General features: G+C 44.2%; 1 protein-coding gene, 3 long non-coding RNA genes and 1 other non-coding gene across 5 annotated transcripts; all 5 read left to right on the top strand.

Moving 5' to 3' along the window:
* The first annotated feature begins 22,221 nt into the window (after nucleotides 1-22,221).
* LOC120668316 lies at nucleotides 22,222-22,328 on the top strand. Its single transcript, XR_005672408.1, has one exon. It is a non-coding gene; the product is annotated as a small nucleolar RNA R71 (small nucleolar RNA).
* Nucleotides 22,329-52,607: 30,279 nt separating this feature from the next.
* LOC120666042 lies at nucleotides 52,608-53,426 on the top strand. The gene is made up of 2 exons (XR_005671519.1): nucleotides 52,608-52,818; nucleotides 52,898-53,426. It is a non-coding gene; the product is annotated as an uncharacterized LOC120666042 (long non-coding RNA).
* A 1,314-nt stretch (nucleotides 53,427-54,740) lies between these two features.
* On the top strand, nucleotides 54,741-55,529 carry LOC120666043. The gene is made up of 2 exons (XR_005671520.1): nucleotides 54,741-55,115; nucleotides 55,264-55,529. It is a non-coding gene; the product is annotated as an uncharacterized LOC120666043 (long non-coding RNA).
* A 256-nt stretch (nucleotides 55,530-55,785) lies between these two features.
* Nucleotides 55,786-56,249, top strand: LOC120666044. The gene is made up of 2 exons (XR_005671521.1): nucleotides 55,786-55,982; nucleotides 56,060-56,249. It is a non-coding gene; the product is annotated as an uncharacterized LOC120666044 (long non-coding RNA).
* Nucleotides 56,250-59,077: 2,828 nt separating this feature from the next.
* On the top strand, nucleotides 59,078-66,731 carry LOC120666040 (quinolinate synthase, chloroplastic-like). The gene is made up of 7 exons (XM_039945826.1): nucleotides 59,078-59,855; nucleotides 61,539-61,823; nucleotides 62,442-62,660; nucleotides 62,774-62,953; nucleotides 63,795-64,298; nucleotides 64,809-64,970; nucleotides 66,090-66,731. Exons 1-7 carry the CDS (start codon nucleotides 59,130-59,132, stop codon nucleotides 66,156-66,158), a joined length of 2,145 nt encoding a protein of 714 aa, XP_039801760.1. The 5' UTR covers nucleotides 59,078-59,129; the 3' UTR covers nucleotides 66,159-66,731.
* The last annotated feature ends 5,358 nt before the right edge of the window (nucleotides 66,732-72,089 follow it).

The following is a 72,089-nucleotide window of genomic DNA, read 5'->3' as shown; positions in this document are numbered from 1 at the left end:
AATCCAAATCAAACATGTAGCATAATAACAAGCATACCAATTTCACAACTTAGCCGAGTTTTACACACGACTCGACTAACACAACGCGTCGCAGAACGTGCTATCGTATTATTATAAAGGGTCACCTAGCTGATACTCATGGTGGTCCGATGACTGATTCAGGCCAAAGTCTACGAAAACTATTCTTTAGAGAGAGAAATCAAGGCAAGACGGGTAAAAGTCATAGAATTCAAGGGGTATAATAGTAAAATAGTTTCAGCAGACAAGGATTGGAGAGAAGAAGTCCTACAACTCGACCAGTTCTATCTAGGCTTCGTCCTACAGTCGATATTGCTCTGATACCACTCTGTAACACCCGGTTTATAAAAGGACATAAACCGAGCAATCATATACGTGCCAAGATCAAGTCACACGTATATACAGCAGAATGAATAGTATATCATAGCACATATCACGTAAAAAGACATAATAAAGCGAATACGAATGTTATTTATTACATTAATGACAAAATGTCTGATACAGCGGAAGGAAAGTACAAATACGATAAAAACTCTCCGAAGCTGAGCAGGGCGCCACAGGGACGTCGACTGGGAGACGAACGCCTAGAAGTCCTCGTAGTCCTGGGAGCGCTGAGCGAACTCCCTCGCGTCGGCAGGAACTGAGCAGCAGTAGAGTATCCAAGAGGAAAAAGTAGAGAAGAGGCAAGAGTGAGTACACAACTTGTACTCAACAAGTATAACACAAACTATGAGGCTCTAGGTTGGCTGACTGACTGCATTAGCTTTTAAGTCTTGGCAAAATTTTATTTAAGCTATTTATTACAAGTTGATGAATTACCATAAACCCAGTTACATAATAATTAATCAAAATTAATCATGTTACTACTGAGAACCAAACCGAAACCACCAAGGAAACCCCAAGAGGCACCCCCCTCGTCGGAAGAAGATAACCCCACTAATCAAAAGGAGGATCTAGGCCGCTCATGACCGTGAGCACGGCTAGTATACCAGTTTTACACTCTGCAGAGGTTGCACATCTTTACCCACAAGTCGTGAGCTACGCTAGTTGTTCATCACACTTCCTTAGGTGAGATGACCAGCAAACTCACTACGAGGCCTTTACAAAGAATCTCGTTGGTAAGGAGTAACCGCGAGGGTGGATCGGCGACTATGGAGCAGGTCTAGTGGGCGTCAAGACATAGGTACGCAGAACAAGCACAGACGAGGCCACTCAGTACGAGGGCCATAGAAGCTTACCACCCCTGCCCCGCAGGTAAGTTACTCCAAACCAAAAAGACCTAATTATTACGCCAAGACCGTCCCATTCCAGTCTTGTGGTAGCGCTGTTGTCCCAGGTTGTCGCTCTATGAACCGGTCCTTATGGAGAGTGGCCAACCCAGCAGTAAGCACCGTGCTGGCCCCCTAAACCATGTTTCTACAAAAACCATATTTTAACGAGACGTGAGCCACCCAAGCACGAAGCACAGAGGGCCACTCTCAGAATTAAGTTCAAGTAAACCATTAATCAAATTAATTAAAAAGGATCAGAGTGTGTTATAGCGCGGCACCTAGCACAACTAATCAAAATGCAACCCAAAGGATATATATAAAGGATATAAAGTGGCTAGGAAATCCTTATAGGCATACAATATTAAAATGCAGTATGAAATTGTATTTAAAAATGATAGGTTGTTCATGTTATACTTGCCTTCCTCAAACTATTCCTACTGCTGCTCAAACTGATCTGAAAAAAATCAATGCTGCTCCGGGTACTGGTACTGGGGCTCCTCAGATGGATCAGCGTCTACTCACGAACACATGGCCAAAACAATGCACAAAAATAAGCATACAAGCAAACACTAACAAAAACTAAGAAACAATATATCAATACATAAAAACAGCACACTAAACTAGTCTAAAACTATTCTATGTGTTACAACGATCACGTGGATATAAAGAACGCTTAAAACGGAGTTAAAACGCATCTGCTAGGCTAAAAACAAGGTCTAGGGGCTTATCTGCGAGAAAAACTAAGTTCCAGGGGGTTTTGGGCAAAACCGAGGACTAAAACATAATTAAACCTTAGCTGCAGGGGTTAGCGCGCAAAACTGCCAAGGGTGGACTGCGGGTTCTAATTTAAAGGAACTCAGGGTGTTATGTGCTAAAAACAGGACCTAAATCTAATTTCTTTTGAACTGGCTAGGAGCTCGGGTTGAATATGAAGAAATGCAGGGCCTCTTTTGTAAAGTGGTGGGCGCTAACCGTTACTTCTCTATTTGACTCGGGCTGGCTCGACTCTGGATCGTCCAATCGAGATCGGACGGCACGGGGAAAAGGACCGAGCGGCGGCGGCGCTTCACCGAAGTTCGCCAGAATGGCTATCCAGGGCCCCATTTGACTAGATTTTGGTTCGTACGTGAAGTGCATGGCGTCACGAGCACTACCACGAGCTTGGCAAAGGGTTGTAGCACGGCAGAGCAGCCTGGCAACGGTGAGGCGGGGAGAGGCTACGCCGGCGAGCGATTCCCACCGGACAGCGAGGGCGCGCATGGAAAAAAAAGCGTGAACGGCTTCCTTACCTTGGTGTGCGGCTTCGCGAGCGCGTGGTCAACGCAGAGGGGCAGCAGGGCCCCGGGTCCATGGTGGCGTGGCGGAGATCCAGCTTCAGGGCCTGGGCGTTGCAGGACTCTAGGTCGAGGAAGGAGGTCCCGAGGAGGCTTCTGGCGCCAAGGCGAAGTGGCTGCGGAATCTGGCCGGAGCTGGGGTGCGGCGGAACGGATTGGCCGCGGCGGCACAGCAAACTCTGCTCCAGCGGAGCAAGGTGAGGCGGTGGTGCTGGGATGCTGTGGTGATGGTGGCGTGGCGAGATTAGATCACAGGAGAGGGCGCCGCGTGCTAAAAAGGAGGAGTGAACCTGGACGTGGTTGCCCGGGATGGAAGGCCGGCGAGAAACTCGGGATTGACTCCGTGCGCATGAAAAGCGGATCGTGGAATGGCTCGGCGTGATCTTGGCTTGGTGGGGAAGCTTCTAGAAGGGGAGACGCTCGGGTGAGGCTGGCCGGTAGGCCCTGCCGAGCTGGGCTGACCCACGGGGCAGCGGGATCGCGGAGCAGGCCACGCGAAGCAGAGGCCATCGGCAGTGGGCTCGCGAAGGAAGGTAGGGGACGAGTCTGTCCTGTGGGACCGGGCTGCCAGTGACAGAAAAAGGAGGGAAGGCGCGGGGTGAGCGGCGCCGACGTGTGGGCCTGGGCCAGCGGGCGACGCGCGAGCGGCGTCAGCACGCGGAGGGGGTGAGCTGGACTGCTGGGCCGAACGCGGGGCGTTTGGGCCGGTGCGGGGATGAGGCGAGCGCGCACTGCGGGAGTGGGCCGCCGGGGAAAGGAGAGAGCGGACCTGGCTGGAAAGCTGGGCCGCAGGGTTGGGTTGGGTTCTCTTTTCCCTTTCTTATTCTAAATCTATTTCCTATTTCTATTCTATTTCTAAAACAAACAAACCAAGTTTGAATTCAAATACAATTTGAATTCAAACCACACTCAAATAGTCAAAACTATGCACCAGCATGAATGCAACACCAAAAATTAAACCTATGATAAAATTTTAAATACTTGAGGAACAAAAATTAGATTAAATGCCATTCTAAACACAATAAACCTTAGAAAATTGAATAAAGCCAATTAAATTTATTATTAAATAGGAAAATTAAATTAGGGTGTTACACCGGCGCACCGTGCCGAGTGCTGCATGGCCAGCTATATCGCACAACCACCACCCACCACCACCTTTGACCTCCTGCAGTGTGTTGCCTCCGCCGGCGGCTGAACCACTACTACCACCGGGTCGTTGCCGATCTCTCCTCTTGGAGCCACAGGCCATTGGAGGCCCGACAACCTCAAACCCTAACCCCACCACCTTGGCCACCACCCCGGCCGTCGGCGACCTCGCCAGCGGCCCCTCCCCCCACCCCCACCCCTCGTTGCTGGCCGCTGCACCCCTCCCCTACCTTGCCGACGCACGCGTGCGAGACAGTAAGGTCGGTCGACGCGAGCGGGAGGAGAGGAGGAAGAAGGAGATCTAGCGCCCCCTTGGGCCGTGTTGATGGCCATTGATACATGCTTTGCTCGCCAACTTCTTAGGAATAAATCGGAGTTTTACACTAGGTTCCATATGTAATTTTCTTATTTCAAAGAAGTGCAACAAGTTTTGGGTGAGATGCGATTGCAGGAACACGTGATGAGCCAAAATGGGATAAATCCCAGCCCGACCTACCAACCCTAGGCCGGCCTGGCATCTCCACCAAATGCCTCGTCATTGATCCAGGGCACAAGAAACACACTCATGTTGATCCTGAGCTATTCAATCAACTTCGGTTTGATCAAATGGACCGAAAAGACACTTGCCATGGATTGAAGGGCCCACACTCGGATGCTACACGTGCAACTTTCACAAAACCTCCTCCAGGGTCGGTATTGAGCTGAGCGTCAGTTGTACACAGGTAAGACGGTTGTGCTTGTCTTTCACGCCAAGGGAGAGCTTCAGAGCCCATCAGGTGGGGCCGGCCGGCCTCCCCTAGACCGGCCGACCTGGGGATGCGGCCACCTGGCCACCGCCTTTGTGTGGACGCTCTGGATCTTCTCTTGGAGTCGGTGGAAGTTGCGTAGCCCCAATGGTGACAGTTAGAGGCCGGCCGGCCTCTCCTAGGCCAGCCGGCCTAGCTCTAGCTCGTCTCGGGCTCCTATTTCTCTGGCACGTTGCTCTTAAAGCCCATATTTCTTCTCAAGTTGAGTTGGGTTCTGATTCTTCATGTTGTTGTTGGATTTGGGCTTAACTCCACTTGGTTCGAGCCTCTCGGTCTTATCTTGTGAATTTCACCAAAACCACGCTGGTGTGACTTGATCTTGGGCTCAAGACACCCTCCACAATGTTTCATGATGAAGTGTTGCAGGGGAAGGCCGGGCGGCCTGGCCTAGGCCGGGTGGCCTGGGGTTCACCCCATTTTGGCTTATTTTTGTATATGTTACTCCTGGATTCAAATAATCACCCAAACTTGTGGAACTTGTTAATGTTAGTAAAAATTATAACAATATAGTTCTAAAAGCATGAAATCAGAAGGAATTGACTACCAACACACCCCACACCTACGCTTTGCTTGTCTCGAGCAGAAGGAGTCGACAAAGATCCTGAGGATCAAGCAAAGTCAGGGGTTCACAAACTCAGGTATGCATAAGAATTATTTCAGAGCTTTCCTTTCATACCTCGGATTCTGGGTGGCTAACACCTTCACGTTCACCTATTGATCTCCAGAATAAATCAATGAAGATAATGACTAGCTCTTGTTTCACAGTACTTGGAAGATTTTTGTTTTCAAATAAATTCAAGGTATACTCTTTTTTCTCAAATCACTCATTCACTCGTTTTTGTGCTCACAACCTCACTGGCTCTCCAGAAATTGTTCTATAAATGAGTATGTGGAGCTAAGTGAAGGATGTCGCATACCCTCAACATTTATATTACAAGATCAAACCTAGTGTCTCCTAGCAGTCTAGATGCTCATCTCATGGGTCAAGTGCAAGTGAGAAATGAAGATATATTTCCATGGTGGTTTGATGTTTAGCACCATACACCTCCCCCTTCTTTTTCTCTTCTCTTTCTTTTCAAGGGGGTGTAGCGCTGTTTTTGCAACCACAATTCTTGGACTCGGGTTGATGGACGTGTACGTGAATGATCCCAAGAAGATGAATCAATCTGAACTCCTTCTGGAGGCACTAAACTTGAGCAAGCTCACAATGCAAAGGATGGCTATGTGTTTGGAATTCGGAAGCATGGCTCTGGAATGGGTAATGGTAAAGTCGAGCATAAGAGTTTGTCTGGTTTTGGTGTTTTCAAAATGAAAACTTCCAAGACCTAGAGCTAAGAGCTAGCACAATCTTCATGTCATTATATCACAGAAAGTAATAAGCAAACGATCAGGTGATCCTAAGCATGAGTTCCGGAGGCAATTCAGTACTCGCATAAGAAAATAAAACTTAGCAAAACCATGTTTGTGGAAAGATTTCAACTCTTCCTAGTCATTTCATTCAGATGTTTTATTTAAATTTATTTGGCATGATTTTGAATGAATTTGCACGAATCCAGGAAGGAGTAGGGAGTAGAAAATGGCAAACTGCGAACACGCGAAGGGGGCCAGGGAGTGGCCGACAGGTGGGGCCGGCCGGCCTGGACCTATGGCCATCCTTGGTGGCCCTTTTGCACAGGTTCAGGCTCGGTCTGTTCTGCCCCAGTGAGGGTGTTTTGGTGATTTTCAAAAGATCTCAGGCCGGCCGGCTTGATTTAGGCCGCCCGGCTTGCTTTTCTTTCGGAATTCGTCCAAATTTTTCTAGCATCTTGTGTTCACCCTCCTCATTTGGTTTTGCTGTGCAGTAGTCAAACGTGAGAGCAGGGATGTGGTTGGCACACACATGTGCACCAACCACATAAACTCTAAGAGGAATGAACTTGATATTTTATTTTATTCAAAATAAAGTTGGGGATGCTACTGATTACAAATTAAATGAAAAAGGAAATGAAAAGAAATTAAAGCACCCAAACTAAACTAGAGTTATTCTAGACCTAACACCTACTTGGGATTCGGGGATCTATAGAGATCCTCGTTCCCGGTCGCCTTTGCAAGGCGTTTGATCTTAGAACAAACTGCCTTGTGAAGGGTATCCACCCTGTCCCCTAACTCCATCCTATCTATGTCCGTCTCGGCTACTCGCTCATCCATATTGTTGAGGTATAGTCGGACAGTAGCGAGCTGCTCGTGGAGTGAAGCGATGTCGCTGGGCTCCTCCTCCTCGTCGTCATCGTCATCGTCGTTGTCGGAGTCGGTGTAGGCGTGGACCTCTACCAGTCCACGGATCGGTGGTGGCCGGATATGGCGACGCACCGAACTCGGTGGAAGATCTGTGCCGGTCTGATCCAATGGAGGGGTGAGCACCTTCCCCCTGCCAACCTTTGCCCCAGACACGCGATGGCGTGGAGGACTAGGGCTGGCGGGAGAGTACTCCGGGGAGTACGTGGACAAGTCCTGCTGCACCATCTGTAGTGCAGCAACTTGCGCGACACGTGCCCCTCCCGACGACGTTCCCGCGCGCTTCGTCACAACTTTCCTAGGGGAAAGAACCCCTATGGTAGGTCATGTCGGACTGCGCGTGCGGCAGCGCACGAGGGCCCTTGCCGCCGGGACCTGGACCGAACTCTCCACCGAGCCGGGAGACAGGCGGCCTTGGGGTCAGGCCGGCCGGCCTTGGGCTGGCGCCCCTGGCCAGCCGGCGACGATGGCGAGAAGGCGGCGATCTCCATCGGTTCCAGGATCCTGACGCTGCTCGACGAAGCCCGGGTTTGGTTGGACTTGGAGGGTGCCTTAGGAGTGGGTGTGTCCATGGCTTCGGATTTGGGAGTCTTAGGGGAAGATTGTGAGGCCATGGTGTTGATCTCGGAGAAAGGAAAGAGACTTGGTATGAGATCTGGTGAGGGGCTGTGAATTGAGGAAGAGAAGGGAGCCTTTCAGTTTAAATCATCTCATCGAGCTCCGAACACCCAAGATCAGAATGTTTGAGCTGCGGCGAACGTTGCACGAAACGATGAGGCCGAACAGCCCCAGAGCCAGGCCGGCCGGCCTAGGGTAGGCCGGCGGACCCCACCTTGTCAGGTGTGGGTCCTGGGCTTCTGGAGGCTCCTCCTGATGCTTTCCTTTCTCGGGGGGTTTTGGTGTTTTGGTCCAGAAAAGGAAAGAAAGAATAGAGGGGAAAGATCTAACCTAAGATACGGCTCGTTTTAGGTACGGCGACGACCGTAGATAATTATTCTATCTCAAAAACCTTGTAGACATCTACTTCTTCGAGTTCGGGAATTTTGGGCTCGAGGAATATTTTCAACCTCTGGCCGTTGGCCTTGAAAACATTCCCGTCATCGTCCTGGAGGGTAATAGTGCCGTGGTCGGCGGCATTAAGCACTAAGAAGGGACCTTCCCACTTGCTTCTAAGTTTACCATGACCAAACAGACGGACACGGGAGCTGAAAAGAAGTACCTTATCTCCCGTTTTGAACTGTTTGATCTTGATATGCTTGTCATGCCATCTTTTTGTTCGCTCTTTGTATAGCTTAGAGCTGTGGTAGGCCTTCTCCCTCCATTCATCCAATTCAGCCAACTGGATTTGTCGCTTGATTCCGGCTGATTGGAGGTCCATATTCCACCTCTTAATAGCCCAATGGGACTTATATTCGAGTTCAACCGGCAAATGGCAAGTCTTGCCATAAACTAGTTGATACGGTGTCATACCAATCAACGTTTTGTAAGCCGTTCTATAAGCCCAAAGTGCCTCTGGCAGTTTGCTATTCCAACCCTTCCCCATGGCATTGACTGTCTTTTGCAAGATGTTCTTGATTTGCTTGTTGGATGTCTCTGCTGACCACTTGTTTGGGGATGGTATGGTGTTGCAACCCGGTGGTCTACTCCTAGCTCACTGAGGCACTTCCTGTAGGTTCTGTCGATGAAGTGTGAGCCTCGCTGATCACGACTCTTGGAACTCCAAAGCAAGGAAATATGATTTCCTGGAACATTTTCTTGGAGCTCCTCGAATCGGCCGCAACACAAGGAAGTGCTTCGACCCATTTGGACACGTAGTCCACTGCCACCAAGATGTATTCGCATTGTTCCGACATTGGGAAAGGACCCATGAAGTCGACTCCCCAAAAGTCGAAGATATCCACTTGAAGATTGCTCTTTAGTGGCATTGCGTCACAGGAATTGATATTCCCGTGTTTTTGACATCTTGGGCAACGCCGCACGAATTCTTTCGCGTCTCCGTACATATTTGGCCAAAAGAATCAACTTTGCCAAACTTTTGCATGGGTTCGGAAGGCTCCGTAATGTCCTCCATAGGGTGAGGAGTGACAATACTCTAGAATCTTGTGGGTCTCACATAACGGGATACAACGGCAGAGTAAACCATCAGCACAGACTTTGAACAGATATGGGTCATCCCATAAATGGAATCTGCTGAGGTATATCCGTTTCTTCTTGTCTTCTCCCAGAGGTATATATCCAGACACCTTGAAGTTTACTAGGTTTGCGTACCATGGACTGGATGAGGTGACCTTCAGGAGAGTGTCATCTCTCAAGTAATCATTGATCGGGAGATCCGATCCTTGTACTTGCATCCTTGAGAGATGGTCTGCCACACAATTATCTGCTCCTTTCTTATCTCTTATTTCCAGGTCAAATTCTTGTAGGAGCAGAATCCAATGGATGTGTCGTGGCTTGGCATCCTTCTTGGTTAGGAGGTACTTCAGTGCTGCGTGGTCCGTGTACACAATCACCATTGCACCAACCAAGTAGGACCTGAACTTATCCATGGCGAATACCACCGCCAGGAGTTCCTTTTCTATTGTGGCGTAGTTGAGTTGTGGTCCGGTCAATGTCTTACTTGCGTAGGATATAGCATAATGTTGCTTATCTCTACATTGACCAAGCACTGCGCCTACGGCGTAGTCACTTGCGTCGCACATGATCTCGAAAGGAAGTTTCCAATCGGGAGGCTGTATGATGGGGGCGGATACGAGTGCCATCTTGAGGGTACAGAAGGCCATGAGGCATTCCTCGTCAAAGTTGAACGGGGAGTCTTTTGCCAGCAGGTTTGTCAAGGGTCTGGCTATATGGGAGAAGTCCTTAATGAACCTCCTGTAGAAACCAGCAATACCCAAGAAACTCCTGACTCCCTTGACATTAGTCGGGGGTGGCAACTGTTCGATAACATCAATCTTTGCCCGATCCACTTCTTGTAGGAATATGGGGTAGCAAAAACAAAAATTTTCTACCGCATAAATCAGGATTACTGCAGTTATAGATCACGGAATTACCACTAGACGCACGGTTGCGGAACTTTTGTAGTGCGTCGGTGTAGTGCAGATGGAAGCTGGCAGTGCAGTTGCGTGAACCACCTCATGAACGGCTCGTCCTTGTGCAGCAAGCGCAGCACCTTCACGAAGTCCACACGTACAGGAAGAAGCGTCGTACTCTGGATTGCTAGATCCGCAAGAGAAACTAGAGCCTGATGCACGAGAGGAGGAGCAGGAAGGAGAGGGGGGGCGCAGACTGCAGAGGGGGGGGGCAGGGTTTCTCCTTATGGGGCGCCCCCCTCCTCCCCTCCGTATATAGCCCTGGTGGGCGCCCCTAGATGGGCTCTAGAGGGCCCCACCTTGGGCGCCCTAGGTGGGCTGCCCTTGCCCCCACCTTGGGCGCCCCCTTGGAGGGTGGCTATGGGCCCCACCATGGGTCCAGCCCTATGGGCCTCTCGAGGCCCATTAGTGCATCAAAGTCCAGTCTAATTTGGATCTCATCCTCATTAGGCTTCTGGCCCTTAAGTATGTGACCCTATAGGCTCACGCATGAATAGACATGGCCCAGTACTCCTACTCGCCAATAATTGATAGCGTTCTCTAGCAAGACGTGTCAACTCCTATGCACACGCGAATCATATCTGTCGAGCCGTCACAATCTTATACATGTTATTCCCTTTGCCTCATGATATTTGGTCTAGCTTGAAGCCAACCACTCTTTCTCGACCCTGTGATTCGGAATCTTTGGTTAACTCTTAACCCTAGCATGGCCGTGCATTTCCTGATCCGAATCACTCGAGGGGCCTAGAGATATCTCTCTCATGTAGTGGGGAAAATCCCATCTTGACCGACTATATCTCACAGCATGCTTCTTGACAGACCCGAAAGCCACCGTTATAACTACCCAGTTACGGTGTAGCGTTTGATGGCTCCTAAGTAAGTCGGTTCACATCTTGAGTACATACGACGATCTTAAGTCTTAGGACACAGCGTACGTATTGTGTAATGAGAAGTCATCATCTCGTGTTGGGTCAGTTCTGTCTCATGTCTCACATGAACCCACATTATTAGTTTGACATCCCCATATCCATGACTTGTGAAACGTAGTCAATCAACTAATACATGTGCTAGTCCAATATTCATGTGTGTCCTCACATGAACTCCGACTATGAATATTTTAGAATATCCATACAAGTAAAGAGTTTTACAAATACTTCACATAAGCATTTAATCAATACAAGTTGTCATCCATGAATATTCAAGGAATACTTTATTAATCATGAAGACAAGGAAATATGATTGCCTCTAGGGCATATTTCCAACAGTCTCTCTCTTGCACTAGAGTCAATCTAGAATGTATCTAATACCCATTGCTCTTGTGTGCCTCTCATGCTTGGGTTGTGGAAGGGGTTTTGTCAATGGATCTGAAATGTTCAGGTCCATGTGTATTTTACTTATCTTGATCTCACCATGATCGATGAACTCTCGAATGAGATGAAATCGCCGCATAACGTGTTTGCTCTTCTGGTGATTCCTTGGCTCCATGGCTTGCGCAATAGCTCAACTATTGTCATTGTAGAGATCCAGCGGGCTAGAGGTATTAGGGAACACACCAAGCTCAATAAGGAACTTCCTTATCCAAACACCTTCCTTCGAAGCTTCCGAAGCTGCGATGTACTCGGCTTCTGTTGTAGAATCGGCCACTGTCTCCTGCTTGGAACTCTTCCAGCTAACCGCACCACCATTTACTTTGAACACGAAACCAGACTGAGACTTTGAATCGTCTTTGTTGGTTTGGAAGCTAGCATCAGTGTAACCAGTTACAACGAGCTCCTCCTCACCTCCATAGACTAGGAACACATCCTTAGTTCTTCTCAAGTACTTGTGGATTTTTTTCACAGCTGTCCAGTGACTCTCACCTGGATCTGACTGGTACCTGCTCGTAACACTTAGAGCATAAGAAGCATCTGGGCGTGTACTTATCATTGCATACATGATAGATCCAATTGCTGAGGCATAGAACTTTGCTCATGCGCTCTCGCTCATTAGTCGTCATAGGACACTGAGTCTTGCTAAGATGTATGCCATGTGACATAGGCAAGAACCCTTTCTTTGCCTCTTCCATGTTGAACCGCTTCAACACTTTATCAATGTAAGTATCTTGGCTTAATCCTATAAGCCTCTTTGATCTATCTCTATAGATCTTGATGCCCAATATGTATGCTGCTTCTCCTAAATCCTTCATCGAAAAACTATTTTTCAGTGAAGTCTCTACGGACTCAAGCATAGGAATATTATTTTCAATCAGCAGTATGTCATCTACATACATGATTAGAAATGCAACAGAGCTCCCACTTTCCTTCTTGTAAACACAAGCTTCTTCTTCGTTCTTAATGAAGCCAAACCCTTTGACTACTTCATCAAAACGAATATTCCAACTCCGAGATGCTTGCTTTAATCCATAAATAGATTTTTGAAGCTTGCATATCTTTCCAGCATTGGTCGGATCGACAAAACCCTCGGGCTGCATCATATACACGTCCTCGGTCAGATTTCCATTAAGAAAAGCTGTTTTGACATCCATCTGCCATATTTCATAATCGAAATATGCAGCAATAGCTAGAATAATCCGAACAGATTTAAGCATCACTACGGGCGAGAAAGTCTCGTCGTAGTCAACTCCTTGAACTTGTCAAAAACCTTTTGCGACAAGTCGAGCTTTATAGATGTGAACATTTCCATCCATATCTGTCTTCTTCTTATAGATCCATTTGCACTCTACGATTCTCACACCATCAGGCGGGTCTATCAAGTTCCAAACTTGGTTTTCCTTCATGGTTTCTATTTCGGATTTCATGGCATCTTGCCATTTCTCGGAGTCAGGGTCTGCCATCGCCTCTGCATATGTCGCATGCTCATCATTGTCTAACAATAACAATTCCCGCACTGCGCGGAGCCTTGCTGACCTTCATGGTCGCGGAGGTGCTTCTGTTGCCATGGGCATCTCTATTTGTTCAGCTACATTAGCGTCACTTGTAGAGTCTTGTCCTTTTGACTCATCTCGAACTTCTTCGAGTTGCACCGTTCTTCCCCTTTTCTCTCCTTTGAGAAACTCTTTCTCTAGGAAAACTCCATTCCGAGCGACAAACACTTTGCCCTCCGATCGATTGTAGAAGTAATACCCTAAGGTCTCCTTTGGGTATCGCACGAATATGCACTTTTCCGATTTGGGTGCAAGTTTGTCAGACTGGAGTCGTTTGACAAATTCTTCACAACCCCAAATTTTTAGAAAAGATAAACTGGGAGTCTTGCCAGTCCATATCTCATATGGTGTCTTGTCTACGGATTTTGTCGGCACCCTGTTCAGTGTGAAAGCTGCTGTTTCTAGAGCGTAACCCCAAAATGACAATTGTAGGTCTGATGATCGAACCATGTCCAATAGAGTTCGATTACGTTACTCAGAAACCCCGTTCCTTTGAGGTGTTCCAGGCAGTGTAAGTTGTGGAACAATTCCGCAACTCTTCAAATGATCGCTAAATTTGTGACTCAGATATTCGCCCCCACGATCAGATCGTTAGGCTTTAATCTTTTTGCCACGCTGATTTTCAACTTCATTATGAAATTCCTTGAACTTTTCAAAGGTTTCAGACTTATGCCTCATCAAGTAGACATAGCCATATCTACTTAAGTCATCAGTAAAAGTAATGAAATATTGGAATCCTCCTCTAGCAGTCGAGCTCATTGGTCCACAAACATCCGTATGTATGAGTTCCAGCAAATCTGATGCTCTCTTTGGAAAACCTGTGAATGACGTCTTGGTCATCTTGCCCAGTAAATAAGCTTCGCATGTCTCGTATGATTCAAAATCAAACGAACTTAAAAGTCCATCCTTATGGAGCTTCTTCATGCGTTTCTCACTTATATGACCAAGACGACAATGCCACATGTAGGTAGGATTCAAATCATTTAGTCTAGGCCTTTTAGCACTTATATTACATATTAGAGAATCATCAAGATTTAAAATAAATAGTCCATTCTTAATGGACGCCAAAGCCACAAACATATTATTCTTAGAGATCACACAACCATTGTTTTCACTCACAAAAGAATAACCATCCTTCATCAAACAAGAAGGAGACACAATGTTTTGACTCAAACTAGGAATAAAATAACAATTATTAAGCTCCAAGACAAATCCTGATGGTAGGTGCAGTTGCATCGTCCCGACGGCCAAAGCAGCAACTCTTGCATTATTGCCGACGCGGAAGTCAACTTCTCCTCTTTCAATGCTTCTACTATTTGTCATTCCCTGCATCGAATTGCATATATGAGCAACCGATCTGGTATCAAATACCCAAGAATTAACATAAGAGTCAGCGAGAAATATTTCTATAATATGAACAACAAGCGTACCCGAGGTGGAAGAATGATTCTTCAGTGTGGCTAGGTACAGCTTGCAGTTCCTCTTCCAGTGTCCTGGCTTGTGACAATGAAAGCACTCCTTGTCTGCAGCTAGTCCAGGTTTGCCCTTGGGTGTAGGGTTTGGCTTGGGGTTCGCAACCTTAGCCTTGTCCTTCTTCTTCTTCCAAGAAGAACCTTTCTTCTTGAAAGCAGGCTTATTCTGGATAGCCATCACATGGCCGCCACCTATGCTTTTCTTGATGTCACTCTCTGCCATCTTGAGCATGCCGCACAACTCATTCAAGCCCTTCTCAGCCCCGTGCATGTGGTAGTTCGAAACAAAGTTTCCATAGCTCGGAGGTAAAGAGGCAAGAATGAAATCAGTGGCCAACTCTTGGCCAAGTGGGAAGCCCAGCTTCTCCAACCTCTGTGTGTAACCAACCATCTTGATTACATGCGGCCTTACTGATGCTCCTTCTGCTAGCTTAGTTTCAGCAAAGGCCTTGGACACATTGAACCTTTCAGTCCTGGCCTGAGTCTGGAACATGTCCCGTAGTGCCACGATCATATCGTGCACCGCATGGTTATTCTCAAACTGCATTTGCAGCTCGGGTTCCATGCAAGCTAGCATGAGACAGCTCACTTCACGGTCGTTATCAACCGCTCTCCTGTAAGCATTACCCTCAGCAGCAGGGGCACTTGCAATAGGCTCCTCTGGCAGTGGGTTATCTAGAACATCTTCCTTGTTAGCTGCCCTGAGAACAATTCTAAGGTTGCAGATCCAATCCGCGTAGTTTGTCTCATTTAATTTGTTGCTTGTTGGTATTTGTTAACGCAAACAGATAAATCCGCGAGCGCACAGATACCGCTGTAGCTTTCACCCGGAGTATTCCGAGGTATCGATTTCCACAGGGAACGAGAAGTGAACTAGAGAGGAGCCAAAGTCAACAAAAGAGAAGGTAGAAAGGATGTTTTTGTAGGAAGAGAGGGTCTCCTAAGGTATTCCTGGGATTACTAGATGCTAAAGGGTTAGGCTCACTGTTGGCATTTCTTACGCTCAATAGAATATGGTTCCGCAAGCGCACAGAATCACCGCTGTAGCAATTCACCTTCGAGCATTCCACGGTATCATATATTTCCTCAGGGAAGCACTTTGGTTAAAGAGTATCGAAGAATCGAATGACAAACTTTACTAGAGATATCAACCGACTAACTTAGTGGGGGTAAGCCTGATATGATAGGATAAGATAATGGCCAACGATGACCGTCTGACACAGGAGACTCTAATCCTTAGAGAGGTTAGCAGCTAGGAGGACAACGAGCGAGAAACACTCCTAAAACACTCCTAAGACTAGACCCAATGGAGAAGGCAATAAACATCTCTGAAGAAGATGTCTTTCAATTCACCTAGGAAACAGATCCGGGCGGCCACCTCAAGCTCAACGAAGAAGAAAAACCGCAACATCTTCTTCTTAAGCTGAAACCGCTACCTCCTACGCTGAAGAACGCCTTCTTCCGACAACAATAGTAGCATGCCAGTCTTCATCAGTGACAAGCTGACAGAGAGTGAGACTCGGCGGCTCGTTGGAGTCCTAGAGAAAGTATCGGTCCGTCATCGGGTATTCTCTCCAGGACTAGAAAGGGGATCTACCCCAACTTGTGCACCCATCGCATTTTTATAAAATCGGACCATAAGTCATCCTGAGAGCACAAGTGATGGCTGAATAATGCGATGAGGAAGGTATGAACTAAGAGGTATTGATACTATTGCACGCGGGCGTCATCAACCCCGTGTAAGACAGTGTTCTGGTCAGGCTAGTTCAAGCGGTCCCAAAGAAGGGAGCAATCACCTCTGGAGTAGAGCGCTCATATCCCATAGGGAAGTCATCAAGGACATGTATTGATAGTCAACAAGACTATCCGAAATGACCACTATCCTCTCTCCTTCTTTGATGAGATGCTTGAACGACTGACTAAGCACTCATTCTTTCAATACCTTGACGGATATTCTGGTCATCACCAAATTCGTATGACCAAGTAAGACTACCTTCACCTGTCCCTACGTCACATTCGCCTACCGGTGAATGTCGTTGGTCTTTGCAACACACCTGCTTTACTTCAAAGGTGTAAGATGGAGACTTTCTCTGACCAAATCGAGAGCATCATGAAGGGTTTCATGGATGATTCCTTAGTCCCTGGCAAGGATTACCTTGAGAATTCAGACAAAATTCTCAAGAATTGCCAAGAAACACACTTCGACCTTAATGGGGAGAAGTGTCTCTTTATGGTCAGAGAAAAGGTTGTCCTCGGACATTGAGTGCCATGAGGCACTGGTTTCTTCACCCATCATGTATCCTCCCGATTGTAAATTTCCTTTCGAGACCGCGTGTGATGTAAATGACTACGCCGTCGGAGCAGTGCCGGGTCAATGCATGGATAATCAGCATTATGCCAAATCTTATTCAAGTAAGACATTGACCGGAGCTCAGTTATGCAACAATGGAGAAGGAATTTCTGGCATTGGTATTTGCCTTAAGTTCAGCTCCTACTTGGTTGGTGCTAAGGTGATAGCATACACGGATCATGCTACACTAAAGCACCTGTGATCAAGAAGTAGGACAAGCCACGACTCATCCGTTGGATTCCGCTCCTACAAGAATTAGATCTGGAAATTAGAGATAAGGAAGGAGCAGAAAATTGTGTGGCTGCTCATCTCTCAAGAATTCAAGAAATCGATTGACTTCTCGAGAGATGATACTCTTTTGGAGATCACTATATCCAGTCCAAGGTACAGAACTAAGTGAATTTTATGGAGACAGGATATATATCTCTAGATGAAGACAAGAAGAAGTTATATACACCTCAGCAAATACCACTCTTGGGAGAACCCCTATCCATTCAAAGTCTGTGCTATTGGTTTACTCCAATCGCTGCATCCCGCCATGTGAGACCCGCAAGATTCTTTAGCGTGCTACTCCTTACAATAAGGATGACACTACGGAGTATTCTGTATCTATGCTTAGATTCGGCAGAATGCATAATTCTAGCCAACCAAGTTTTGAGACGCTAAAGAATCTGTGCGGTGCCCACTGAAGAGCAACCTTCAGTTGGAAGTAATCAACATACGGGAGTTCACTACGTGAGTCTTTCCCTATGTCAGAGCAAATGCATCTTGGAGGCCAAGGACTATTTGTCCAAATGGATGAAGCACTTCCTGTGTTGCAGCCGACTCGAAGAATTCAAAGAAGATGCTTAAGGAAATCATATTTCCATGCTTTGAATTTCCAAGAGTCATGTTTGGTGGTGAAGGATCACACTTCACAAGACAAGACCTATAGGAAGTGTCAGCGAGTTGAGAGTAAAACCATCCGGCTGCTACTCCATACCATCCCTATACCAATGGCTAGGCAGAAACATCTAACAAGAAGATCAGAAACCTTCTGCAGAAGATAGCGAATGCCATGGGGAAAGGATGGAATAGCACGATACCCGAGGAACTCTGGGCATTTTGAATAGCCTTCAGGACGCTGATAGGACAAACACCGCACCAGCTGATCCATGGCAAAACTTGCCATACACCAGTTGACCTTGAGTTCATATCCCATGGGGCAATTAAGAGGTGAAAAATGGATCTCCAATCAGCATGGTTAAAAGTCAAATCCAATGGGCTGAATTGGATGAATGGAGGAAGTAGGCTTACCACAGCTCCCAGCTCTACAAGGAACGGATGAAAAGATGACACGATGAGCGAATTAAGATCAAGCAATTCGAAATGGGAAAATAAGGTACTACTCTTTAATTCCCACCTTCATTTGATTGGTTGTGATAAGCTTAGAAGTAAGTGGAAAGGGCCTTGTCTAGTGAACCCTCCAGGACAATGACGGGAATATTGAACATGTTCCTCGAGCCCGAACTACCGGAACTCAAAGAAATAGACGTCTACGAGTTATCCGAGCTAGATCCCCCGTCTATGGTCATCGCCAGACCTTAAATGTGCCTTACCCTAGTCTAGGATAATGGGTGCCAGTTTATTTCTCAAGTTTTGTTTTAGTAGCGCACTGTTATGCTTGAAAAAAAATTAAAATAAAATGAATGCTTCATGTTTGTGCTTTAGTTGGTTGGTGCACATTTGTGTGCCAACCGACCCCCTATTCTAATATTTTCATCAAGTGCACAGATGAACATCATGAATGTTACTGAGACGGACTCCTTGGCAAAGTTGAGCAACTCATGATCAGGTAGCCAGCCCAAATCTGTGCTTAACCAAAACCATCGACATGACGACTCGTCACGGAGGTTTGTGACCCCATCTTTCTTTTCCCTCCTGATTTTCATTCAAATCAGTTCTAAATGAAATATATAAATTAAAATTTGTATGAAACTCATGGAAGAGATGAATTCACACATGATTTCCAAAGGTGCCTAAGTTTTATTCCTTATGCGAGTACTCGTTACCTTTGGAACTTATTACATGATAGGATCACTAGAACTTTTGTTTATTGACCCTCACGATATAATGAAATGAGAGACATGTTCTTTCTAATTTGAAGTCTTGGAGTGTTTCTTTAAAAAGTTAAAAAGAGGCAACTCTCATTCACTTTCAACCATACAAAGTCCTATCCAGAGCCATACATGAATAGAATTGAACCCACATAGCTATCTTTTGACATTTTGAGCTTGATCAAACATCGTTGCCTTTCGAGAAATGTCATGATCATCGAGTACTTTGGTCATCCACTGTGCACATTCATTAATAAAGTCCGTCAAAAGTGGTTCACCAAAAGCTCTCCATCCCCCTGGAAAAAAAGAGAGAGCAACAATCTTACTCGAGCAAAAAAAAAAAGAAAAAAAAAAGAGTACAAAGGGGAAAGATGGAGAAGCCAAAGTTAAAAACCACTCAAATGGACATTCATCCCTCACACACACGTGCACATGACCAAGTTCTAAATATGACATGATCTCTCAAAGACAAGATCTTTGATCTTGCAAAATAAATGAGGAAGATATGCAAGTTCATCCTTACCTTTAGCTACACAAAAGCCTTCTTAAACTTAGGAGAGGTTTTCTCTAAAAGACCTTAGTGAGGTTCAAACACAAAATGAGGGATTGAGAGTAAGTTGAAAGAGATGAGAGCATGCCTCCTATTTTTAAAATCTTGCAAAACCTCCAACTACAGAGAAAAGGAAGTGAATCATGTTCTCCATCGAGTTGTTTTGGGGATCAATATTCGAAGGTGAAGGTGTTAGCTACCTGGAATCCAAGGTATGAGGAAAGCTTAAAAATAAATCTTATGCATTCTTTGAGTTCATGAAACCAGGCTTCGCTCTTTTTCGACCTTTTTGCTCGGGGCGAGCAAAGTCTGGCTATGGAGGTGTGTTGGCGTCGATATCGTTGATTTTCGCCGCCAACGCTCTGTCTGATTTCATAAAACAAAGGTCATAATCATGCCAAATTCACTTATATTAACGAGTTCCATTAGTTTTGGTGAGTATCAACAGGTGTGAAATTTGGCCAAAATGGGACAAAACCCAGGCCGGCCGGCCTATCCACCTTGGCAATTCAGGCTCATCTTTGGTCAGAGTGCTCATGAGTGCAAATACAAGCCAATCCAATGTGGTTTCATACAAAATGAACAAACCAAGACCGAAAGGCTTGAGCCATGACAAGTTGGGTCCACCTGCATCGAACAAACTCAGAACCAAGTCCTAAACCAACTTGAGGAGGAAAATACAAGCGATGATTGACACGTCGGTGGAACGAAGAGCTGAGGGGGGACAACCCCAGGCCGGTCGGCCTAAGACGGGCCGCCCGGCCCCTAACTGCCTCGCTTCGGACCAAGCCAATGCAACCGACATCTACAAGTGATCCAGAACGTCCAACAAAAAGGCGGCACAAAACAGACGACACCCCAGGCCGGCAGGCCTAGGGGAGGCCAGCCGGCCTAGCACTTACACCCGTGAAGCAAAACCAACTGCCAACCGACTCCAGGAGAGGATCAGAGCCATTGTCCGAAAGGCGGTGGACACGTGGCAGCATCCCCAGGCCGGCCGGCGTAGGGCAGGCTGGCCGGCCCCACTTGGAAGCCTCTCAGGCTGGGGCTTGGCGTGGAAGCTAAGAACAACTGTATTACCTACTTTCAACCGACTCTACCTGTAGTAACTGCCAGAACCGACCTTAGGACGGCTATAAATAGAAGCATCATCCATCACTTCAAGACACACCATTTGGAGAAGAGAAGAGTCCAAGCAAGATGTAGTCCACTTAGTAGAATAGGGAGAGTGTGAGGTGAGAGTCTTGGCGAAAGCCAAGGCAAAGGAGCGGTGCCGAGTTCTCTCAGCCTTACTCCAGTTTGTAAGCCACCTCAGAAGAATGGAATATCTTTTTTAGTGAGGTTCCTCGTCTCTCGTCGATATCTCGCTAGTCTTTCTCTTTACTTCAGTTACTTGTTTACTTTCTGTCATTGATCTGCGGGATCCCTAGTCTGCGTAAGTAGCAAGTTCTACTTATTTGAGAGTGATTTCTGTCTTGCAAGGAGGCAGGAGTGCGTAACTCGGTAGTGTTAGGCGTGGTGCCTAGACTTGGTTAGTTACATAGGGTTGTGTTCCACCCCACGGAACCGTTGTGGTAGTCGACAGGTGGTGACAGCCCTGTCCGTCCTTTGTCGTCCACCACATTTGGGTGTTTTCACAGCAGTAGTTGCAGGTTGCTGTTGGACTCCCCTCTCACCCCTTTCTGAAGTCCTTCCTCTTCCAGCCGCCGAAGCAGATCAAGATAGTTTAGTTGCAAGTCTTCTGGGTAATGAGTTGGCTAACCGACATTAGACCATCTACCCACTTATCTCTGTTCCCCTGGTGGGTCCGGTTGAACTAGTTCTAGGTTTGGTCGAAGCTTTACCGTTCCTTGGATTCGATATCCCAGGTATACTCCCTGGTGGAAGCTACAATCGGTCTCTGTGCGCTTGCAGAGTAATTCGTATAGGCTTAGGAGTGCCAACAGCGGTTACGGTCTTCCACCGTGTAACTGCATCCTGCGAAAGAGGTGGCTTCTGTGCAGATTGTCTTGCCCGCACAGCTACCGCACTCTCACTTTCTTTCGGGATCACTTTCGGTTGCTCGGATAGCTTCCCCGTGTCATGGTTAAGGTAGGATGGTGTACCTGCATCCTACGGAAGATGTGGTTTCTGTGTGGATTGTCTTGCCCGCACAGCTACCGCACTCACAATTTCTTTCGGGGTCACTTCCGGTTGCCCGGAAGTTTCCCCGTGTCATGGTTAAGGCAGGATGAGGCCAGCCGAGTTACTTTAGTTTCTAGCAATTCATTGAAACTCAACTGATGTTTAATAGCAGAGTTAAACCCATCTTGTTGCATAGCCAAAGTCTCAAGAATTTTATCATTAGCAAGAAATTTCTCACTAATGTTGTCAATAATTTGTTTTTGGCCATTCATGAAGTCTTTAAGCGAGGGCTGAAAACTATTATTAAAATTGATACCTTGCTGTTGGCCGAAGGGGAGGTCGGGCTTAGAATTCCAACCTTGTCGAAGACGACATTCTGAGTCATTGGGAGTGTTGTTCCCAACGGAGTTCTCATCCTCTTGAGTGAATGGGCAAGATTTGCCCGAGTGTCCAGTATTGCCATATTTCTCACATGTCATCTGAGACTCAGTAGTCTGGTTGACCTCCTGGTGCAGAGATTCCTGCTTTTCCATGAGAAGATCCATCCTGGCTGCCATCATATCGACACTGTTGATTTCATGTATTCCTTTTGCATGAGCCGGCTGCCTATCTCCCTTCCAACTCTGGTTGGAAGCAACCTTGTCGATGAGCATTCTGGCTCCTGCAACATCGAGGGAGAGGAATGCTCCTCCCGCTGCTGCGTCCATGTGATCTTGCGATCGCTGGTTCATGCCATGGAAGAAGTTCTAAATGATAAGCCATTCCTCCATGCCATGGTGTGGGCATGCTGCAATGTATTCCTGAAGACGTTCCCAGGCTTCCGGGACTGTCTCATCCTGGAGTTGTTCAAAACTGGAAATCCTATTCCGAAGGGCATTGGTCTTGCCCACCGAAAAGCACTTGACAAGGAAAGCATTGGAGCACGCATCCCAAGTATCGAACATGTCCTTGTAGGTGTAGAACCACGTCTTTGCTTTCCCAAGCAAAGAGAATGTGAAGAGTCGAAGACGAACAGTATCCATCGTAGTGCCTTTTGGGTTGATTATGCTGCTCCCTTCCAGAAAATTCTGTAGATGAGCGTGGGCATCCTCTGATGCCTTTCTGCAGAAGGGACTTGCTTGAACTATGTTGACAAGCCCAGTCTGTATCTCAAAGCCATTAGTGCCTTGGTTATTGTTCAGTCCAGTAGGGATATGGCTAGTGGACGGGGCTGAGAATTGACAGAGTGTCTTCTGAGCCATGGGTATTGAAGCTGGTGTTGTCAAACCTTGATCCTAAGAAAATTTCTTCTGATTGGACGACTATGCGTCAAATAATCCACCCAATTATTTCTGGATCTGAGTTGAAGTGATATGGTTGATCAAAATTGGTCCTGCACTGCTCTGCAGAAATCACAAGGATACCGAGAGCAATGGTAATCCCGCTAAAATTAGTGGTGACAAACTAGTAAATTTTATCAAACTATTCAACGAAATCTTTAGCCAATTGCTTCCCCGGCAACGGTGCCAGAAATGCTTGTTGGCGTTTCTTACGCTCAATAGAATATGGATTCCGCAAGCGCATAGAATCACCACTGTAGCACTTCACCTTGGAGTATTCCAAGGTATCGTATATTTCCTCAGGGAAGCACTATGGTTAAAGAGTATCGAAGAATCGAATGACAAACTTTACTAGAGATATCAACCGACTAACTTAGTGGGGGTAAGCCTGATATGATAGGATAAGATAATGGCCAACGATGACCGTCTGACACAGGAGACTCTAATCCTTAGAGAGGTAAGCAGCTGGGAGGACAACGAGCGAGAAAGACTCCTAAAACACTTTTAAACTATCGAGCTAGCCTCTCTAGACTAAACCTTGCTTCTAACTAGTTATCGGGAACCAAGAGCTTACTTCGGCTGCTGGAAGAGGAAGGACTTCAGAAAGGGATGAGAGGGGAGTCCAATGGCAACATGCACTACTGCTATGAAAACACCCGAACGTGGTGGACTACAAAGGACGGATAGGGCTGTCACCACTTACCGACTACCACAACAGTTCCGTGGGGTGGAACACACTTTCTAGCTAATACTAAGGTTAGACACCACGTCTGCACTCGGTGTTAGGATTTCTCTTGTCACGAACAAGAGAAATCCCCCTCAACCTAGGGAACTAACTTGAGCCTCCCTAGTCCGGGCGAGAAAACCCGTAAGGTAAGATCCCGATAAACAAGATAGGTACAAAGCCTAAGCTAGAGAATTACTTCCGCACACAAGTAAGATAACTTGGAAAGGTAAATAAAGGCGGAAAGTAAAGCTGACTCAAAAAGATAAAGAAGATAACTTATATTGAAAAATGTCAAAGGAAAAGATACAAGAGCTTATACCCGACTTCCGATAACGACTCCGGAATCTCGAGACAAGCTCGACTCGACTCTAACTCCCAGACTACCTAACCTACTCTAGAAACAAAGAATGAGAGAAGAGAGCTCCTTTTTGTGTGTCTTGAAGTGATGGATGGTGCTTCATTTTATTGCCCTCCCAAGGTCGGTTCTGGCGATTACTGCAGGTAGCATCAGTTGAAAGCAGGTAATACAGTTGTGCTTGACTTCCATGCCAAACCCCAGCCTGAGAGGCTTCCAAGTGGGGCCGGCCGACCTGGGGATGCTGCCACATGTCCACCGCCTTTCGGATAATGGCTCTGATCCTCTCCTGGAGTCGGTTGTCAGTTGGTTTGGCTTGACAGTTGCAATTGCTAGGCCCGCTGGCCTAGGGGAGGCCGGCCGGCCTCCCTCTGGCCCATTTCAGCCTCCTATTTTGCCGATGTCTCGCTCCTCAGTTGTGCATTGTCCAGGGAAGTGGGTTGCTGAAATACTTCTGATCTCGGGCTGCTTTGTGGGTCTTTGGCTAGATGTTGAAGCCTTTCGGTGCATCCAGTTGAACCACAGCCCAACCCTTGACTCAGACCCTCATGAGTGTGTCTCATGGCCACTGGATCGAAGTCGGGGCATTGCTCTTGGAGGTGCTAGGCCAGCCGGCCTAGGAGAGGCCGGTCGGCCTGGGTTTCTGCCCAATTTTGGTACACCTGCTCCTGCAATCAAAACTCATCCAAAACTTGTGGAATTTGTTAGAAATAAGTAAAATATGTATGGAATATGGTGTGAAGATCATTTTATTCCCAAGAAGTTGACGGTCAAAATGGAAAATAATGGCCGTCAACACTCACTAAACTTCACTTACTTCGGAGCGGCGGTACCTTTCCGATCCTCGAAAAGACTGGGAAAAGGTGATCGGGGTCATGCCGCCAATAGCCCTACAAAAACACCAACCCGAACGTGGTGGAATACAAAGACCTGGTCCGAGCTGTCACCTCCGGGGCTACCACAACTATTCGTGGGGTTGGGCGCAAACTCAGGTAAACACAAGCCTAGACACCACGTCTATGCTAATGATTACTACTCTAACCCAGTACCTAGACTAGAGCACTCGGTCGAGCGGAATTCCCGTAAGTGATATAAAGCAAGAACTGAATTTAGACAAATAATAAGCTCAGAAATATCAAAAGATAACCTGGATGCAACTCGAGTTCAAGCAGATCCGTAGAGGTACAAAAGCTGAGGAGATTCCGACAAACCCGGCTCCTCCTCTCTTCTACTCTCACTCTCCTCTTTTCTAAATATACAATTAGGTGGAGAACACCTAGAGGGACACTACTACAAGAATATGATGGAGAAATGAAGCTCAAGTGTGTAGGTGTGTGTTGTGGGAGGAGAAAATGGCCTCTATTTATAGGGGAGAGGTGCTAGGAATATTCCTAATAGCTCCCTTGCATGCAACCGACCTCCTGCAGACAACCAACTTCCCTAGCGTCGGTATCCCCCTCCTCCACCGACCTATAGCGAAAACCGTACAAAAACCACGCTCCAGGGGCGAGAACCAGAGCTGAACCGAGAGAAACCCGCGCTGTAATGCATTTCTGGGAAGAAAACCGGACCTCTGGCGACTGGACCGGCCAAAACTGGGGGCTGACCCGTGCCTCGGGCTCCTGGACCGGAAACCGCCTCCAGCGCACCTGTCGCAAGCTGCCACGTGCCCCCTGCGGGTCAGTTCGGCGGGGCGGTCACACACGCCAGTGCGCCTCCTGCGCGTTCCCGGCCTAGGCTGCTGGGCCCGCCTTGCCAGCGGTAGCGCGTCGTGCGTGCCTGCGCGTGCGTTCCCGCGCGGGAAGCCCCCCCAGGGCCACGTGTCGGTGTAGCATCGGTTCATTTGAACCGCTGCGGGCGTGTGCGTTCAGCGCGGCGAGGGCTGCCTGGGCCTTGGCCCCCGCCCGTCAGCTGCTGGCGTTGACCGGGGGTGCTGACGTCAGCGGTGATGTCAGCACCCCTTTTTAATTTGCAAAATTCATATCTTTTTATTGGGAGCTCCAAAAATAGTAAATTATATGTCCATTTTGATCAGCGCAACGAGCTCTTCGCATTGGTGCACCTTATTTTCCCATTTGAGATAAGTTTTACCTATGAAAATTAGAGATTCCTGCAAAACACTTGGGAGCATCGAAACTCGTGGAATGTTGTCAAATTAGCATACTTCGGCGGTCAAATTTTATGTGATAACGACCGTCAACATTGCTCTCAAGTATGGAACGTAAAGCAAAAAGTTGGTTTTGAGCCATTGATCTACAACAAATTAAATACAAAATACTAAGACAAAAGTATTCATGATGGAGTAAACGACATTAAACAATTTAATAAAAATTACTCCCACTAAAATCAATATCCCTCTTTCGATTCTTAGTGATTCAAGACCCACAACTAACACATCTACTAGTGAGCTTTTGCATCACTGCTAGAAGATGAGGTAGATCGATAAGCAACTCTTGCTAATCATATCTCATATGACTCTTGTTGTTGGGTGACATCTCCATGTCTCACTCCCAACCTTTATGCCCCAAGGTCCTTAACCATTAAGATGACTTTGTCAAGCTCACCAACCCTTTATGCATGCATGTATCCGATACAGCCTATCTAGTCAAGGAAAACCAGTGGCACCCTAATTTTATAGACCCACCACCAATCGTACAAGACATGGGACAGTGCAAGGTTTAGTTGGTAGGGTGTTGGCGCTCCTTAAGTACCCATTTTATTATATAATTAGGAGTGGTTTTGGTAATTTCTTCGGGATGATTCATGTACTAACCCGCCACTTGGCACCCGAACTTGACTGTTTTCGATTTTGTCTTGGATTTTGGAGCATGTTGCATTTTGGCAGAAAATTGGACATTTTCGGAGATGTTTTGACACAGGGTCACAACTGGGCTAAGATGAAGAATAAGGAGAAGAGCTCGCACGCGAAAGATGGAGCCGAAAGAGGCCAGAAGGAGCCCAGGCCGGCCGGCCTGGAGCCCTTAAGCCGGCCAGCCTAGCCCATTCCAGGGCCCAATCGGCCTCAACTTTCTTCAGCGCGAAGTACTCATCAACCCTAGCCAGTGTTTTACCAAATCCATCGACAAGAGCCGCCTATATATGCCCCGAAGCCGCCGTCAAGAAGGGGAGATCATCCAGAGACAATCAGAGATCCATTCGAGTTAGACAAAAGAGAAAGGCAACACCGGAGGCCTCATCGTCCCTCGGCGCCGCTGCAAGTTGGAGGACAGCAAGGGATCCATCCCTTGCCGGAGATTACGTCACCATGATCGACTACGCTTCGCCTAGCTTCATGGGGTAAAGTCCTCGTTTGTTCATGGGGTTGTAAGGAGATCTTGAGTTGTAATTGCCGAATCCTTTATGAGATTGATCTATCCTGATTCTTGTTGATGATGCTTTAATGCTTAATAGATCGCGACTTGGATTTGGGTTTGCTTTACTCTTGCATGGTTTACTTAGATTACATCAACTATCGTGTTCTTGTTGTTCGTTACCGATTATCCTCATGTAGTGACAGTATGCGGGAGGGAAAGGTTTTGATCTTGGAACTCACCTTTGGTAGATTAGATCTGTTCTTTGTTGCTCGGCGATTACATCTCTAGTGATCCTAGACCCTATGGACAAATGTTCTTCATATCTTGTGCACACACCTATCATTGCTCACTAGTCTAGATTAGATTAGATTGGTTAGATTAGATCTATTTCACACTCAATCACTCAATATAGATCTTTTACCAATGTCATTAGTGCTTAGTTAAGCATAGTAGAATGTTTGTTCTGTGGATTGATAAACCTTGGGGGAATACTCTAAGGGAAAAGCTACACGATCCGTGCGCTTGCGGTACATAAATTGGGGCGCTAAGGAGCGTCAACAAGCTTTTATAGTGCTGTTGCCGGGGAACAAGCGATTTTGCTACGTTTAACTTTGTATTAATTTTGTTGGTTACTAACACCTAACCTTTTCCCTAAGAAAATTTTTGTTTTTGTTTTTGTTTTGATTGTCTAGATGACCCTTCTCATTCAACACATGGAGGAAGGAGAAAAATCACTAAGGGATTATGCAAGCCCGCGATCGGAGGACTTCGACATGCAAAAATCAAATTCGGTGTTGCGAGCCACCGAGTACGAGATCAAGCCTCAAATCTTCAAGATGGCAGCGGCAAACCCCTTTAGAGGAGATGAGACAGACAACCCATATAGACATATCGAGTGGTTCACAATGCTATGCAACACGGTACAACAAGACGGAGTTCTGCTAGCTTGGTTTAGATGGAATCTCTTCCCATACTCACTTGCGGAAGAAGCGAGAAGATGGTTTGCACTTGCATCCTTCGAGGTAAAAGGAAATTGGGATGACTTGATGAAGAAATTTTGCGAGCGGTTCTTTCCATTAAGAAAGGTTCAACATATTCGGAAGCAAGTGATCAACTTCGCGCAAGGAGAAAAAGAAGGGATAGATCAAGCATGGGATAGATTCAATGGATTGATTGAACAAGGACCAAAGCTCGGATTTTCCGGTGATGTACTCTTGCATACCTTTTATTTTTCCCTAGCCCCCGAGTGCATGCAATTTGTTCAAATGTGTGCAGGAGGAGATCTCATGGAGAAAACACTCACGGAAGCCACCCAACTCCTACAAAAAATAAGCAAGGGTGCAGCCATGCGAAGAGATTGGGAAAAATGATGTTCGGTAAGCTCCGAGGAAGAATCTCAAGTGCGGGTGCTTGCTGGAATTTTCAGAAAAGAGACATCGGAAGTGAGGGAAGAACAACCGAAGCATGGGAAAGTCATACAGACAAACCACGATGAAGAAGCATCGATCTGGAGTGCAACGAAAGACGACCCGGAAAAGAAAGGAAGAACCTTGGGCACCGGCAAATCGCTAAGGGAATTCGAGCAAATGGATTGGATACCAATTGGCTTCGGAAGATTGTTTGACAAAGCAAGACCGCATCGAAATCAACGAGGAATAGCGAAGGTGATAGCGGAGGACTTTCTGCCGGATAATCACACGGGATATACATTTGGCAAGGAATCGGCCGGCGATATTATTCGGAAACTTTTTGAAGAAAAAGAGGAAGAGATTGACTTGGACGAAGTGCTGGAGGTCAAAAGGATCATGGGAGTGAAATCGGAATCATCACCCTACGCGCACAAAGCCCAAGTATATGCGATTGGAAGCAATCAAGGCGAAGGTAATCCATCACCCACACCTCGTGTTGATTGCATGATAGACGGAGTAAAATGTTGCAATGTTCTATGTGACGTTGGCGCCCATGTTAGTGTGATGAGTTCCAAGGTTTATGTTGGGCTTTTTAACGAAACACCGAACCTAGATGCTACAATCATTAAATTGATCATGGGCGATGGTAGATTAATCAAACTACTAGGAGTGCTTAGAAATCTAAATGTTGCTATAGCGGGTAAAGATATTCCTACAGACTTTTTTGTGATTAATGCTAGTGATGATGAACATGAAAGCATAATCCTTGGAAAACCCTTTCTCAAATTAGTAAATGTGATTCTAGATGTTGGAAAAGGGATTGTCACTTTTGATCAAGATGGAGAGAAGCATAACAAGTGAAACATGATGATTATGAATACTGTTGTATGATTAATGTTTTCACTACTATCCATGTGTAGAGATGGATGCTCACCTAGAATGGATAATTAAACTAGAATATGGGAAAGCTAAAATCTGAAATTAAGGACCTACTCTTAGTGGTTTTTCAGCAAAACAAACCCCTCAAGCCAAAAAGCCTTGCATGTCTAGATAAGTGGACTAAGTATATCCAATAGTCGGGTAAGCCTTGCTGATTAGTATACTCAGCCTTGCTTGTGGCTTTATTTCAGGTAATGCTTTTGAAGATTTGTTTGCTAGTTTAACTACTTTACCTCTGGGTTGGTCTGTCATGTGGGACGGTCCCTCAGCTAGCACTGATACTGATCCTACCGTTTGATGTTTCGTACAGGCTTTATCGTGACATCATATTATCACTAGTTATCGTATTTTTATCCTTCCGCTGCAATAATGAACTCTGATGAACTGTTGTAGATAATACCTTTGTAGTACTTGTCTTATTTTCAGAACCATTTTGTAATAATTAAATTCTGCTGCAAACTCTGTAATGTATGAGACTATTAGAATACCCCCCTAGCTATGCTATATTTAGAGTTAGACATGCTTTATTTTGTATCTATAGCCATGTAGGCACGCTTTCATAAAGTGTGTTAGAAGCGTCTTCATATGCACTGTGTCAGGCTTCGTAGAGATGAATTCATTAAGTGTGTCAATATAAGGAAAGACGTTTCATAGATACGCTAGATGCATGTGTACACACAATGATACATTTTAATAGAGACATATGTAAATCGTGTCTATTGGTGTTGTTACACAGTATAGTAACACTTAACTACATGTTAAGAAATGTAGACACGATCATGTAGAAGGCTAGCAAGAAGAAGAAAAATCAAATAGAATGTAAAAATAAATAGTTGGGGCTGGGAATCGAACTAGTGACCCCCTAATTTCCAAATCAAACATCCAAACCACTGCGCTAATCAAGTAATTTCAGTTTTGAGTCATATACAATATCTTTTGTATCACCCCAAATAGCATATCTACAAGCCTATGAAATAATTTTTTGATATGCTTAAAATCGTGTGTACCATGTACACACAGTTGAAAGCATGTCTATCAATGTATCAATTTGATACATTTTAAGTATCATGTCATGAAGCGTCTTTAGGTCTATATAGACAATTATTTGTTGCACTTTACAATGTATCTAGATGATAGCAACGATTAAAAGCGTGTGTAACACCATGTTAAATTGAGATGATTTTCAAAGTGTGTCAAAAAAAAACATCTTTACATACCTTGTGACGTTGAAAGTGTAATAAATATCGTTTCATGTTGCCGCGTTTCTAAAATCGTATCAATATGCATGTGTACAACCCAGTGTAGAAACACATTTAAGTGCTGTTACAAACAAAACGTACCTAAAGGGGGTTTTTCTAGTAGTGAGGTGTTCTGTGTTGTACTCTCTGGGCTCGCCTTTGTGCGAGTTGTTGCTTGTTGGATCCTGGTTAGCATGGCTTTAATCGAGATTTTACTCGAGGAAGTGTCGTAGTAGTGCGAGTTGGATCAGACTTGCCGAGCAACGATGATTAGCGCACTCGGGTCAGTTTTCCTTTGGTTAGTTCCGCCACAAAACCAAAGACAAAAGCATCACACGATCGCGTATGCTAGCAAGACACTTACAGGAGTTCAGCTCAACTATGCCACTACGAAAAAAAAAAACTATGCAACTACGAAAAAGGAGCTCCTAGTAGTTGTCTTTGCTATTGACAAGTTTAGGTCCTATTTAGTTGGATCAAAGGTCGTAGTCTATACTGACCATCCTGCACTAAAGTATCTTCTCACAAAGAAGGACACTAAACCAAGGCTTATCAGATGGATTCTCTTACTCCAAGAATTCGACTTGGAAATCAAAGATAAGAAAGGAGTAGAGAATTCGGTGGCGGATCATTTATCGCGCACGAGCATAGCTGAGACAAAGGAACTGCCGATAAATGATTTCCTACAGGATGACATGCTCCTCAAAGTGGAAACTTCGCACCCCTGGTATGCAAACATCGTAAACTTTATGGTTTCCAGTTACGTACTCCCAGGGGAGAACAAATATAAGTTGACCTATGAGGGCAGACGCCATCTATGGGATGCACCATACCTATACTGAGTATGTGCAGATGGGTTGCTACAAAGATGTGTACCAACAGCGGAAGGACAAAAGATAATTGAGAAATGCCATGTTGCACCATATGGAGGACATTATGGTGTTTTTCGCACCCAAGCAAACATTTGGCAGAGTGGATTCTTTTGGGCATCAATGTATGAAGATACTAAGAACTTCATACGAAGATGCCCAAACTGCCAGAAGCATGGAGGCATTACTGCTCACAATGTGATGCCCTAACATACAATCTTCAAAACGAACTTTTTGATGTATGGGGTATCAACTATATGGGACCCTTTCCAAAATCCCATAATTGCGAGTATATCTTAGTCGCTGTGGATTACGTCTCCAAATGGGTAGAAGCTTTGCCATGGAGGGCTGCGGATGCTAAGCACGCGTGAAATTGCTCCATGAGATTATTCTTCCTAGGTTTGGCACACCAAGGATGGTAATCAGCGATGGAGGGTCGCATTTCATTGATACGGCCTTCCGGAACTTTCTCAAGGAACTCCGGACTGAGCATAACATCAAAACCCCCTACCATCCTCAGACCAGCAGTCAAGCAGAAACATCTAATAAGCAGATCAAGAATATTCTGCAAAAGACTATTGATGAGATGGGAAGGTCATGGAGGCACAAGTTGCCAGACGCTTTATGGGCTTACCGTACAGTGTATAAGACTCCCATTGGTATGTCACCCTACCAGATCGTCTATGAGAAAACATGTCACCTACCCGTAGAGCTGGAGCACTGTGCACAATTGGCTATCCGGAAATTGAACATGGATTTAAAACAGGCTGGAGAGCATAGAATGAGGCAAATCTCAGAATTAGAGGAGTGGAGAGACAAAGCTTACCATAATGCCGCAAAATATAAGGAAAGAACCAAACGGTGGAACGATAAGAGGCTTAAGCCGAAGGTCTTCAACCTAGGGGACAAGGTGTTGCTTTTCAAGTCCAGGCTGAAGTTGTTTGGTCATGGAAAGCTCTGAAGCAAATGGCTAGGGCCATACCGCGTCATTGGCGTCTCATTGCATTCAGCGATAACGATATAGGACGACAACGGAAATACCTTTAAGGTAAATGTCCACCGCCTTAAGAGCGATAACGATATAGGACGATGATGGAAATACCTTTAAGGTAAATGTCCACCGCCTTAAGACTTTCCTAACCACAACAAAGCTCTTGATGAAGACATAGACGTGATCGATATCATCGATCATGGCTATATGCTTGATTAAGGGCCTTAATGGCCAAAGTAACTCGGGGGCCCACTTGAACTTCATCTTTTTTGGCCCCACCTATCACCTGGACCACCCTGGAGATCGCAGAAGTCGAAGGCGCGCGATCGAAGTCCCTATAGAAGGCCTTCCAAGGACGATAGGGCACCTTGGACAATAGCGGCAAAGCTACTCCTTAAGGAGAGCGTCACTGCGGCCTCCACCACGCTTCCCCCTGACGGAAGGGTTTCAGTGAAGGATGTGTTCTCCAGGATATGATTTAAGAGAGCTTCTCCTTCGGCTGTGGTTTTATGTGTGAACGACCCTCCGGTGGAGATGTCAAGCTGTACCGCAGATTCCTTGCTAAGCCCTAACCATAAGTGTTGAAGCAACACATGGTCAGCGATAGACAAGTTTGGGCCAGCATGAGTTAGCTTGGAAAACCTGGCCCAGGTTGCACCTATGGATTCCTTCTAATCCTGACGAAAGTCGAGGATCTCTTTTCGTAGGGAAGCAATGCGAGCAATCAGGAAGAACGCAAGACAGAACCTATCTCTTAACTCTTCCCATTGTCCGTTTACCTTCCCTACATTATGGGCGTACCATTGTTTCGCTCTCTCAGCAAGGGAGAAAGGAAACAACTTCCACCGAAGTGTTTCTTATGTCATGCCTGCGATTGACAGACATGAGCACAGCTGCTCGAACTCTCGTAGGTGGTGGTAGGGGTTTTCATCATCAAAACCTGAGAAGGATTGTTCCCGAACCATGGCTGTGAAGCCAGGGCAGAGTTCAAAGCTGGAAGCTATGATTGGCTTTGATGATTGTGGTGGTGTAAGCATCTAGGCCCTCAAGGTATGTTTCGGTGATTAATGACAACCATTATTGTGACTAATGAGTTTGTGCAGCTTAATAGATCATTATCGCTCATTTGGTCATATGTCAAGAGAGGCCCCTCAATTTCGGTCATTCAAAAAGGCGATCTCGGCTTTTAACTTATATTTGTCAAGGCTAAGGATCTTTCTAGTCCTAAGTGTCACAAGGTTGAGAAGGACACTTAGGTTAGTATAGGTTTTATAGTTTTGTAGTGATCGCACTATTAAGAGGGGTTCATGAGTTAGTAGCTTGATCAAACTTGAGTTGGCCCTAGAAATATTACACACTCACTCAAAAACAGCAAAAGATGGTCAATAGAAGTCAACACAACTCTTGGAAGAAGAAACAATCAAAGTCACATTCGAATCCAAGTCAAAACAGCTGAAAACAAAGAAAATCAGTAGCACCGGTTGAACCGGTGCACAAGCATCGGAGCATCCGATGCATGGCGGAAGGACCGATGCCCTGTCGGTCCATCTTCTCTGGATGAAGGCAGACATCAAGTAAAGCACCGGTTGAACCGATGGTCAAGAAGATAAGCATCGGTGCAATGAAAGTCCTTTGTTCCAGAGAGCATGTTTTGGTGGACTTCAAGCACCGGTTGAACCGACGGTTCAGAATCAAAGCACCGGTGCAATGAAAGTCCTTTGTTCCAGAGAGCATGTTTGATGGACTCCAACTTCTCTTCAGCACCGGTTGAACCGATGGTTCAGAAACAAAGCACCGGTGCATTGGATGTACTTTGTTCCAGAACGCTTGTTTGAGTTGATCAGCGAACCTCTTCAGCACCGGTTGAACCGATGCCCCTACGGAGCATGCACCGGTGCAATGACGCAAGCGTGGATACTGTGTCAGAACTCCAACGGCTACTTCTTTGACACAGAGAGACCGGTTGAACCGACGCCCATATTTTCTATACCGTCGGTTCTTCCGGTGGTCACGGTTTTTGTGCAGAAAACCTCCAACGGCTATGTGACCTCCTCCACTCTATATAAGGGTACCCCCTGGTTCATTTCAGTTGCCTTTGACACCTTGAAAACCTGAGGCCACCCTTGAGAAGAAGAAAAAGAGCTTTGAGCAAAAGAGAGAAGATCTAGTGCTTAGTTTGTGCTTCAACCTTGAAGAACTCATCCATTGCAAGTGTAGCAAGTGTGCTTGAGCTAGGGCCAACTGAGTGTAGGTCAAGTGAAGGCTTAGGAACTTGTTACTCTTGGTGTTTGGCAGCACCTAGACGATCTTGGTGATCGAAGTGTTTCTCGCGGAGCTTGCCAAGGATTGTGGGAGCCCGGAGAAGAAGATTGTACGTGGCTTGAGCTCCACCACGCCGGGATGGTGAACGGAGACTCTTAGTGAGCGCCCAAGTCTCGGTGACATGGGAGGTGACAAGACTCTTAGTGAGTGTCACAACGTGGATTAGGGGTGTGTGCCAACACATCGACACCACGGGAAAAATCCGGTTGTCTCTTGCACTCTCTTTCATTTCAAGCACTTACTTTCATGCTTTCTTTCATGTGCTTGACCCTAGAGATCATAGCTTAGCTCTACCTTGCTTAGTTTCATATCTTTGTTAGCTTGTGTAGTTTGCTTTGTTTAGCCGGTTGGTGAATTGAGCCTTACTAGCCTTGCATAGGTTAAGGTTGTTTTATTGATTTAGAATTTTGAAAAAGGCCCAATTCACCCCCCCTCTTGGTCCATCGATCCTTACAGGTGGCTCTACGAACTCGCCCTTGGGAGCAGAAAGGTTGTAGATAGAAATGTGCTCCATGGTGATAGAGAAGGATAAAAGAAGAGAAGAAGGTAAAAGAAAGGATACACGGGCAAACTAGGTTTGAAGATAACTACAGCAACTGTTCCCTGGCAACAGCGCCAGAAATGCTTGTTGGTATTTCTTAACGATCACAGAAAAGATCTGCAAGCGCATGAAAGATACCGTTGTAGCACTTCACCTGGAAAGTATTCAGGGTATCGTATTTTCTCAGGAAACGGAGGTGTAATGATCCTCTAGCTAGTTTACCCTTGAAGAACAAGAGGTAGGAGAGCTTTGGGTAGTGTGGTTTATCTAAAGATAAGGATCAAGGTAAGGTAAACTTAGGCTTTCACTCGCTCACTTCGAGCACCGGTCTGACCCAGGTACTGTTACGGACCTCTGGCTTGTAGCTCTACGCCATACTCGGACAGGGGGGAGTGCAGTAACCACGAAGCAGCTTCGTAGCGGACCGACGGGACTGTCACCACCCACGGTCTACCCCGCAATACTGTGGAATATGAGACAAACAAAGGCAATCTAGGGCCTAGACACCATGTCTAATCCTTCGATTACTACTCCAGCGTTGTACAGGGTTACCCGTCTTTATCAGGGGCCCTCTACCAGAGTATCCATTATGAGAACGGACGATGAACCCGTAAATTAATGAATAACTTAAGAATACCTTAACCAAGAACTTACCAGAAGACGAACTCTGAATACTTTCTCAAGCAAATTGTATCCGTTGAGGTACAAGTCGAAGAGAGGCCGACAAGTCCGGCTCTTCTCCGATCCTCCTACTCGCACACTCCCTACTCTAAAGATACAAGTGGAATTCCTACCACTACTTCTCCAACAAGTGAATGTGAATGGAATGGTGAGAGGGGTGAGTAGAGGCCCTTTTATAGCTTGAAAGGTCGGTTCCCGCCATCCTTAAATATGGAAACATTGATAACCGCCTTTGAGAGGATAAAGGAGAATCACGGACCAAGACGCACCTGGACTGGTGCCAGTCCAGGTTCGGCCGAACCAGTGGTTCTGTGACACCCTAGGTGTCTGCACATTAGTGTTGCATACCTTTTGTACATCTTGTGCTTGTTTTGCTTGAAAAATGACATTTTTGTAATTATTAAAGGTTATATGTGTAATATTGATTTTATGCAAGGGTCTTTCTAGAGTTTAATTTGAATTGGGTGTGCAATTATAGCTTTTGTGGAGGGTGTTTTTGAAAAATGTGGTGTAATCATTACATGGCAGAAAACTTTTCAAATCAGCCCAAGTTTGAAGTGAAATTTCATTGAAAAGTCAAGTTTCCTTTAAATTCAAATTCCCTTCTATGTTTTCAAATTTAGCTCTCTATCCTTTGACAAAATAAATTTTTGCACAACATCAAAGCTGTAGATCTTGAAAAGTTGAACAACTTTCATGTTGGGCACTTTTTCATTTGAACTTTAGTTTAAAAGTTATTGCATGTTTACAGTTTGGTCCCTGAATTTTTCAGAAATTGCAAACCAGCCCTTTTTTCCTTCCTCCAGCCCTCTCCTCTGTTTTTCTCTGCCGCCGCCACAGAGCCTGTCACCGGCGCCGTGGAGCCGCCTCACCGCCGCTCCTCCGCCCGATCTGACCCCCTAGCAAGCACCGCTTCGCCCTCGCGCAACTCCGAGACCATCTCCCCTCGCCCGAACCCCACCGGAGCCACCCCGCCGCCGTGCTCCGAGCTCCACCGGCCGCCGCTCGCCGTGGACCGACCTCCTCCCGCCCCCATTTCGCGACCCAAGAGCATCCCGAGAACCGCCTCGACTTCCTCTCCGTTTTCCCCCAACCCACCCCTCGCCGCCGGTGAGCCCCTCGCCGGAATTTGGCCGGTCAACCGCCGCCCCCTCTCTCTGACCCGGCCCAGGGACCTCGGGGTGGAAGAAACAAAACTCCAGGGTGTTATTTGAATAGGCCTAGACTCAGATGAATAGTGCTATAGGGGCTTGTTTGTAATAGTTTGCTGTGATCTTTGAAATTCAATATCAATTCGTGGAAAATTCGTAAAATAGCAAATCCAGATGTTTTGGAATCCTCTTGAAGAGCTCTATGCAGTAGAACCATAATATGGTAGGCTTTAGTTGCAAGTTTTTGCTGTAGAATTTGATTTGTGTTACTAGTGCATAAATATTAGTTGATTTATCTTTTTCTTATCTACTGTTTTAAGCCCTGTATTGCAGTGAAACTTTTATGGTAGTTTGTTCTTATAACACTAGTTTTTCTATAAAAATTTCATGATCAGTTCTCTGTGGTAGCTATTTATTTGATTTAATCCTTGTTTAGTAGTCTTTGTTTATGGTAAATAGTTTCTGTTCGTAATAAATCATGAAAATATTTATGCATGTTCTTCTTGAGTAGGTTAGCTTGTCTAGGAAGTTTGAGCATGTGTGTTTTTAATGTTGTTCTTGTATTACATATAGATACGACTACTTTGTCGGACGGGACGTACTAGCTGATCCCGGAGTCTGACGGAGGTGATCTCGAAGCTCAAGCGAACACCGCCGTACTAACTGAAGCCCCAGACCAAAGTTCGGAAGAGCCTAGAGCTGAAATAGTTAGCGACTACCGAGAAGGCAAGCCCCGGACATAACCTATATTTTAAATTACTATCAATTACTGTTTTATTTACTTGTGCATTTACAGTTCTTAGGATTTGAATTGAAACCCTAGATGCATGATCCTAGGAACATATGTACTGAATACTAGACTTGAGTTCGACTACTTGCTAAGCTTATAGGACCGGTAAAAGTCGAGTGATTGCTTGTCACTCGCGAGTTTTATAGGAATTGATTGTTTACCTTTCTGTTATCAATATAAGGACGACAGACGGGGTTGTGTTCGACATCATGACTTTATGTGAGACCCCGTCTGTGTTGATGAACTTGCTAAGGTCGCGGTGTGTGGTAGCGGTGGTTAAGTTTTTGAAAGTACTAGCCACATGCCGTAAATATGGTATGCGGCAAGCCTAGTAGCCGATTGGACCGAGGAGTGGATATACCTGACACTCTCTCTTAGGGATAGGTTTTATTGTTATGTTGCGCAACACTACGACTTCAAGGGGCAAGGGTGGACCGGACATGGGTGGACCTTGGAGCCCTGTAGTCGGGGAGAGTGTTCCTATCCACAAGCTGGAAAGAAAGGTCAACGGTTGTTTGGGAACGACCCGACGGTGTTCCAGACGTGTGTGCTAGGTTTATCCTTGCAAGGTTGAATTTCGATTCAGAATCGTCCGCCTCTCACGATGATATGAGACTGCTTGATCCCTTTGCCACACAGAGTAATAAGAGCAACAATATTATTTATCAATCTTGTTGTTTGCTTAGTTTTCTACCATGTTTGGATAGTAGTTGCTTACATAGAATGGTTAATCAACTAGAATCTTGAAAGCTAAAACTTGAAAGTAAGGACCTACTCTTTATTGCTTTTCAGCAAAAAGGAAAATCAGAGCCTCACAAACCCTGCATAGTCTAGCTATAGTGGGCTACTTAGACCCGTTGGCGGTTAAGTCTTGCTGAGTATTAGAATACTCAGCCTTGCTGTTGAAAACCTTTTCAGGTATGAGTTTTGAGGAGCAGATCGCTAGCTTGACCTACCCTTGCTCGTTGCCTCCTGGCTGGTCCATAGAGTGGGACACGTCTTCGACCGGCAATGACTATGACGTGTGATACCATGCTTGGGCTAGCCTGGTATCCTTTTGCGACGTGTTGTAGCCGTCGTGTTTTATCTTCCGCTGTCTAAACTCTGAACTTAAGTTATGGTTTGTATAACTGTTTACTAAAGTTGGTCTTGTAATAATGCTTTAGAACTGGTTGGTAATAACTTTTATGCCTGTGATGTAAAACTTGTGGTTGTAATATCTCTGGACTCGCCTTCGTGCGGGGTATGCTTGATCGATCCGAGAACCGGTGGTTGTATCGGGACGTTACCCGATAGACCAAGAATTGTTCCGTTTGAAGTGCGTCTGAGCCAGTGTTGCATTTATGGTGATGGCCTGCGCACTTGAGCTGGGATAATTCAGGTGGTTCTGCCACAGGTTCGGCCGGCCCCACTTGGCCGCCTTTGGCCGCCTTTGGCCGGGTGACTAACAGGTGGGTCCTCTTCTGTGTACATCGGTGTTGGGGCTTTGTATGTCAGTTTGCTCTGTCAATTGGGCCCTCTTTGTAAGTGTGACGCAGGATTGGATATTCTGTGCATTTGTATTGCGTCTTTTGCTCATTTCATCCTTATTTCACGTATGGGTGCCTGTAAACCAAGAATCTCCAAAACTCGTGGAAATGGTTAGAAATAAATCCTATGACTACTTTTGGTGATTGAATGTTATGAAAAGATGAAGGAGTTGACAATTTTATTTATGACTTAAGGACTATCAACAACCGGTCAGACTGATTCTCCCAGCCGGTTAGACCCACCCAGCGATCGTCCTCGGACTTTCAAGCCAAAGCGTCCGGAAGTGGGTACTTGGAAGACTAACGAGATAAAGGTGCAGGAAAGAGCTACTAATCAGAAGCCCACCTTTAGCCAGTTGTTGAACAAGTACACAAAGGTCGTTCAGAAGGATCGGCCGTTTAAAAAGAGACCGTGATCACCACCACACCAAGGCAGGCTAGTATCTCCAAGGAGAGAATCCAGCAGGCATAGGGGTGAGGTTACCACACTGTTTCCTCCCTAGAAGGTGTATGCTACCATGCCGTGGGCGCCACCGGCGTCGAATGGTATGAATGCTACAAGGGAGCACGAAGGGATTTGGATGCAGTGTTTCCCCATGCCTTATTCTCCACATCATCAGGGGGAAAGTTCTAGGAGACCCGTGCATGACCGATTGGGAATGTACCAATTAGGTCCAGTGCAGCAGGCAGCACCAGTCAGACCGGTTACTACCGACTGGTCAGATCGGTCTCATCAGAAGCTGGGTAAGGCCCCTGTTCCGAGGATGGAGTACCACGTCAGGGAGAAGAAGGAGGAGCCAAAGCCCACTGTTGGTGCAGAGAAGCTTGAAGCCGATGCTGTTGTTCAGATCGACGGTGTCAAGGAGGCTACAAAAGGTGCGGGCAAAAGACCGATGATTACTGAAAAGTCAGTCGACATTCCTATGCAAAGGTCAGTCATGGCTAATGATCACAAGGACGATAGCAGGAAGAGCGCAGCAGATAAGTATCACCAACCTAGGTGGTGCTCTTCAGGCTTAACTCATACACAAAAGAGGAAGCAACAGCGACTTCGCAACAACGAGAAGAAGGAACAGGAGGCAGAAAAGATGAGGGATGAGCACTTCGACAAGTAGAAACCCATGATCCCTTAAGGCAAAGTTTGGCAGGTCAAGTCAGTAGATCAGCCAGCATGACTGGTCGGACCGCTACCATCGACTGGTCAGACCGGTCTGACCGCCCTGAGCAACCGGTCAGACCGGTCGAGCCCAGTGCAGAACCGATGACCGAATCAGCAGTGCCTGTTTTGATCCCTTCTATTGATGAAGCCCCAGCAGTTCCTCCAGTGCCAGAAGATGAGCAATTGGTGGATTATGAAACATCTCCGGAGCATACCAACATGGAAAACAATGTTGTACATTTGTCTTCAAATTACTTCGTAGTTCCGGTGGAGGACATGGCTCATCTTCAGTTTGGGCCCTGTAAGGCTGTGTTCCAAAAGCCCAGTGACAAAGATAACCATCTAAAGGATCTATACATGAGGGGACATATCAACGGGAAGCCAGTCACTCGCATGCTATTGGATGGTGGGGACATTGTAAACCTTATGCCCTACTCTTTGTATAAGAAGCTTGGTGGCCAAAACGAAGAGCTAATCAAGACAAATATGACGGTTAGCGGCATCGGTGGCAATGAGCCCATTGGTGCCAAATGAGTTGCTTCCATGGAGGTCAATATCGGGAGTAAGACGATTGCTACAGCCTTCTTCGTCATAGAAGTGCAAGGTAACTTTAATTTAATTCTCGGAAGGGATTGGATTCATGCAAACCAGTGCGTTCCTTCTACCTTGCATTAGCTTCTTATTCAGTGGATCGGCGATGAAGTAGAGGTGGTCCATGGAGATACTTCAACTTTTTTTGCTATGGCCGATTCTGATTCTATTGGTGCGCATGACAACGTCAAGTGTTTGTCTGGCATGGATCTATCCGATTATGATTTGATCAGTTACACCAAGGATGGCTTTGTTTCTATTGTGCTAAAGCCGATGGACAATCAGCTAAATCATTTAATGTGAATCAATGAGTTCAGCAGGAACTTCAGAGACGACCGGTCAGACTGCCAGGATCGACCGGTCAGACCGGTCTAACCCAGGTCAGCGCACAGAGGCGACCGGTCAGACCGGTCCAATTCAGAATGGCTGCAGCAGAGGCTAGATCAATATCGAGCGCGTACGAACGATATGTGTGAAGCCATTGAAAATTTTGATGATCTGGATAAGCTGGGCCAAGGGTTTACATCAGCTGATCCTTTAGAGAAGGTAGATATTGGTGATGGGACTATTCCTAGGCCAACTTTTGTAAACAAAAATTTATCGATTGAATATAAAGCCGATTTGATTAATTTATTGAAAGAATATGTTGATTGCTTTTTCTGAGAGTGTCATGAAATGTCTAGTTTAAGTTGTAATCTTATTGAGCATTGTTTACCAATCAAAGCTGATTTCAGACCTTATAAGCAACCGACTAGGCGTTTCAATCCTATTATGTATGACCGAATTAAAGCTGAAATTAATCATTTGCTTGATGTTGGTTTTATTAGGTCTTGTCGTTATGCTGACTGGATCTCTAATATTGTGCCCGTCGAGAAAAAGGATTCAGGGAATATTAGAGTGTGCATTGATTCTAGAGATCTTATATTAAAGCTACTTCCAAAGATGAATATCCTATGCCTATAGCCGATATGTTGATTAATGAGGCTTCCGGACATAGTGTTATTAGTTTTCTTGATGGTAATACTGGTTATAATCAAATATTCATGGCTGAAAAAGATATGTCTAAAACAGCCTTTAGATGTCCTGGATTTGTCGGTTTGTTTGAGTGGGTATTCATGACTTTCGGTTTAAAGAATGTGGGTGCAACTTATCAAAGAGCTATGAATTTAATCTTCCATGATTTGCTTGGTGTTATCTTGAAAGTGTACACTGATGATATTGTCATTAAATCGGCTGGTTTGGATCATCATTTGGCCGATTTGAGACTTGCTCTTGAAAGGATGTGTCGGTATGGTTTGAAGATGAATCCACTCAATTGTGCTTTTGGTGTATCGGCTGGAAAGTTCTTTGGCTTCATTATTCATGAGAAGGGCATAGAGATTGATCCTAAGAGAATTGAAGCCATGAAGAAGGTTGAGGCTCCTACCTGCAAGAAAGACTTGCAGAAGTTCTTGGGCAAGGTAAATTTTTTGAGAAGATTTATATCCAACTTGTCTGGGAAGATCGATGTTTTCACTCCTATTCTTCGGTTAAAAGATGAAATTGAATTTACTTGGGGGCAAAACAGCAAGAATCGTTTGAGAAGATCAAGATTTGTTTGTCTTCACCACTTGTACTTAAGGCGCCTAGGAAAGGAGTACCTTTCAGGCTTTATGTGGCTGCTGAGGACAAGGTTACTGGGGGCTATTTTGACTCAGAAAACCGAAGACAAGGAGTACATCATTACATATTTAAGCCGACGACTTATTGATGCAGAGACAAGGTATACTTTCATTGAAAAGTTGTGTTTGTCTCTCTATTATGCCTGTGCCAAGTTAAGACATTATCTACTATCTAGTACTTGCATAGTGGTGTGTCAAACCGATGTGATCAAGCATATGTTACAGAATCCGATTTTGAGTGGTAGGATCGACATGTGGGCTTATGCTTTAGTTGAGTATGATTTGGCTTGTGAACCTTTAAAATCTATGAAATACCAAATTGTAGTGGATTTCATTGTTGAGCATCGGTTTAATGATGAGCATTATCTAGAAGTCGGCTATGTTATTTGCATATCATAGAAGTTGTACTTTGATGGATCGGTTTGTGATGATGGTCAAGAAATTGGTGTTGTTCTTATTTCTCCGAATGGTGCCGTTTTGAGTTTTCAAACCGATTAGAAGAAGAATGCACAAATAACCAAATTGAGTATGAAACACTTCTATTTGGCTTGGAAATTTTACAATTTATGGGCGTGAAGCATGTTGAAGCCTTTGGAGATTCTCTTCTGGTGGTGCAGTAAGTATCCAAGGTATGTCAATGCCATAATGGTTCCTTAAATGCATATCTTGATAGATTCCTTGATATTATTTCCTCCTTTGATAAATTTGTTATAAAAGGCAAACGCTCTGGCTCAGCAAGCATCTGGTTATAATATTACAAAGAAATATTTTAACATTCGCAAGCTGATGCAAGCAGAAGCCGAGTTCCTGGTTCTGGATGAACCGGTCCGACCGGTCGGTGAAACGGGTCTGACCGCCCAGACTAGTCTGACTGGTAGTTCTATTAACAAGGCCAATTCCGCTATGAAAGATGATTTAATCATCAAGGCCGAAGATCAGGATTGGAGGGTTCCTCTTATATCTTATTTAAGGGATCCTGGTCGTGGTGCAGAGAGAAATATTCGACATTTGGCTTTCGAAATATGTTTTGATTGATGATGAACTTTATCGTCGAACTACCGAAGATTTGCTTCTCAAATGTTTGAACTCTGACCAGGCCAGAGTTGATATGGGTGAGGTTCATGAAGGCATTTGTGGTACTCATCAATCGGCTACCAAGATGAAGTGGCTGCTTAGAAGAGCCGGTTTCTATTGGCCTACCATGATGTCTGATTGCTTCACATATTATAAAGGATGTGAAGAATATCAGCGGTTTGGTGATTTGCAATTGCTGCCCACTGTGTTAATGCATCCTATTATTAAACCATGGTCGTTCCAAGTTTGGGGGTTGGATTTCATTGGACAAATTAATCTTCCATCTTCAAAGGGGCATCGTTTCATGTTGGTTGCTACGGATTATTTCACTAAATGGACCGAAGTAGTTTCTTTGAAAAATATGACACATAAGGAGGTAATTGAGTTCATTACTGAGCATATTATTCATATTATCGGCATTCCACAAACTTTCACAACAGATCAGGGTTTTTCATTTATATCAAAAGAGGTGCGTGCCTTTGCCGAATCTTACAAGATTAAATTGCTCAATTCATCTCTATATTACGCTCAGGCCAATGGACAAGCCGAGTCAAGTAATAAGATTTTGATCAAACTTATCAAGAAAAAGATAGAAGAGAGTCCTAGGAGGTGGCATGAGGTGTTATCCGAAGCATTATGGGCTCATCGTATATCTCGACATGGTGCTACTAAAGTTACTACTTTTAAGCTTGTGTATGGTCAAGAGGCCCTTTTACTCGTTGAGGTGAATCTGGACGCTTATAGATTGGATAAACAAAATGATCTCTCCGCTGTTGATTATTATGACTTGATGATGGATAATATTGATGAAGCAACCGACAAGCATTTGAGGGCTCTAAAGGAGATTGAGAAGGACAAGTTTCGGGTGGCCAGAGCTTACAACAAGAAGGTAAAAATTAAATCTTTTCAGGTTGGAGATCTGGTTTGGAAGATAATTTTGCCTCTTGGAATGTAAAGCAATAAGTTTGGCAAATGGTCACCAAGTTAGGAGGGTGCATACAAGATTATCAAGATTATCTCCGAGAATTCATATATGATGGAAACGGTACAAGTTGAGCGTCTGCCTAGAGCTATCAATGGGAGATACTTGAAGAAATATTATCCCAGCATGTGGCAAAGTGCATGAAGGCGAAGACGCCCGGTATTGGATATCGCCCTTGGTTTTGTTTCTAGGCTTGTGTAATTTGTGTAAAGCATGTATATCAGCTTAGATTTTAGTATTTGTTTTTTTGCTTGTGAAACTCACCAAAAAGCAGTGGGGCATATGTTGACAGACAAATTTGGCAGAGTCAGAGGCCGACCGGTCTACCTAGTTGTAATCCGAGTAGGTCTTGTTTTATTTTTGGAATCCTTGTGTAAACCGACTTGGAAGGGGTACGACTTCCCCTGCCTACAAATATAAAGGCTAAGGCCGATTGGGGTATTCCCAATCGAATCAAATCAATTTACATTACTTTTGTTCCTCTCAAACTCTAACTTTTCCAAACCCTAATTTGTTGTTCTTCCTAGGTCCCGGCGACGTTTGAAGGCATTCTGAGTGGCCTTGCCGACCTCAGAGCAACCCTAGCTGTGCGAGCTCCGACGGGGTCCCTCCTGAGCTCGAGTTCCTAGGCTCGACGTGAAATTCTGCACAGACCGGTCAGACCGGTCGGGGCAACCGGTCAGACCAGTCCGCCCAGGGTTTTGCTGGTGTTGATCATTTTGACAATCGTCCGCGCATTCTAGCGCATTCGAGTGTGTTTGGCGATTCTGTGTCAACAAATGGCAAAACACAGGAATTTTATAGGAATCGCGTTTGGAATGGAGGAATAGACATCACAAGATTTTCTCTAGAATAACACTACTCATTTATTTAACCTTGGTATTGATCATGCTAAATTTTTAGCTTACCTTAATCCTATTTCTTACACAAAGCAAGTATATATTTTTTTATTTCCATATAACACATGCAGATGGACCCACCAAACCGAGAGGCCCACCAAACCTTATCACCCTGGTCTGGCCTTATGCACTCACATGGAGCATTTTTCCCGTTGCTCTTGCACCTTCTCCCTTGCGGGTGCTTTCTTCTCTCTGTATCTTACCGAATCAATCAATTGAGTCGTTCCTTCTCCCATCGCCGGATATTATGGGAGGCTGAGAGCAAGCTGCAGCACTCGGGGTTGGGGGCTTGGTCAGCAAGGAAGGTGAAGATGAGGGCATGGGCGCTCGTGCGATCAGCATCATGGCATCGTCGCAGCGCAGGGACTCCGGCGAGGGTGGCTTAATAATTCGTCTGCTTCTTCCAGCCTCGCTAGCTCGCCCTGTTGGTGTGAACACAGGTGATCACCAGTCTAAACTGGTGAGCCACTATTTTTTACCAACATTAAATGAAGGGCTTGATTGGAGCCCTAGAACTCACCACGGGAGTCCCCCCAGTGTGTGGTGCTCTAGAATATAAGGGGTAGAGACCCCAGGGCAGAGGGACGAAAAAAAACTAACCTAAGCCTGCCTCTGCTCATCTAAGAACCCAATCTACAGAGCACTACGAGCACTGGGAAGAGGCTTCCTAGACCCCTAACCGGCTAGAAGAAGAAGGAGAACAAGAACAGAGGGAGAACAAGAAGACGGGAGCTCAAGATCAAGGTACTAAACCCTAATCCGAGCCCCTGTTTGTGGTTCTCTCTTAGGCCAGTGATCCCATACATCTAACAATGGCACTAGAGCCATCTAGACCTAAGTTTGAACCCACTAAAGATCAAGAATTTCATGCTAAAAGGCCCGAGTTCATGTTCTTGCCTCTGTTAAGATCAAGATCACGGCCAAAATTATGTTAAACTGAGCTAGGGTTATCAATTAAGCATCAAGAAGAAGGGGAATCGAAGCAATTAAGTCTTAATTCTAAGAAATTCCCCAAAATCCTCAAATCAGGAACCCTAGCTACAGTATTATCCCCAAATCCTTGAACCCTAACCCTAAGATCTAAGAGAAGGGCGAGGAGACATACCTAAGGGCCGTCCTGGCCATTGCTGGCCTCGGTGTCGCCGCGGCCGGCGTCTCAGTGCGGGCGCACGCCCGGGACTTGGCCCCGTGCGGTTCCCCTGTCCCCGCCGCAACGGCGTACTGCCGGCCTCCTCCGAGTGCCGCGCACTGCCGGAAGACCGGCCACGGGCCGGACCCGCTCCTCCGCCGCGGATCCCGTGGATCTCGCGCGCAGGAGGCCGGGATTAAGGCACCGTCGAGCGGTGCTCGACGGAGCTGCACGCCGGCCGCGGCCGCGTGCACCTCCGGCGAGCAGAGCCCGATGGCGCCGCCACCTCCTCCGCCGCGGGCCGCTTCGCCGGCGCCGTCGCCCTCCACTCGCCTACGCCACCGTCGAGAGAGGAGAGAGGGGTGAGGGAGAAAATGAGTTAGGGTTCGCGGGGGCGGGCGGCCGGCCGGCGGTTTTGATCCGGTCGGGCACGCTGCAAGCCGTTGGATGGCATCCAACGGCGCGCGGCGGCCGGCTCGCCCCACGGGCCAAACAGGCCGGAAGGGGAGGCCACTTTCCTGGCCCAGGCCCAGGTTTTTGGGCCTGGAGCCCGGGAGAAGAGGCGGTTCGGCCAAATGGGCCGGGCCGAAATAGTGATGGGCCGAAAAATGAGTAATAGGCCGAATTTTTATGATATTTTCCAAAAAATTAAGAAATTAAGTGTTGGGCTGCATAGTAATGGGCCAAATAATGATGGGCTGAATTCAATGAAGGGCTGAAAATAATATCAAAATTTTAGAATGTTTTTCTCCTCTAATTTTGACATTTAAGCATTGTGATTATGAACATTAGTTCATGATTAAATTTTAAAGACCTTTTATTATACTTTAGTAAATAACGATAAGGATTATGATTAGACTTGTTAAAGTAATGAAATTTCCTTATGTTTATTTAGATTTTGTGATGATTACTTTATGGCCATTACTTGAAGTTATTATTTTATGTGTTATAAGCAATTCTTTTTTTAAGTAAGGCAAAAATTAAGTAAAATTATGGTAAATTTATGTAGTCATGGATAATTAGTTTTTGCTTAGATAATGCCGTTTTAAGTCAGGCCTTATGGAAATCTTTTCTCCATTTATGATTAAGTATTTTTCTTATGTTTATAGTTAAGCATTCTCATTATGTTTTAATGCTTCACTTTATTTCTAAGGCAGTTTATTATGATTATGTTTTGGTTTACTACAATTTATGATTATCACTAAAAATTATGAAATACTCTCCAATTAAATTAGGATTATTTTCAGTAAAGTTTTAGATTAAGTTTTAAGTCTATTTGAGACATTTATTTGTAAGATTTATGTATCAATTATGATGATGAATTACTTTCATTATGAAATTAAGCTATCTGCCACATATTTATGTGCCACTTGAATTGAGGCTTCATAATAAAGCATCTTATGACCCATAAGTATTATCAATTATGTGAGCATGTTTTACTCACAAAAATTGATATGCCCATAAGTTAAGCATGAAGCTTAAAGACCCATTTTGGGAAGAATCAAATAATGACATCTTTTAATGGCCAGTCCTCTAAGAAATTAAATAATGGGCCATATTTATTTGATGTCGTTAATACTTTTACTTACATTTGAAAAATGTGCATCCCATAAATAAGACCATTAAGGAATCATTTATTATAAAAATTGGGTGCACAAATTCTAATGATGAAGTGTCTTTAATTTAAAATTGTCCTAGACTGGAATCAATCCAACGGGATATTTTTTTTATTCAAGATCAGAATTTCAATGGTGATTCGTGGTTGTATTCAAACCGAAGTTGTTTACAATCATGGATTATCATGATTAATTGACTTGTGACTATATACTGACCAAAGTTGTTTATAGTCATGTGTCACTCAGATTAATTGAGTTACTAAGTTGCGAGCTCTTAAGTAATTGTGGGCATAATCATAAACTACGGAGTAAGTTTTATCAGATTAAGCTAATACTGACTGATATGAATAATGAGAAATTATATCAAGGCATATGGGTCATTTTCAATAAAGTTTCCACTGCAAAAGAAATAACACTCTGATTAAGTGTGGCATACGTTCATCATTCTGGCCAAAGCTGATTGATGAGTGTGTGACTACAAAATTTTGTTATTCCGATTCATCTTCTGGCCAAAGCTGATTTTGAATCGGAGTAATGAAAAGAGTTTATATCTAAAACTAAGTGTGGCTTGTGTTTATCATTCTGGCCAAAGCTGATTGATAAATACCTGTCCACAATATTTTTTGTTGGTCTTAATCCACTTCTGGCCAAAACTGATTTGGGTTATGATTCAACAAAAGAAGTTTTATGCACATGATATTAAGTGTGGCTTGTACTTATTCTTCTGGCCAAAGCTAATGAATAAGTACTAGTTCACAAAATTCTATTGTTCTTTTCCATTTCTGGCCAAAGCTGACTTGGACTGATTCAATAGAAGAAGTTTGTGTTGATGCTTGCTAAAGTATTCAATAAAGCATCACATGCCTCTAAAGATCAAAACTAATGAGTGGCACTAAGCAATTAAATGAGAGTAACTATGCCTCATGGAAAGAACATCCATTTATGAATGTAAAATCAAACTTATGAATTATCCCTATTGATGATAAGTATTAATTAAGTCATAAGTTTCTAATAACATTGTTTTAAATACCACTATCAGAAGTGAAGTGCTTTTACCTGCACCTCATCGGTTCTTAAGATCATAACTAAGATGGCACATACAAGTGTCATAAGAGGTGCAGTTCCCATTAGAAAAATTCAATATTAAGAATATTAATGAGAAATTAATGATTTTATTGATCATCAATACCTAATGAAAAAATATTAAGATAAGTCACTTATGGACAAATATAAGAATAAAGGGGAGCAATCCCTCAATTCTAAATAAACGTAACAATTAGGGGGAGCAATCCTCAAGATAAGTCATAAAGCACATTTGGCATTAATGGTGAGTTATTATCCTCATTGTGTATCAATAAGGATAAGATAATGTCATATGCCTCTGGGCATAATTAAGATTAAAGAAAATGAGACTAAGGTAATAAGATGAGTCTCTAAGTAATAAAAATTCTAAAGAATTGTATTTATGAAAAAGAAGATAATATCATTAGATTCTATTAGTATAAAATTATGTTTATTTTCAATGTATACATTCTTGTTACTTTTATATGTTGTAATAAAGATAAACAAACAAATAAATAAAGGTTCTTCGAAATATGGTACTATTGTATAGACCACATTTCGAGGAGGAGAGTGGAACCTTCATTAGAAAAATAGAAAGGCATTTCATTATTTTCCACCTCTTTATGTCAGGTAAGAATTAAATATTGAGAAAAATATTAAGATAAGTTTATTATGTGTTAGTTTCTTATGTATCATTTAATTAACAATGTTATTCTTACCATGAGCTATATGTTAGCCTTAGAACTGGATACTATTTCAGTATCATATCTCACCACTAATGTCACTAAGGGAGCTCTAAAGCAAGGAAGAACAATATTAAAAAACAATTAGCTAAGCTCACTTATGAATACTTGCTTTAGCTCCTTGTGGTGCTTTTAAGCCCACATGAAGATCTTTGATCAATCCCACTTAAAATGAAAGGGATTGATTATGTTATATAAGATATAAAGAATTGATGATATTTGTTGCTCATCATTTGAAAAACTATTGACTCCATAAGTGATACATATGTACAATAAGAAATAAGTTATTTAATTAAGTTTTAAATAATAGGGATATTGTTTTGGTGATACATACTCCAGATTTTCTTTTTATCTGGATACTAAGATTGTTTTGGTGATATCTCTTAAAGTTTTGAACAATAATGTTCACCAAGGTCCAGGCAATGGGTTGATTCCCATTAAGGGCAATAAATTTGCTTATGTTATGGCAGACGTAAGCATTATGTGTTTCATTAAGTTTTGAGTTGCCCTAAATATTCTTAAAAGGACCGGGATATCTGGGAAATAAGTCCAGGACTGGACCCCTGGAAAATCAATTAAGAACAATTTGCCTTATTGGCATAAATGCAAAGGTGTTATGTTACATGCCCACAAATCAGGAATCCAATATTTTGGACAATTATGTTACAAGAAGTGTTGATATTGAGAAATTCCACATAAAGTATTATCAACACTCTTGTGGGAGAAGTCATATGTGGAAGGCTTCAACCAATATTTTACCTAAAGACATCGTCAAAGATGCAAGTTAAGTTGTGGCATGTCTTAAATTATACACCATCAAATATGGATTTGTGTCCCTGATCCATATCATTTTAAAGATAAGAAATTGCTTTAAGCAATTTATCCCGGAAATTATTAAATAAAAGAGTGCAATTTTGGATCGAGTAACATGTCGAGAGGTATTCCCAGACCTAAGACATTGTGAAAGATTGAATCCAGAATCAAACATAAATATTCAAGGCCTACATAAATTATATTTAAGACTAAGTGGTGCTTGACAAATTAAGTATGTCATAAGTGTTGCACATCAAATAAGTTCTAAGATTATGGTGCTCAATATGTAAACATTAAGTGATGTGACATAAGTCCTAAAGATTGAGCATCATGTTTAGAGGCTTCCCTAATAAATTGCCGGCATAAGAAATAAAAGGCAGCCTATTTCTAAGGGACAAGCTGTGATTCTGGAAATATGTTGGTTTTCTTTCCTCTTTCAAAAGGTGCATGCACATAAGAATAAATATATGAAGATAAATGTATATGTTTTATACATATAAAAAGGAAAACCAACTACATTCAGGGACTATAATAACCCCATCTCCCCATAATCATAAGTGGAATCACTTTGATTTTGAATGGGAACCATGATCACTTAGTCCCGTGGTACTTAATTGACTACAGTGATTGATTGATCTGGTGTACCATCTTTTGAGAAGTGAGTCCGTAAGTTTTATATAAACGTAAGGAATAAATTTTGGAGCTCCTAAGTTAAATAAGTTCATTTGATATGAGGTGGCATACTATAGCAACTGGGTTCAATGGTATGTATAATTCACCATTGTAATCTTTTGTCTTGGTGCGTCATTTTGTTGAAAAGTGGACTTATAAGTTTAGCCTGATGATCAAGGGGGAGAATGTTGGTGTGAACACAGGTGATCACCAGTCTAAACTGGTGAGCCACCATTTTTGACCAACATTAAATGAAGGGCTTGACTGGAGCCCTAGAACTCACCAGGGGAGTCCCCCCAGTGTGTGGTGCTCTAGAATATAAGGGGTAGAGACCCCAGGGCAGAGGGACGAAAAAAAAAACTAACCTAAGCCTGCCTCTGCTCATCTAAGAACCCAATCTACAGAGCACTACGAGCACTGGGAAGAGGCTTCCTAGACCCCCTAACCGGCTAGAAGAAGAAGGAGAACAAGAACAGAGGGAGAACAAGAAGACGGGAGCTCAAGATCAAGGTACTAAACCCTAATCCGAGCCCCTGTTTGTGGTTCTCTCTTAGGCCAGTGATCCTATACATCTAACACGCCCGCCTTTGGCTGCGGAGTCGGCTGGTGGATGTACTCCGGTGACACGCTCTCCATAGATGTGTTCGTGGGAGAGGCAAGCACCGGACCGGCTAATGGTAACTACAAGCTCTTATTAATGAAATAATAATGAGTGAACCAGAGAGCAAATAAGCACCACATGCGCGAGCCGCCAGCGATTCCATTGAATCAGACTTCATTTTTTACTAGGTTAATGCTCGTGCGTTGCTACAGGTGACAAAAATCATATCCCAAATGTAATCTTGGAAGAGACTTCATTTTTTACTAGGTTAATGCTCGTGCGTTGCTACAGGTGACAAAAATCATATCCCAAATGTAATCTTGGAAGTTTGGAAGTTGGCATTGCTGATGTCTTGTTCGATTTTCACTTGAGCCACCATAGCTTGGAACAAAAATCATATCCCAAATGTAACCACTATACAGCTCAGCTTCTTTTTTTTTTCACTTGAGCCACCAGTTTGGAAGTTGGATTTTCAGGCAGAGTGGATAAAGGGACATGCCTCGGTGTGTCTTGATGGGATCGGCAGGGGAAGGCGCAGGAGGTGCAAGCTGCAGCCAAATTTAGGGGATGAAGATTGAAGAGCAAAAAGAGTGACCTGGGGCAAGGGGTTCCTCCCATCAAGGCTTCTTTAGAACAGAAATCCAAACATTTAGTTATTATCTGTTATCCTTTTGAGTTTCTGTTATGGCAATATTGGGAGTGACCCTGACAGAACGTCCCTGGTGCTGCAAAACAGTTGTAAGAATTTTTTATCTTGATAGTAACCAATGGACTAATGGTTCGAGTCCTTGTCTTATGGTTCCACTTCCACCTCTCTTGCAGGTCCTTCACCTCTAACCATATTAAACAACCACATAATTTAAATAAGAATACCAATCATAGCTTGAGAATTCTTAGCCTAAACTGTGAAAAAGCCTTTGCATTTTAGTTGCTTCCTAGCTTGTTAGCAAAAATGTAAAATTATATGGGCAAGAATAATGGTGAGAAGGATGACTTTTATCTGACTTTCATACCTTGAGTTTACAAGATGTAGGAAGTGACAGAACTGAAATCATATGACTTGAATACTTCTATAAGATTTGGTTGCCAATAATTTCCAACATTTTTCAGTGCATACAGGAGGGATTGAGATCTAAAGTTTAAATTGGAAGGTACCAGATTATACATGTAGGCTTATAGATAGTTTAATGCATGTAAAATTACATGAGAGTTCTATAAAGTGACAACTGAAGAAACTAAAGAACCAGGTGATAAGAAAATTGTCAAATCCTTCAGGGCCAAAGGGCTCCCACGTATTGTACTGTCAAATTCAGGGTGAAAACTATCAAATTCTGACAAATAACTATATCATGCAAAGATAAGTTCCAAAAAGAATTCATGAAAATTGAAGTGCTATGAAGACTCAAGGAGATGCATTCTCCACCTTTTTTGAATGATAGGAATCTGAGACCATAAACATAATGTTGTTAGTGAAATAATAGAGCAAATACCTCCGAACTGCATATAAGCTCACATAGGTCCAGGTCACATATACCAATGTGCACTTCTTGGTAAAATCTCAGTTAATGATCTATTCATGAATGCATGATTCTGAAGTTCGATACCAGAAATAGCTAAGAACAATTATGGAATTCAGTGAAAAATTGTTAGAAACATGTTAGAAATTATGAGTACCAAATGTTATGTACTCCTATTTACTTGCATGTGGCCAATCCATATTGCATAACTTCATTGGATAGCTTCACATGTGAAATAAATACATAACTAAAATTTGTATCATGTCAATTTCCTAACTTTATTGATATGGAAAACGAAAGTACTGAAATTCAAAATGATACACAAGAACATATATCCATACTGGCCTCCTGGGGTTAATCTTGGCACCTAGCAGGGGCGGATCCAGCGGTGGGTCAGGGGGGCTTGAGCCTCCCCTACCGCCGCCGGAGCCATGGAGCCCCCTGTAGCCCCTTCATGAATTTTTGGTGCAAGATCTATGGTGTAGGGGAGGCTGGAGGTTAAAGAAAACCTGCAAACGGGCTGCTGACGAGTTGGGCCAAAGAAATATGGTATGGCGGCCCACTAAAACCTGAAACCCAAGGCCCAACCGTGGCAAAGAAACCCTATCCAGTCTCCTGTCTCCCATCCCCATCGGCAGATCGCGCAGGCAGAGGCGGCAAGGGGCGACGGCGCGCCGCATTGCCGCACGGCAGTCCCGCTCGAGCTCGACGCCGGGAGCCCGCGACACAGCGCAACCAGGAGCGAGCGCTGAGCATCCGGCCAGGCGCGGGGAACGGTAGGCCGCTGGCGGCCCGCGCGCGGCACGCCTGCGCGGCCTGCACCCCTGTGACGGTGCTGCCAGGCAGGGTGCTAGCGTGCTCCTGCTGGCTGCTGCCGTGTTGGACTGAATCGAGCCGAGGAGGTGCTAGTGCTGCATAACTGCAGCCTGCAGGGGCCAGGGGGCCACAGCCAGCGCCCAGCACACCAGGTATGAATCGATTTCTTTATTCAATTTCTATTTTACTTCTATGATTCAATTTCTAATTTCAATAATTCAATATTTGATAATGGATGTGATAGATCAAGACATAGTTGAAGGAATGCATTTAATAATGGATGTGAAAGATGGCTTGCAGGATATGAGGGAAAATGGATGGGAGCCATTACTCAAAAAGGTGAAAATTTTCTGTGAGAAGAATGAGATTGAAGTGCCAAATATGGATAAGGAAATAAATGTTAGAGGGACATCCAGACGTAGAAAGCAAAAGGTAACAAACATGCATTACTATCATGTTCAGATTTTTCTTGTCGTTATTGATGCCATCTTGACTGAGCTGAATCATCAGTTTAGTGAAACTAGTTCAGAGTTATTAGTTTGTATGGCTTGTTTTAACCCAAGGAAGTCCTTCTCTAATTTTGATGTGGATAAACTTGTGAGACTTGCTGAAATTTATGCTGAGGATTTTGATATTGGTGAGCTTACTATTTTGCCAACTGAACTTAAATCCTTCGTCAACCGTGCTAGAAGAACTCCAGATTTCCTTGGATGTACTGAACTTGGAAAAGTTACTGAAATTATGGTCAAGACTAATATGAACACATCTTATCGATCGGTTGATCGTCTCATTGAGTTAACCTTGATACTACCGGTTCAACAGTTTCAGTTGAGAGGATATTTTCAGCCATGTCTATTATAAAAACAGATTTGCGTAGTAAAATAGGTGATGAATGGCTCAATGACTTGATGATTTGCTATAATGAGAAGGAGATATTTAGAAAGATTGGTAATGAAAAGATCAAAAAGAGGTTTGAAGAGATGAAAAATCGTCGTATGTTATTGCCTAAAAAATTGATGGTAAGCTCTGTTCTATTCGAAGTCATAATTTGGAGGTTCATATATGTTTGACTAATCAATTATGTCTATTTATGTAGATTGCTTCTTCGGATGAATAATGGGTACTGGTCACCGTCACGCGCTGCGTCTATTAGTTTCATAACTTGGTTTTTCGGTATGGATAAACCACATTTTTTATTTTTCATAATGTATTTTGTGATTTTCATTGTCCATCGATGTTTTAATATAAGACTACTTCAAACTATTATATTCGTCTTTTTTAGGTGTCGTAGTGGTGTTATGTCTTTGTAGCGTTTTCTGTTCAACCCCTCCTAATTTTTTTCCTGGCTTCGCCACTGGCACCTAGGAATTGTCAAAGGCTTCACTGACTCCGCATTTCAAGCAGATTTTGTCACCCTTAATTTCTTTGCAAATGAAAAAAAACGTGTCCAGGAGCATGTAAGTAAGATGGTCATCTCGTGATACTAGACTAGAAGGACAAAGGGAAAGACAAGTGCAGAACTGGAGATAGATGGTCATCTCGTGAGCTCAGTGGTTGCAGCAATTTGTCACTCTTCTACTAACTTATTTCTTCTTCTCCATTATTCCAAATTTCTGCTGAAAAGAAAGAGTAGTGAGCAAAGTTTAGAATTTACATGGTAAAGAAGGCAAATGAAATCCTCGAAATGCAAAGATGGAAGAGCTAAGCTCACCAAATGAGTACAAACTAACTCTTTTCATTTGATTATTGTGCATGCATGGAAACAATATTGTTAAGAAAATGTCAACTCTGGATATAAGTAACTTTACTCAAGCAACTCCTGCTCACAAAATGATATGAGAAGTCCATTGAAATGAATTAAGTTTAATTAAAATTCACCATGATTTCTCAAAATATACCTACCTTATGAATTGCATTTACCATACGAGGAGTCCAGTCCATTTCAAATTGCCTATGGTACCAATAGTATATCTAAGTAAGCAAATAAACGAGCAGTCTATAACTGCTAAAAGCTTATCAGCAATTCAGCATTTGTATTGCAGATTATCTATTTGCCATCTTGTGCAGAACCAATGATAAAGGTAGAGCTCATTTGCTTAAACTTTAGCACCAAGCCAGGTTATTAATAGCTTTCCAGTAAAAAAGAGGATCAATAATTTTACCTAGCCGGATTACAAAGGGCAGCAGCCTCGTGCCCAAATCACACCTGACCTGACCATGCTCAATTGCTCTCCAATGAAAGGTTCGCTTGCCTGCCAATCCACTTGACCAACTTGGCTTCATCCTCAGCAGAGTACTCACCGGCGCAAGCTTGCATCCAAGGCCATGACGGTGGCATCCGCTGGCACGGGTGGGCAAGGAGGTGCGTGACGGGAGATGATGAAGCTTCGTGAGGCTCCACGGATCTCATAGATCCTACGCGCGGAGTGGGTGCAGTTCAGTTCAGGGTAGGAGGTGGCGGCGCGGAAAGGGAGCACCAGAGAGGAAGGAATGCGCCTAGTTTGGAGGGTACGGGCCGTTGCCAGCTAGAGGTGGTAATTTGCCATGCCTCTAATGTTTTTTTCACAATTCAATTTGATTCTTACTATTTCTAACTTAAATATATAATATTAGCGTTCAACCCTTTTAAAACTCGATCCTTTGGTTATCTAGGCTAAAAATTAAAATTATTTGCCACCCTATCGCCGGCTGATCGAGGCCAGATCCGATCAGCGCGTGGGAAGTGGCGGTTAGGGAATGAGGGCCCACATGGCGCTGATATCAGCAAGGGTGATGTGGTGGTGCTTTATACCCTGAACTCGGTCTGTGGAACACCTATCATTAAACGCAAACCGTTGATTTGGAGATCAAAGGCTGCAGAATCATCTTCTTTCTCTGGCAAACGGCGACGACGAGGAGGCACGGTGGCGCTATACATGCAGCACATGCCATCAGGGGCGGATACAGGAGGGGGGCTAGGGGGGCTCAAGCCCTCCCTAAGCTCCCCTAATTACACGTAAAATACTGTAGCAAGATCTTCAAATCACCATTAAATCTTCACATAAATCAACATCTCTATTGTTTCAGCCCCCCTTGCCTCCAATCTTGCATCCGCCACTGCATGCTATGGCTGGAATCTCGCTGGAGATAGGTCAGGACGAGTTACGATTCACAGAATTCAATAGAACTAGGTAAAATGGAACGGTAATGAAATAGGGGCCCCACCCTCCAGTACACGTTTAGCTGTTTCCAGCGGGGTCCTAGGCCTCCGCTATGCCTCGCGCCAGCCCCACGTCGCCTCCGGAGCGGCTGTTGCTCGCACCATCGCGGAGAAGAACGGAGCTTCTGGCGCCGCTGCGGTGTGCCGGCCCCACCACTGCACCGGTCATTGTTGCTGCTTCGTGGCGACCGTTGCTACTGCTAAACGACTTCTCAGTGGCACTAGGAGCTCAGCCACCGGGGAGAGCAGGGTGCGGGGAGCGTAGGGGGTGGTGCGGGGAGTGCTGGAGAGCAGGGGGCATGGAGGACGGGCCACCCGCCGGCGCCGCTGAAGGCCATTGTGCCGCCAGTCGGGGAGGCCAGCCCCCGCCGGTGCCTCCACCGCTGGAGAGAGAGTGAGGGAGGGAGAGAAAAAAGAAAAAAAAGAGAAAAAAGGAAGGGGTAAAAAGGAGTAAAAAAGAAAAAGATAAAAATGGTGAGAAGAGGAAATAAATAAAGGATAAAAAATAGGAATAAAAGAGAAAAACGAAAGATATGTTTGTTAAAATGATATAGTAGTTGAAGATGGTTGAATCAAATATATGCTGGTTGATATAAAAAATGCGATATAGAATATGATGGGTGTGGGAGAGGTGTGGGAGAAATCGGTATAAATATGTGAATTTTGATAATTAAGATAAAATATTTTTTTAAAATAATAAAAATAGACTATGACAAGTCACAAGTACAAACAATCTCATGCACACCTTCTTCTCCGATCTATTCCATGCTCCGACCATCCTAGCGCAACCAAACAGTGGTCCAAAGAACCCACCCACGGGCCCGAAGTTTCTCACTCCCCTTCCCCGCAGGCCCCACACAAAGCACGCACGCCGTCTCCCGAATGGCCCAATTGATGCCCCAATTAAAACGCGCCCTCTCCTCCACGTCTCCGTCCGCTACCGCCATTCCACCGCCACTACGCCGCCATGGACACCGCCACCGCCTCCCTCTTCGCCCCCGCCGCAGCCGCCAAGCCCCGCTGCGTGCTCCGTCCCCTCCATGTTCCCCGCGGCATCCTCCCTCCCCGCTCCCAACCCCGCGGCCCCCTAGCAGTCCGCTGCGCCCACTCCCGAGCCCCTCCCCCTCCCCCTCCCCCGCCCCTCCCGCGCGCCGACAGCTCCGAGGCCGCCGCCGACGCGCACCCGCGGCTCCGCCTGCGCCGGCTCGCCGAAGAGTTCCGCGCGCTTCCGTCCGACGCGGACCGCGCGCGCCGGCTCCTCTCCCTCGCGTCCGCGCTCCCGCGGCTCCCGGAGCCCGACCGCGCCCCGGGCAACCGCGTCATGGGCTGCGTCGCGCGGGTGTGGCTCGCCGCCCGCTGCGACGGCGGCGGCCGGATGCGATTCGCGGCCGACTCCGACTCGGAGCTCTCGCGCGGGTACTGCGCCTTCCTCGTCGCCGCGCTCGACGGGGCCACGCCCGAGGAGGTGCTCGCCGTCGACCCCGCCGACCCCGGCCTCGCGCCGCTCGGGGCCGGAATGGCGGCGGCTCGGTCGCGGGCCAGCACCTGGCACAACGTGCTCGTCGCCATGCAGAAGCGGGCGCGGGCGGCCATCGCCGCGCGCGAGGGCAGGCACCTCGGTGAGCCGTTCCCGTCGCTCGTCATCGCGCGCGGCGGCGCCGTGCGCGCGCACGGGACCTACGCCGAGGCCCAGGTGAGCTCCCCCTTCCTCCAAACCTCGTTGGATCATGGTTGGTCCATTTCCTTATCGGGTGGTTTGTTGGCAGTTTAATTTCGGGTTACTGTTGATCTGCCTGAAACGACGTGGCTTGCCTCAACAAATGGGGAATTGCTACAATGCTACTGTAACTTAATGTGTTGTCTCTTTGGGAAATTGTGCTTTTTCAGTTTTGCTTGATTATATTGACGTGAAGAATCTGCCAAGGATGGGTCTCCATTTTCTTTTTCCACAAAAGTTCGCACCACGCCACCACCGAATAAAAGATAGCTTTTCTATTGATTCCTTTCATTTTTCCCTTTTTGATCGATAATGAGGAAAGGAGCTGACTCCTGGTCAGCTATGCGTATGGTCAAGAATGGAGACTAGGGAATAGACCGGCTAGTGTCAACATCACCCCTCGCCTTTTCCACTTTGTGTGGTCATATTGGCATCTTGCGTGCTTGGGAATATTTTTTTAGGAAGGAGAATAATATTTATTTTTGCTGGAGAATGGCACTGTCTTTTCCACAAGGTTTTCCCATTTTGTATGTTCTTGCCACAGAACTTTAAGGAAGATTTTGTGGTATCACAAAACCCTCCATGTTGAAAAGTAGGTGAAATTAACAACTGCAATGCTTTTTGGTATTGCTCATTGTTGCAGCTGCCTAGTAGGATGAAAGTAGGGATGTCAACAAGTTAGAATAAGCGGCCTGAATGATAGTTGGTCATCAATGAATCCACAGGAGTTTTTCCTCTTTTGACTTGTTCAAACATATCTCCTCATCGACTTGCACCGGACTCGTTTCTGTCGAGGGCAGGTAGCTAAGTATAGAGGGAGATCAAGAAAGAGCGTAACTGCGTAAGGAAGTGGCTAGCGTCAGAGAAGGCCACTGGAGAGATGAGGCAGGCATGGTAACCCACTTTTGCTATAAGAGGTGTGAGATGATGATCAGTGTCAACAATCTACGGCAGCACAGGTTGGGGGTTGCGGGAGCAGCAGCTGACTAGCTGAGTTGGGATATAGTTGGGCTGGATGGGCATGGGTAGCTGTCCCACACATGGAAGTCCATATTTTCTTTTCTCTATTATTCTTCCTTCCCCCCTTTATCTTGTGTTGCATCTATATTCAGCATTAGTACCTATTACATTGTTCTGGTGTTGTTTTGTGCTGAAAGGCTCAAAATTGACTTTACAAATTTAAAAAATATATATACTAGACAAATTCCTGAATCCTATTTTCTAGAGTTTGCTTAGTTTGACAGCCGCACCCGTGTTCAGGTAACAGTGAGAGTACATGATGTTGGTTATGTTCAGTGGAGATATAAAGCCATTAGATGATGCCCTCTTTCCCAAGATTGTTGGTACCGTTCATGCTAGTGGAACCCAAAAATTAGTGCCAGCACTGTGCGGCTGCAGTGAAGCTCAGTGGAGCTGCATAGCTATGAGATAATTTCTTACTCGCCAACTTCTTTGTGAGGCCTGTCACATTGTCACTCACATCGACAAAAATACAAGCTTACATGTTTACACAAATGGTTGTTACTTTAAAGTTAATGTAGTTGTAAATCTCATGAAAAATGTACAACTTGCATGGGCTTGAATGTTGCATCGTTTAACTGTAAGTTTTCACCTTATATCTGCATAAAGCAACTGATTACGTTTTAATTTTAATTGTAGGCAATGTTTTTATCCCCCGATGAGTCCAAGGTTTCAGAACTTGTGAATATCCTTATGGAGAAAAAAATTGGTGTTGTTGCACACTTTTATATGGATCCTGAGGTGCAAGGCATACTCACTGCTGCAAAGAAACAGTGGCCCCACATCCATATATCAGATTCCTTAGTAATGGCAGATAGCACTGTTAAAATGGCTGAAGCAGGATGCGACTATATTACAGTACTAGGTGTTGACTTCATGTCAGAAAATGTTCGGGCAATACTTGATCAAGCAGGATTTAATAAGGTATTTATTTTCAATCAGACTTATGTTTCGAGAAATCCAACATGTCATTGTTCATTTGTCAGTAAGAGCGTACTGCTAGAATCAAGCTAGTGAGAGTAGTTTTTTTGAAACGATAGTGAGACTAGATTTATGTATACACTTATCATGGTACTATGTTAGTGATGATAATAATGTCATCTGGAACCTTGATATGAAATATTTTCTATTTGGCAGTTGGCTGAACACTAGCACAATCCTAATCTGATCCAGTTAATACTGTTATGTTAGCATATCCATCATTTATGAACTAGTATTTTCTGAAAATTGAGCAAACATTGGATGTGATTACGCAAATACAGAGAAAATTGTAATGAAATAAGATTGAACCATAACCAGACTGTCAAAGCAAAACACAATGACCTGCTGCCACACTTGCATGATTGCATCTGTCTAGGTAATACTATCTTTGTTGTATTAACTACCTATATTGTTTAATAATTCTAACCAAAGTTTTAGACGACATCAGCATATCCAGAATGCTCATTCGTCATTGTTTACACATATGGATATCTATCACCACAAACTAATGGCTTCCTAACCCCACAAATTGCGGGCACCGATTCTTATGGATTTATGCAGGTTGGTGTTTATAGAATGTCCAGTGAACAGATTGGCTGTTCGTTAGCTGATGCTGCATCAAGTTCTGAGTATACTCATTTTTTGAGGGAAGCGTCAGGATCTTTTCCTTCTTTGCATGTTATTTACATCAATACTTCTCTGGAAACAAAAGCCCATGCTCATGAACTTGTTCCTACAATTACCTGTACCTCTTCTAATGTTGTTCCAACTATTCTACAGGTAAATGTTTTGCTACTCAGTATTACTTAGTGGAGAATTTTTTGTTCTCTAGATTAGATTCCGTTTTTATTTTATTTGTCCTTTATCAAGCCTTTTAACTATCTGTATTTTAGGCATTTGCCCAAATACCAGATCTTAATGTCTGGTATGGTCCTGATTCATATATGGGTGCGAACATAGCAGATCTATTTCAGAGAATGGCTACCATGTCAGATGAAGAAATCGCAAAAATACATCCAGATCACAACAGGAAATCTATAAATTCATTATTGCCACGTCTGCACTACTACCAGGTTTCTTTGTGATTCTGTTTCTTTCATGTGCCTTTGGAAGTTTATTCTTCCAAGTTATCTTAATTCAAGTATGTTGTGTCCCGTTCCAGTAATGTAATCCAGATCGTTTGTAACGCCATTAAAGATTACATTACTGTGATCTCAACATTCGAATTTTTTTTTTACAAAATTAAACTTTCCATCTCAATCTTGACAGTTCTTGTAAAGTATATTTTCTTTCTCAATTTATTCTTCCATTTTTTCTATAATTATAATTATTCAGATTGACAAAGATCAGATTATCAAATCACAAAAATAATATTGCCAAACTTTAAATCTTTAATTGTTGTCTTGTATATAGTATGAAACGCCAGACTGGAAATCTTTTAGTATTTAAAACTGTACAGACATTTACGGAGCTACGTCATGTCATGTACACACGGGAAAGAGTGCTGGCCGGATTTGGATGACCACATACAACCCTCTACTTGTTATATAGACTTAAATTTATGTCCTAATTAACTGTTTGTGTGGCATTTTGGCCACCACTAAATAGACATGGTTTATTCACTAGTAAATCTGTGTCAGTTTAACTATGAATTAGCGTATACAAGAAAAATATACTTTTAGTTCCTCAAATGTACAGAAATAATTAATTGATTTCAGTAGCTCTTGGGCAATGGCATATTTGCATGGATCGCAAGATTGGTCGTATTGTTCTTTTGAATTGGTTGAAATCCGTCTCTGTATCAATCTGTTAATACAATGATCTTCCTATCTTTTTATGACTTGTGCTCATTTGGATTTAAATGATTTCACATTCTCTAATTCCCTTTATTAATGACTGTTTGCTGATATTCAGGATGGTAACTGTATGGTTCATGACATGTTTGGCCATGAGGTTGTGGAGAAAATAAAGGAACAATATTGTGATGCATTTCTGACAGCACACTTTGAGGTCCCTGGAGAAATGTTCTCTTTGGCAATGGAAGCAAAACCAAGGGGAATGGGAGTTGTCGGATCCACTCAGAACATATTAGATTTCATCAAGGATCATCTGAAGGGAGCTCTGGACAGAAATGTAGATGAACATCTTCAGTTTGTCTTAGGAACAGAATCAGGGATGATCACTTCGATTGTTGCTGCTGTTCGGGAATTACTTGATATGTATAATTCTTCTCAGGAGAGAGCAAATATTGAAGTAGAAATTGTGTTCCCAGTTTCAGCAGATGCTGTTTCTATCAATGGTTCACATCATGTTGGTTCTTCAGTAGCTGGTTTAGACAATCTTACTGTTGTCCCTGGTGTGAGTTCTGGTGAAGGTTGCTCCATTAATGGAGGCTGTGCCTCATGCCCCTACATGAAGGTTGGTGCGACCTTTCTTTTTTCTAGCAATTTATACTTTGGTGCAATATAATACTAGTTCCTTACGTGATGTTGCCTCTGTAACAGAGTTATACTGTAGTATATGGTCTACCACATTTTATTTCACATGCAGTTTTTATTACCAATTTGAATATTGTTGGCAGTATGTATTAGAGTGGAAAATTGCAATATGTCTATTTGAACAAACAAAAACAATCTCTCTCTGACACAGAAAGTCAAGAAAAATCCATATGACTTCACAAAGTTTTTACCTCAGGAATTATATTTGTTATGTTGGGCATATAATGAATAATCAATGTTTCACCTTTTTCTTTTTCCACGTTTTGTTTTCATGTGGAATCCCTTAGATATTCATGCAGAAGTGCAGAAAACAATTTCTTTTGCAAATGTCTTAATTATTGATAATAATAATCTTAGAATGTTCTATTATCAACATTATGCCAAGTAAATTATGATGTGATTACTTATAATGCTACTGAATCATATGCAGATGAATACCCTGGGGTCGCTACTTAAGATATGCCGTCAGCTTCCTGATAAAGATAACAAATTATCTCTATATCAAGCAAGCAGATTTAATGTTAAGACTCCTCTTGGAAAATCGGTTGCAGAGGTTGGGTGTGAGCCTATTTTGCATATGAGGCATTTCCAGGTCTGCCATCGCATTGCTCTTTATTTTCAGTTCTGATTCGGTTACCATTTTTTTCTTTCTAATCCACTGCTATAATGCTGCTGGTTTCCATTTGACAAACATTTAACTTACAAGAGTTCCATCATATGGCTTTGGGGGCTTAAATCAGAGGGTAACTTCATTATATCATAAGTTCTGTGCAATAATCCTTGGTTGGGTTCGGTATTTTTAGAAGAATGTTTTACGGAATTTTACACTTATGCAATTGGGTTTTTGACTGTTCCGCATATACTGCCAAAAGTTTTGAGCCTACAATGATATCTTGTTTTCACCTTTGTTTTCAATAAAATACATTATTTACTTTTGTCACATTGTTCTAAAAATTAAAATTTCTAAATATTTTTAGTATTTGTAAGCTTAATTCTTGTTTCTGAAAGTTCAACTGTTGAACTACTTCCAGGATTCAAAATGCCAAAAACTTTTGAAATAAGGCACATTTCATATCTCACTGAAAAACATTATATTCTTTACTAAATACTCCCTCCGTTCTTTTTTATATGACACCATTGACTTTTTTTCTTCAACTTTGACCAACATTATTTAATTAATCAGTTAGTTAAATGAAGTGAAATGAGTACCTTTACGTCTATTATCAAGAGTCTCTTGAATCTAACTTGAAGATTTGGCTATTTGCATAAATATTTGTAGAAAAGACAAATAGTCAAACGAAGAAAAAAAGTCAATGGTTTCATATATTTAAGAACGGAGGGAGTAATTTCTTAAGCGAATGTAATCATGTTCCATTATAATCAATAAAGCACTCCTCGCTAAGAAATGCTTTATCGTTGATTTCCCCTTGAGTTTCAAGCTATCTGAGGATTTCACACATGTTTCACTACCTTAAAACTAATAAAAAGTTGTATCGGAAAAGCACATGTTATTTAGTTTTGAGGATTTACTATGTAGCAGAATGGGACAAATTGATCAGGTCGACAGTACTCTCACTTTGCTCTTTAAATCATTTGTGATAGTAATACTGAAAATTAAATGACTTTTAACACCTCTTGTGTTCTCCTTTCGTTTTCTGGTTGTGTGGCAATTCTACTACGGAGTTTTCATCACTGTGCGTGTATCTTTCAGGCAACAAAGAGGTTATCCGACAAGCTTGTTCACCAGGTTGTCCATGGTAATGGAGAGGAACCTTCATGATAGCCGTTGGGCAGTACTTATATTAATTCTATCCAGGTGGTTGTGGTGAATGAGTTCAGTTGTACCTCAACTGAATGCTATATTTAGCTGGCATAGCCCCAAGGAGTGCACTAGCCGATTTTGTAGTATGTGGGGGTTTTGTGTTTTTGTATTTGCTGGTGGAGAGAAAAATGCCAAGAAAATAGTAGTATATGGGCTGACCAATTGTTCCCAGTCAGGTCCTATATGTTCGACAGCTGTTGGGAAAAATTGCTTCGACAAGATAGCAAAACAATTTTATGCAGCGCCTGTAACGGATAAGGGAAAAGAAGATCATGTATGTGATTGTAAGCCTGTAGGAAGTATGGATCAAGCCTGTAGGAAGCATGGATCAAGTCATACCTCAAACCGTGAGCGTTTTTGTGTTATATTGAAGCCTTATTGGCCGGCGGCTAGATCCTGTATTTGGATCGGTAGAACTCAACATGCATGATTTCAATTGCTGTGATACTTCGCAGCTGCTCATCGTAAGTATTTGTTTGAGATTGGATCTATCCTGATACTTGTTAAGGGTATTATAGTCATTATATGATCAATGGCCGTCTATTTGTTGTCATCACTATGTCATCTTCGTATCTATTGAAAGAGGCCCTTTGGGCAATATATAGAGTACAAGAGAGATGAGAGACCCCAAACCTTAGACTAGAGTACAATGACTATAATACCCTTAACACCTCCGCTCAAATGCAACATGAATGGAATATCGTTGTATTTGGAGAGTTGATACTAACCACTAGAGTCAACAAAATGAAAATGATACATCAAAAGTCCAAAATCAAAGCATGCAACTCTTGAACATGTCGATGTAGATGGTCTCCTCCACAAGAGTGTATTGACTTCACAACCGTACTTCAGCAAATAGCTCGAGTCTTCATACACCAGTACGTTGACTCCTCAAACATGAACCTTGCTTTGGAGGTTTTGAACTTGACAATAATAGTGAGATGTGTCAAACCAACCATATGAAGGAATGAGATATTACTGCTGCAAGATGGCAAGCAGGAAGGTGACAGTGGTAATGACAAATAGACGGCCATTGTTCATACATTGACTGTAATACCCTTAACAATACTTTCCATCAAAGTTTTGATTATGCTATATTTTTTGTCCTAATTTCTTTTCACCTTTATCAACTATATATTTTCTTTTTCGGTAAATCCAATATGCATCTGGTTGCGCTAGTGTGCGAGTGCTCGACGACAACCCTGTGCGATTTTGGGAGCCATAACCCAAGGGTTGAGATTTTCATCACCATAGACTATTTTTTATGCATGTCAACATTTGAGATGATGAGAGAAAAGACCAAGATGATGGCATTCTGTTATGGTTACGAAAGTTTTTACCTTGGATAAATTTCTGAATATAGCATTGTTTTCCTTGTTACATTGGATAAATTACTATAGCATTGTATTCCTTGTAGCCATATCTAGTCGATATACATCATATCCATATGCATAAGTTGATACACAATATATACATATGTTGCTACCTAACACACCACACATGTAATCAAACTACGACCAAGTTACAACGTAAGTTCTCATACAGTATCTAAACAATATAATTTGTGGCACGGTCTCACTTATGACTGGGTCCTTGCAAGTGGCTCATCATGTTTGACAAAAATAGGGGGGAAATGACGGGGAACCACACAAAAGCTATAAACAGCAACTAGAGAGAAACTCCTTGCGTAGATCACCAAGAGTAACAAGCAAAGAACCTCACTTCCTGCACAAACCAAAGAGATGGGTAGTTTCCCACTAGCTACTCTAAGCACTAAAGATGTCCTTAATCTTCAATTGAAAAACTTGCAAATCACTTCTAGTGTTTCTCTGGCTCTTGACCTCCAAATATGAATATGATTGATTCGGTCAGTGCGCAGTGGCACCACCGAATCAGTTTGTGATCACTTTTCTTCTGAGTTCAACAGAATTGACAAGGCACCGATTCAGTCCATCATGGAAAGCCATATAAGAACCATATCGATATGTCATTCTAGAGACGAATTCTAGAGCTGCAACAAATTGTTCGGTCATTTTAGTAGCTCCTAGCCGCTAAACTCTGGACCACCGATGGTGTCCAGCAAAGTGCACAAATGAATCAATCCGTCAGTTGTGTACTAAAATCTTGAAGATACTCTATTACAATTTCATATGGTGCCCTAAAATGCACTGACCGAACTAGTCAGTCAAATGCATCGATCAATCCCAATTCAAACCCTTTTAGTTTTCAACTTTCTCCCAAACTTCACAAGGCATTGTTTGAGCTACCTTACTGGTGCTAGAAATTCACAAGTGTGCACCAATACTTTAGTCTCATCTAGGTCAAGCTAGTACTCTTCGCCACATTTATAATACGACCAGAAGAAAATAAAGACCTAAACTATTCAAAGTGTCTCTCAACACCAAACGACACTTGGGACTAGCTTATCTTACTCTTCGCGCATATCCTTTGCATCATAGTGAAAAACACAATGATGGGGCTAAGAATACCATGAAAGCCCATCATTGCACTAGCTTAAGTTTGTCATTGCACAACACATGTTAGTTGCAATGATTACATTATTATTAATCATCCAAATCAAAATTAGGGACTTAGATTCTCTTTCAATGTCCTCTTTTGGTGATTGATAACAACATAACCTTAAATAGAACTGCAGGAAGAACCGCACATGACTAGCAGAGGATTGGAGCAACCAGCCATCTCGACTACTTTATGGACCTCCTACCGCTCGACCCGAACGTCGAGGATGCTCGACCCGACATGGAGGATTACGAATGACAGACAGGGATGTCACCACCTGCCGCCTACCTCTACAAACCATGGGGTAAAGCTGCATCCAGCAACAGTTGACCAACCCAAAACCCATGCCTGCATTGATAAATGATGGTCTAGTACCCCGCGCGGAGCCCCAACCCTCTGGATCGACTAACATTGCAGTAGAGCAAACATTCGAATATTAACTGATGTGTGGCACTAGATTACTCATCTAATCATGCAAGGTATACGATACAAGTATAAACTAAGCAGGACCGTACATTCGATACCGCAGAATATGACCCACGCATATGTGAAGATAAAGAAGATAGTTGTATTAAAAATATCCAAGAATTAGAAAAGATAAGAGATGACTAAAGCCATACCGAGGTCTCCTAGCAACCTCACGAACCTATAGAAGAACTACTTCACCCTAAAATCGACTAAGCTCTCCTAGTAACCTCAGGAATATGTACAAGAACTACTTCACCTTAAACTCCACTAGCTTATGGACTCAAGCAAGAGAGAACGAGTGAATGAGCAACTTGAGATGTGTCTTCGTTTGGAGCCCCGTTCATATTCCCCATTTGGAACAACTTCACGGGAAGCTGTATGAAAGAGGCATTTGCAAACGGCTTCATGCATGAAGCACCTCGTAAAGCCGGAAACAATTTATACTATGCAAAAGGAGCCAAAAATACTAGTTTCACCAGCTTCACCTTTTTTATCCAGTCATGAAGAACAAGAATAAGCTGTTTCACCAAACATTTTTCAAAACGGCTTCAGGTTCACTAGAGATGCTGATTCACTAGAGAAGCTGTAACAAGAGCAGTTTTAGGAGAAGCCAAAGCCATGCCAGGGTCTTATAGCCTTGTTAAGACGATTGCCATAATCAACTTCTGGAGGCCACCAGGTGCTGCCACGCGTCATCGGCTGGAGGTGAGCGGGACCACCATTGGTTCGGCCGAACCAGGGTAGCTAGCAGGTGGGCTCCAAGGTTGAATGTCCTAGCCTGGCGCTGAGTATGTAGGCTTGTGTACTTTATGGGATCTTTGATCCATAAGAGGTTCAGGTGGTGTCAGACCCAGGACAGCGGGACTACTCACAGGCATAAAATGTTCTAGAGTAAGGGATAACTTATGGATGTACATTACCTCTTTTGTAACTACCTGAATAGGCGTAGTACTAGCTGCAGTACAAGAAAACTACCCGATCGTGTAGTAGAAGGACTCCAACTGTACTCGGCTAGGACTTTCCATGTAACCCTGTCCCCCCGGATATATAAGGGCGGGCAGGGACCCCCTCGAAACACATCTACACCTAAGGCAATACAAACCACCACACAGGACGTAGGGTATTACGCAACTCGCGGCCCGAACTTGTCTAAATCTTTGTGTTCCTTGCACCATCGAGTTCCAGAGCCGTCGATCCCTACCTACAAACCCTACTGCTAAGGGTATCCCTGAGCAGGCTTGGCAGTAAACACCGATAGCTGGCGCGCCAGGTAGGGGACTCGGCGAGTTCATCGGCGAGTTCGATGGCTACTTTTGCTTTCAGCACCATGACGCCTCCCAGAGGCGCCACCTTCATCTTCGGTTCGTGGGTCTGCGTCGCCAATGGTTCAGGCGGCTTCGATAGCCACTTAACCAACTCTCCCACGTTGAAGAGCTCCACGTCGGAAGACTCCAACAAGCTCGCCAGATCTCATGATCGCGGCGTTATGTTGCTTCTCGACCTTGCCAAGGAGATCGAGCCGAAACTCGAAAACAACTCGAGTTCTACTCGGACTCAGATTGATCTCAAACCGAAATTCACTCGGATTGGGACTCTTATCGCGCAACCCATCTTTGGTTTGCGCAATTCATCGTCTGTTTACAAACAGATGATTAGATCCTCCTATGAAAATAGCTTGGATCGCCTACTTCACGTCGAAAACCAATCAGCCACCGCTAGCTGGGAGGCACCTGTTTTTGACGTTTACCCAGATCCAGTCGAGTCACCTCAAGACAGCCTGGATTTCATCACCAATGAGCTGGCTAAGATGCAACTCAAATCTTGCCAAGGTCATACCCTCGCAAAACTACTCGACAACCTGCGAGAAGTCGCCAGCATTGATGATATCCCGTTTCAACGAGGCACTCCCCTCAAAACCGAGAGGGAAACTGACTCCGGTGGAACTGTCCTAGCTGATTACGAATCAGACCTGGAAAGCTTCTCTCACGAGCGTTTGGTTCTGGTAATCATCCAGCCCGGAGGTGCTCCAAGCCACCATGATCCAAACGAAGCCTTGGATTAGATCTCAGCAGACAACCTGACCCAAGACGCTCTAGCTGATGAAGACGAAGTCACTCGTATAGCCCGCAAGGAAAGGAATCAACGCAAAGAAGTGCGCAGGACTCGTGCGGCCGAACGTGCTCATCTCCCGCCACGCAACCTCAACAACGAATTCAACAATGCTGCGGATCCCATCTTCAGAACACCAATCGCCGCAATGACAGAAGCAACCCTGCGACTCATGACGATGCCCCAAAATCTCAAGTTGGAACAAGTCATAAATCTCACCAAAAATGCTATTGAACAACTCGAGAGACAGAACCCCATGTCCTCGCTTCACGGTACGCGATCAAGGGCTACCGCAACAGCAATACCTCAAGCAAGCCATACCCCCGGAGGCCACCAGCGTCAACAGCAGCAGGAACAGCAGAACCGAAGAAACCAGGAGGATCAGGAAGCTGCGAGTAGTCATCGCCCCAGAGGTGGCCAACCACAAGCAAATCAAGCTCCTGGCCCTCAGCCAAACCGCAACAACAACAACCGTGGGAACAACAGGGAAGAGGTAGCTGATTCCATTGTGGATGCACGGGACATCATCAACGCAAGACGCAGAGCGCAACCTGCGGACAACTCCGACCGCTTCTAAGCCCTGAGAAAGGCTTTCGACAACATCGAGTACCCGAAGGATTTCAAGCCTACGAACATCCAAAAGTACGACGGTAAGCAAGACCCTGCTCAATGGTTATGTTTATACTCGACCGCTATTAGTGTTGCAGGGGGAGACACCAACACCAAGGTCCTCTACCTCACGATGGCCCTGGAGCCCGCACCCTCTCGTGGCTCGAAAGCTTGGCGCGCGAG

Source organism: Panicum virgatum, chromosome 3N (assembly GCF_016808335.1).
Source record: "Panicum virgatum strain AP13 chromosome 3N, P.virgatum_v5, whole genome shotgun sequence".
NCBI lineage: Eukaryota > Viridiplantae > Streptophyta > Magnoliopsida > Poales > Poaceae > Panicum > Panicum virgatum.
The sequence above is the reverse complement of the archived record's forward strand: the minus strand, read 5'-3'. Positions and strand labels throughout refer to the sequence as shown.

Bases quoted from the DNA above. Each gene is read 5' to 3' on its own strand.
- LOC120666040 (XM_039945826.1), top strand. From the start codon at position 59,130: ATGGACACCGCCACCGCCTCCCTCTTCGCCCCCGCCGCAGCCGCCAAG. The intron at 61,824-62,441 runs GTATTTATTTTC...GGATTTATGCAG, and splicing joins ATCAAGCAGGATTTAATAAG to GTTGGTGTTTATAGAATGTC. The intron at 64,299-64,808 runs GTTGGTGCGACC...AATCATATGCAG, and splicing joins CCTCATGCCCCTACATGAAG to ATGAATACCCTGGGGTCGCT.